Source organism: Ranitomeya variabilis, chromosome 1 (genome assembly GCF_051348905.1).
Source record: "Ranitomeya variabilis isolate aRanVar5 chromosome 1, aRanVar5.hap1, whole genome shotgun sequence".
Taxonomy (NCBI): domain Eukaryota; kingdom Metazoa; phylum Chordata; class Amphibia; order Anura; family Dendrobatidae; genus Ranitomeya; species Ranitomeya variabilis.
In genome coordinates, this window is record NC_135232.1 from 1,052,749,557 (window position 1) to 1,052,821,645 (window position 72,089).

General features: G+C 46.2%; 1 protein-coding gene across 3 annotated transcripts; it reads right to left on the minus strand.

Moving 5' to 3' along the window:
- Positions 1-6,063: 6,063 nt before the first annotated feature.
- On the minus strand, positions 6,064-58,226 carry SLAIN2 (SLAIN motif family member 2). 3 transcript variants are annotated; one of them, XM_077279805.1, is made up of 9 exons: positions 57,674-58,226; positions 40,968-41,116; positions 28,039-28,206; positions 25,501-25,665; positions 24,727-25,086; positions 20,253-20,390; positions 17,313-17,384; positions 14,603-14,867; positions 6,064-7,091 (listed from the first exon to the last, which is right to left on the minus strand). In XM_077279805.1, the coding sequence occupies exons 1-9, from the start codon at positions 58,057-58,059 to the stop codon at positions 7,025-7,027; spliced, it is 1,770 nt and encodes a 589-aa protein (XP_077135920.1). In that variant the 5' UTR covers positions 58,060-58,226; the 3' UTR covers positions 6,064-7,024. The 3 variants fall into 3 exon arrangements, with proteins under 3 accessions (XP_077135920.1, XP_077135918.1, XP_077135919.1); XM_077279803.1 differs by lacking the exon at positions 17,313-17,384; XM_077279804.1 differs by lacking the exons at positions 17,313-17,384; positions 20,253-20,390.
- Between the last annotated feature and the right edge of the window lie 13,863 nt (positions 58,227-72,089).

Here is a 72,089-nt window from a genome sequence, read left to right on the forward strand (position 1 = left end):
TATCCATCTTCCCATGGATGCGGACCAGATGGCCAGGCCCCTTGGCTGAGAAACAGCCCCACAGCATGATGCTGCCACCACCATGCTTGACTGTAGGGATGGTATTCTTGGGGTCGTATGCAGTGCCATCCAGTCTCCAAACGTCACGTGTGTGGTTGGCACCAAAGATCTCGATCTTGGTCTCATCAGACCAGAGAACCTTGAACCAGTCAGTCTCAGAGTCCTCCAAGTGATGAGCAAACTGTAGACGAGCCTTGACATGACGCTTTGAAAGTAAAGGTACCTTACGGGCTCGTTTGGAACGGAGACCATTGCGGTGGAGTACGTTACTTATGGTATTGACTGAGACCAATGTCCCCACTGCCATGAGATCTTCCCGGAGCTCCTTCCTTGTTGTCCTTGGGTTAGCCTTGACTCTTCGGACAAGCCTGGCCTCGGCACGGGAGGAAACTTTCAAAGGCTGTCCAGGCCGTGGAAGGCTAACAGTAGTTCCATAAGCCTTCCACTTCCGGATGATGCTCCCAACAGTGGAGACAGGTAGGCCCAACTCCTTGGAAAGGGTTTTGTACCCCTTGCCAGCCTTGTGACCCTCCACGATCTTGTCTCTGATGGCCTTGGAATGCTCCTTTGTCTTTCCCATGTTGACCATGTATGAGTGCTGTTCACAAGTTTGGGGAGGGTCTTAAATAGTCAGAAAAGGCTGGAAAAAGAGATAATTAATCCAAACATGTGAAGCTCATTGTTCTTTGTGCCTGAACTACTTCTTAATACTTTATGGGAACCAAACAGAATTCTGGTGGGTTGAGGGGTTGAATAATAAATGACCCTCTGAAAAAACTTTTCACAATTTAAAAAAAAAATAAACAAAGAAATAACATTCTTTTTTGCTGCAGTGCATTTCACACTTCTAGGCTGATCTACAGTCCAAATGTCACAATGCCAAGTTAATTCCAAATGTGTAAACCTGCTAAATCTGCAGGGGGTTGAATACTACTTGTAGGCACTGTAGTATAATCTGATACTATGTATGTAAATGTATGTCTTAGATTTACAGTAGAAATGGTTGAAGAAGCACTCCTCCTTATCCCAATATATTGCAGTCAGAATACTACTGTATACATAGCACTGTGTACTTGCAATTGCTCATTTAATTATTCTATTTTCTCTGCTTTATTTAGAAACAGGAAGTCTCGTCCCTGCATTTATCGTCATCCTTCTTCAACTCCTAACCCAGCTGCTCCCTACTCATCCATGCCAAGAACTTTTGCAGTGACTAATGACTCATACAGGGAAAATTGACCTCCTGTTTCTGCATAGAGCTTAGAAGGATTCAACTAGTCAGTTATTAATCACGTGATGTCATACAACAGAAGAATTAGGACATCACTTTATTAATAACGGACTAGCTAAATCCTTCTAAGCTCTATGCGGAAACAGGAGGTCAATTTTTCCTGTATGAGTCATTAGTCACTGCAAAACTCCCTGTCAGGGAGAGTAGGGAGCAGCTGGGTCAGGAGCTGAAGGGGGGGGGACATGATAAATCTAGGGACAAGAGAGACTTCATGTTTCAAATTAAAGCAGAGAAAAGAGAATAACTGGGTAGAAAGGCAAAATGAGCAATTGTAAGCACACAGTGCTATATAATATGAGGATTGCAATATATTAAGGGGATATAAACTTTGATGGGAGGAGGAGTGCTTCCACTGGGAATTCAGGATCAACGCTAATGATACTCCAACACCAAAAAACCTGCGCCTCATCATCCTAAGGCGAGTCATTATCCAGCACCCAAACGCTGCCTGGATGCATTAGCCACTTGTGTGCGTGTTTGGTAATACTTTGGTTATTGGTGGTTTTCTCTACATGGATTATAAAAACGTCCCTTTTCACGGTACATGGCCACTAGTAGGAAGGCATATACGGTAAGTTAAAGGGTTGGCCACTTTATCAGAATTTTCCAAGACGTGCAGGAAACATCATGCCTTGCTCAGACACGGCGTATTTCAGGCAATGGTCTGGGTGTTGGCCAATGTTCAATAATGTGCACATTAGCAACGGACATTAGCACATTAGCAATGGACGAAAATGGCGCATGCAATAGCGGGCACCACCCGCAATGCAGACAAGCACACAGACACTCATCTGTAAAGAAATGGTGGTATAAGATGTATTAATTATACCATATTTCTGCCAGTCAGTGAAGCAGGGGCTCAGACAGCAGTTTGTTCTCACTGTCAGAACCACCAGTGACTGTTCTGAAGAAGGGCATGAAGGAAATGCCTGAAACGTTGTCTGTGTAATGTATCCGAGGTGGAGGGAATGTAGAACATTTCTGAAATTACATGTTGAAGGTGTTGTCTCACTTTCCTTATTCTAGGAGACTAGTGGCGGGAGGTTGCTTGTGAGGCGAGCTCCACGCCAAAGAAGTTGTGCTATTGTCTAATGTAAGAGTACAAAGGAGAGACTGCAATTTACAGATGTGACTGCCCCAATTATGACAACGGACATCTTGGCCTGCCCAAAGTCACCCGCTCATATTGTTATTGGCCGATCGGCAATTACGGTATATTCTTATCTTGCTGATTACTAGAGGCTGCAGTCTGCAGAGCAATCCAGCGGCAAAATAACGGCTGATGTGTGAGCGAGACATTCACAACCCTAAGTAACTGTGCCCGTAAAGCAAGTAACAGTACCTGATACAGTCACTGCATGCCTATTACATAGGGAGTATACATCCACTTCTCCATTACATGATGTAGACGCAAACACTGTACCCAAAACCTACCTGGATATAATCTAAAATCAGCACTTTCAAAGCTTCACATCACATACAAGTCCATCCATGTCTCTTCTGATTGCCACAAGATATAGGACTTATATAGTGCACAGGCAAAGCTTAAAAAGCTGCCCTCCAGTGGAGGATATCGTTTTTTGGACAAATTTACTCCATCAGTATGAGTGGTGTATGGATTATCGGAAAATCTCAGTCTGAGAGAGTTATATCCAGTATACAGTAGTCTGGTATGTGTTCCCCGAGGGGTAAATGCTGTGTCTGGGGGATTGTGCTTTTACTAGATTGAGAATTATGTAGCATTAGAGCCTCAGAAGTACTTGGATATAATTTATTTACACAGATGATGCTAAAATAATGTACAAGAGGGAGCAGAGGATGCCTGGTACACGTAACCCAATACTGGGGCATCTGCAGCAGGAACCCCCTTTAAAATTAGGATTATTAATCTTAAAGTAACCATAAAAGTAAAGATGGCATTAAAGCACCGTCATTTCTTCATCAATTGTTCAAGTTAAAGAAACGCCACAAAACCATCACTTTTCCCCTATAGGTTATAAGTAGTGATGAGAAAATGTGCTCTGATAACTAACATGTTATCGGAGTATCTTGGCCGTGCTCGGATAATATGTTTGATTCACCGCGGCTGTTAGACAGCTGCAACAGATGCAGGGATTGTCTAACAGGTAGTCCCCGCATGCATATGCTGCTGTCTAACAAACAGGCAGTCCCTGCGTGTGCTGCTGTCCAACAAACAGGCAGTCCCTGCGTGTGCTGCTGTCCAACAAACAGGCAGTCCCTGCGTGTGCTGCTGTCCAACAAACAGGCAGTCCCCACATGTGCTGCTGTCCAACAAACAGGCAGTCCCCGCGTGTGCTGCTGTCCAACAAACAGGCAGTTCCCACATGTGCTGCTGTCCAACAAACAGGCAGTCCCCGCGTGTGCTGCTGTCCAACAAACAGGCAGTCCCCGCATGCATATGTTGCTGTCTAACAAACAGGCAGTCCCTGCGTGTGCTGCTGTCCAACAAACAGGCAGTCCCCGCATGCATATGTTGCTGTCTAACAAACAGGCAGTCCCTGCGTGTGCTGCTGTCCAACAAACAGGCAGTCCCCACATGTGCTGCTGTCCAACAAACAGGCAGTCCCCACATGTGCTGCTGTCCAACAAACAGGCAGTCCCCACATGTGCTGCTGTCCAACAAACAGGCAGTCCCCGCGTGTGCTGCTGTCCAACAAACAGGCAGTCCCCGCGTGCGCTGCTGCCCAACAAACAGGCAGTCCCCGCGTGCGCTGCTGTCTAACAGGCAGTTCCCACATGTGCTGCTGTCCAACAAACAGGCAGTCCCCGCGTGCGCTGCTGTCTAACAGGCAGTCCCCGCGTGTGCTGCTGTCCAACAAACAGGCAGTCCCCGCGTGTGCTGCTGTCCAACAAACAGGCAGTCCCCGCGTGTGCTGCTGTCCAACAAACAGGCAGTCCCCGCGTGCGCTGCTGTCCAACAAACAGGCAGTCCCCGCGTGCGCTGCTGTCTAACAGGCAGTCCCCGCGTGTGCTGCTGTCCAACAAACAGGCAGTCCCCGCGTGTGCTGCTGTCCAACAAACAGGCAGTCCCCGCGTGTGCTGCTGTCTAACAGGCAGTTCCCACATGTGCTGCTGTCCAACAAACAGGCAGTCCCCGCGTGCGCTGCTGTCTAACAGGCAGTCCCCGCGTGCGCTGCTGTCCAACAAACAGGCAGTCCCCGCATGCATATGCTGCTGTCTAACAAACAGGCAGTCCCTGCATGCATATGCTGCTGTCTAACAAACAGGCAGTCCCCACATGTGCTGCTGTCCAACAAACAGGCAGTCCCCGCATGTGCTGCTGTCTAACAAACAGGCAGTCCCCACATGTGCTGCTGTCCAACAAACAGGCAGTCCCCGCGTGTGCTGCTGTCCAACAAACAGGCAGTCCCCGCGTGTGCTGCTGTCCAACAAACAGGCAGTCCCCGCGTGTGCTGCTGTCCAACAAACAGGCAGTCCCCGCGTGTGCTGCTGTCCAACAAACAGGCAGTCCCCGCGTGTGCTGCTGTCCAACAAACAGGCAGTCCCCGCGTGTGCTGCTGTCCAACAAACAGGCAGTCCCCGCGTGTGCTGCTGTCCAACAAACAGGCAGTCCCCGCGTGTGCTGCTGTCCAACAAACAGGCAGTCCCCGCGTGTGCTGCTGTCCAACAAACAGGCAGTCCCCGCATATGCTGCTGTCCAACAAACAGGCAGTCCCCGCATGTGCTGCTGTCTAACAAACAGGCAGTCCCCACATGTGCTGCTGTCCAACAAACAGGCAGTCCCCGCGTGTGCTGCTGTCCAACAAACAGGCAGTCCCCGCGTGTGCTGCTGTCCAACAAACAGGCAGTCCCCACATGTGCTGCTGTCTAACAAACAGGCAGTCCCCACATGTGCTGCTGTCCAACAAACAGGCAGTCCCCGCGTGTGCTGCTGTCTAACAAACAGGCAGTCCCTGCATGTGCTGCTGTCTAACAGCCGCAAAACATGCAGGACTCGAACATATTATCGGAGCATGCCGAAGAATCTTGGACAACATGTTATCAGAGCATGTTCGCTCATCACTAGTTATAAGCCTAAGGACACATTGGTTTTTCCCTTTCCGCATGTTTTCGTCTGTTGGAGGATACCCTATGCTGCCATTTTGCGGTCATTGCTGCTGGTTGGAGAAGCCTGTAAGGAGCAGCTCTGCATGTAATGCTGCACATATAACGTCAGAGACAACTAGTGATCACTGGTGGTAGAGGTCAATGGGTGGCAACTGAAGACACGAAACAAGTGGATGAATAGGCTTTGTTTTTGAAGAACTGAACAAGAGAACTAAACTTATGTGGTTACTTATGGTGTCAGAAAGAACAGATGTACCGACACTTAGTAGAAGTGGTAACCTGTACTTACCAGTCTGGGAATGGACAGCGCATAAAATATGGGAGCAATACTGAGCGGAGGCAGGAAAAATGTACAAACTTAAATACGCCCAATTTGACATGCAAGTTATAATGGAGAATACGTGAAGCTTTCCAATATTCAACCCAACAAATACACAAAGGGAATGCAACAGTACAGCGCAAACAGCTATTGGCCCACTTGGCACACAGAGATCCTGACCGTGAAAGGAAAGTTCGGCTTGATATATTTTTTTGGAGCATTACACATCAATGTGTGTAACCTTGTCTTTTAGGAAACATGGACTACCGTTCTAGATCAGTACTTCCCACGTTAGTCCTGAGAAGTGTTTTTTTTTTAGAAGGACTTTGCCAGGATTAGTCCACCATGTAATGCAGGTTTGTCCAAAGTTCAACAAATGTACATAGTCAACTTTAGTCTAAACCACGACGTGGTCATCAGTGGAGACCAAGCAGATAGACATTGCCTTTTTGGCCAAGCTCATGACTCTGGGCAGTAAGACGTTGCCTACTGTATTCTTTCAGTCGGCAAGTTTTCCTGCTCCATAATCAGCCATAAGGAAATTATCTAACAAATAGATTTTTGGACATACTTTTCGTTTTAGACCTCTTAGTGGTCATTAATCGAGATACTGTGAAAACAGTAACTATAGCCAGAGCAAGACAAAATTATTGGGTGTGAAGTAAAATCCTTTCACCGTCAGGGGATCCTGTGATGAGTTAATGATTGTGAAAGACTCTACAGCCATTGTACAGGATACACGGCAAAAGAACAATGTCTACGTATAAAATTGTAAAATCAGTACTCAAAATATTCTGCCAGCCGACATACCTTCATAGGCAATTGCAGTGTTAGTGCTTGATGCTTAATAAACTCTTAATATATTTTATCTATATATAAAAAGAAATCTTTTGAGCAGTTCTTTGGCATTAACCTCAGCTTGTAAACTAAAAAAAAATATGCCATTGCCAGATGTTATTCCTATACCTCTGCTTACTAAAGAAGCCAAATGGGATTGCAGTGCATTTAGGTTCTTAAGGGCTACGTCTGTAGAAAGTTAAAATCAGATGATGGGTGATGTCATGATAGAGATTGTATGACTAAGTATCTGATGGTCAACATCAATAAAGTGCTCTTCTTTGTAACCTCTGCTGCTTGTGCTAGATACGGACAGAGGAGCCTGGGATCAGGTAGGTCAATCCCAAAATGTCCCATGAGGGCGGTTTGCTCCGCAGTCAGTGTGGATGACGTGTCCATCGAGCAGTGAAGCTTAAGGATTTTGTGGATCAGTAGCAGCCTTCTTTCCAACTATCATCTTTCATGGTGCCATACGTTTTAGGAGCTGGCAACGATCTGCATAGAAAACAAAACAAAAAAAGTAGTGATTGTATGTAGCAGGTTGTATAATGTTGAAGGACAGGTAAATGTGTTTCATCACACACCCAGCTAGAAAAACCAAACAATAACTAGCAGATGACCCGCCAGTCTACACGTTTCCACTTCCAGTAGACAAGGTCACGTGCCTGCTGCAGTGGTGAAGTTTCATCTGAGCCAAAAGAGAACTAGGAGACTTTCAGCTCAGACATTGGTTGCAGTCATGTGATGTCCTACCACAAAACAATTGAGACCGGCAGGGGTCACAGGAAGTGGTGTGGAGGAATGGTGGGGTCACGTTGACAAGAAACTTTTTTTGTCCTTTAAAGTCCTAAAGGTAAGCTCAGCTTTTAGTCATTTTCTTCTGCAGTGAGGAAAGTAATAACTACGATTAAAAGCAACGAAGTATATTAGATAGAACAAAATTGGTATTTTCTCGGCTTTACAAGTACAGGTGTCATTCCAAGTGCTGGGAATGATGGAGGCCACATGAGTGCACCTCACATTTGTGTCAGAAGCAGGGACAGCACATCAATGAGATCGGACACCAAAGCTTAAAGGTTAAGCGGTAATCTTACTGTCGAACTGATGGCCATCTTGGAGAAACCCTGTCAGGCTCTTTGTAAGTCAATGTGCATGTTGGATCTGGCACAGGGTAGTGTCCATTATCAATGGGAAGCCACAACATAGATGTAAAGAGTCTAAAGGCTGTATACACAGACTAATTTAGTCCGAACCAGCAGATATCATTGGGATGATCCCATCTCCCACAACAGAGGCTGTCAGGAACTCCCCTTTCACATTAGATTGTGAAATGGTTTGGCAAACTACTCTGATGTGTATGAGGTCCTTAAGAAAAAAAACAAACAAAACATCGCCTCTACAGTCATCGCCAAAAGTTTAAGACTAAATGTAAATTTTGGGTTTCATGAAGTTCGTTGTTTCAGTATTTTCTTTAGATCTCTGTTAGTCAGAGGTTTCTATGGTTGCTAAAGTACAATGATCAGCATTTCATACGCTTCTAAACTTATACTGACAAATGCATCAAGTTTATGCAAAAACTTAATATTTACAGTGTTGACCCTTATTCAGCATGCCAGGTCAAGCCTTGAGAAATATCAGCTTCTGGGCCAAATCCTGTCTGATGACAACCCTGTCTTGTCTAATTCATGTTTGGCGTTTATCATTGTTTTTTTGCGTTTTTTTTGTCCACCCGCTGTTTGAGGATTGACTACAGGTTCTCAATGGGATGGTGTTCTAGGAAGTCTCCTGGCGATTTACCTAAAATGTCAATGTTCTGTCCACCAAGCTACTTTTTTATTGCTTTTGCCTTGTGACGTAATGCTCCACCATGCTGGAGACCGTATTGTTCATCATCAAATTGCTCTGGGGTCATTGAGAGAAGTTGCTCTTGGAGGATGTTTAGATATTCTTTATTCATTGGCAGTGTTCTTAGTCAAAATTGTGAGAGTCCACTACCTTGGGTGGAAAAACCTTCATACGTGACTGGTTTAAGATTGTTTTATTGTTGGCATGACACAAATGGTAGCACTCACCTTTTCTTCTCTGGAAAACTATTCTTGCAGATGTGCCAAACAGTCTGAAGGTGGCTTCATCAGAGATAGGAACTTTACCCCAGCCCAGCCCAATCCCTGTAATTCCTGCAGGTCAGTCTGCCCTTTCTTGGATAGAAGTGGCTTCTTTCCTATCCTTCAAACCAGGACAGCCTCCAAAAGTCTTTGCCTCACTATGTGTACAGATATACGGACAATTGACTGCTGCCATTCCTGAGAAATCTCTGCACTGGTGTTGAAATGATCCCGTGGTTGAATCCTATTTAAAAAAAAAAAAAAAATAGCCCTGGCACATGCTGGACTTTCTATAAAGAAGTCTTCAGGATGCTCAAGAAACGGAACTTCTCTCTATTACGTTCCTGATGATCCGATAAATGGAAGATTCCAGGGCAATCTTACAACTTGCAATGTCCTTGCTGGTAAAGCCCCTTTGATGCAAAGCAATAATGGCTGCTTGTGTTTTCCTTGGAGAGAACCATGGTTAACAGAAGTAGACAACGATTTCAAGCATAAGCCTTGTTTTAATAAAATCTTTCTGCTCTTATAATTACATGAGCATCACACAGTGATATCCATGTCCTTGCTAACACTTTCTCCTGAGCTAACAAGATCACAGAAATGATGTCAGCAGGTAATTTTGAGGGAGAATTGAATTGACTTGTTACTTTTCCCCAAACATCTGCAATTCGTCTCATCACTCATCATAATCTAGAGTAAATGAAAAATTGCCACTATAAAAACTAAAACGAGCAAACTTCATGAAAAATAAAATTTGTGCCAGTCTCAAAACTTTTAGCCACGACTGTAGATTTAACAAAAAGTGTCAGTATTTTATTTAAGCAATAATGTAAGAGTATATTTACAATAGAATAAGAAGCAGCATGATCATAAAATGTCTTTTTCCTTTACATCATCCCAGACAGCACCATGGAGGTCGTCCTTCCTTGACCTATAGCGGGACAGGATCACAGAGCGGGTAAAAGGCCCCTCCACCCTCCAGTGTTTTTCCTGTCCCTACAGGGGACAGTTGTATGAGAGGTTGCTCCTAGAGTGAAGATAGCCTGTGGAGTAGATAATCTGCCTCTGTGATGGGAAGAAACCTACTTTCCGCTAGCTATAAAGTATGGTTCCTCCCACCATGGCAGTCTGGGTGTTTAAATATCACTGAGAAGATTGCCTTTTAAGATACTGTATATATAGATAAATAAGTTGACACACATATAATGTCTGGACTAATGACTTATATAGAGGCAGTTTCAAATAATCTCTTGGGGCAAAGGATTTTTGCCACCACAACCACCATTTACTTTCATTGATTCCAGAGTCCGGACTGCCTGTGTCTAACATCAGTAAAACAGGAGTGATGATCCACATTTCCCTTTCAGCGCTTCTAATGAGAAGCCAGGCGTTGGTAATGGCAGGAGATACTACCTGCCAGATGGTGTATTCCTTAGTTTTAATAATATCCAACCCTTACTGGAGGTTTAGACATCTAAGGATTCGGAATAGACGCCATCTCCTGGATGAGTAATGTGCGTACATCCCAATGCTCTGCCATTATCCACATACTAACTGTTATTGGTTTGATCTTCCCACAGTCCAGGGCCTCTGTCCTGCAGGTCTCCTTGTAGTACAGTAAGCTGGTCTGTAACCAAGGCTTAACCTGAGCCCAGGAGGTCCGATGAAGGAACAGTCCTGGGTTATAAGCACATGCAGAAGATTATTGGTCGGTACAGTCCTCATTGTGTGGTGGCTGGGGCTATCACCATACTTTTGCTGGGCAATAAGTCTTTTTAAACCTATTCTGTGGCTGCGGTGTTTACAAGTATCTATCACAATAACTGTAATTCACTGTGGTTCATTATTGGTATTGGGGTACAACGGGTGTGTTTCACTCTCTGTTTCTGCTCCGTACCTGGTTTACCACATTCACACTGGAATTGGCCATTATAGACATATATCAGACACTCACTACGGTGATTATCTTTTGTGGATCTCTTTAGATATCTATATTTCTTTGATCTTTCAGATCATTTTTATATCTAGCCAGGTTCTTGCCTGGGACTTTGGTCCTTGGGCTTCTGTACCCACCCTGGGACCTTTGCTCTGGTATTCTCCGTGGTGCTGTCCGGAGGGACGTAATGAAAAAAGGGAATTAGACCTACCGGTAATTCTGTTTCCTGGTAGTCCCTCAGGACAGCACCCTTATGTTTGTCTTTAGGCTTACACAAGTTTGAGCTTCTGGCAGATTATTCATCCATCAAGTCACCATGGCCCAAGATTGAGATGGAGCCATTAAGGGTCTTAGGGTACTGTCACACAGTGCAATTTTGATCGCTACGACGGCACGATCCGTGACGTCGCAGCGTCGTATGATTATCGCTCCAGCGTCGTAGACTGCGGTCACACGTTGCAATCACGGCGCTGGAGCGATGCCGAAGTCCCCGGGTAAACATCGGGTTACTAAGCGCAGGGCCGCGCTTAGTAACCCGATGTTTACCCTGGTTACCAGCGTAAACGTAAAAAAAACAAACAGTACATACTTACATTCCGGTGTCTGTCCCCCGGCGTCTCAGCTTCTCTCCACTGTGTAAGCACCATAGCCGGAAAGCAGAGCGGTGATGTCACCGCGTCACCGCTGTGCTCGCTTTCCGGCCGGCAGGCGCTCACAGTGCAGAGAAGCTGAGACGCCGGAGGACGGACACCGGAATGTGAGTATGTACTGTTTGTTTTTTTTACGTTTACGCTGGTAACCAGGGTAAACATCGGGTTACTAAGCGCGGCCCTGCGCTTAGTTACCCGATGTTTACCCTGGTTACAAGCGAACACATCGCTGGATCGCTGTCACACACAACGATCCAGCGATGTCAGCGGGTGATCAAGCGACGAAAGAAAGTTCCAAACGATCTGCTACGACGTACGATTCTCAGCAGGGTCCCTGATCGCTGCTGCGTGTCAGACACTGCGATATCGTAACGATATCGCTAGAACGTCACGAATCGTACCGTCGTAGCGATCAAAATTGCACTGTGTGACAGTACCCTTACATACGCGTTTGTAAGAGCACGTTTAGACCATTTCCATCCATCCTTCTACTTTGAGGGAGGAGGTGGAGGGGCGCCTTTTAGCCTCTGTGATCCTGTCCCGCTATAGGTCAAGGAACGACGACCTCCATGGTGCTGTCCTGAGGGACTACCTGGAAACAGAATTACCGGTAGGTCCAATTCCCTTTTTTAGCACTCTCTTGAGTAACCATCAAGGAAAATCACCTTTGTATTTTTAGATCAATATATCATTGATAAAAAAAATAAACAAATTGATAAATATAATAATAAAAAAACAGTTAAATTCATGTACTATGTGATATGCAAATTATATGCCAATATACCTTTTTATACTGAACCCAGCATTCCTAGCACATGTACATCATTACCTGGCCTGATAGTTGATCTCTCTCCCCTGAGCTCGCTGCTTAGAGGGGCGAGAAAACTGAGTGCAGCGTACTACAATGCCTGCGCAGCTGTGGGGGACATAGTTTTCTTTCTCTAGAAGTCTTTACTCTACCTGTTCGACCCGCTCCTCCAAGTATGAGAACACGATATTTAGAGCGGGGAGACAGTAAGGCAGAGGGAAAGGTCTGCCAGACACACACCGATAATGTAAAGGTAACTCCCCCATCCGTGCTGATATTAGTCATTACACACTATGTCTGCCGGAAACGGTGAGCTCTTCAGCAGAATCATAGCAGGAAGCATGGTGCAGTAAAGGCCCCGTCTCACTAAGCGATTTACCAACGATCACGACCAGCGATATGACCTGGCCGTGATCGTTGGTAAGTCGCTGTGTGGTCGCTGGGGAGCTGTCACACACACCGCTCTCCCCAGCGACCAACGATCAGGGGAACGACTTCGGCATCGTTGAAACTGTCTTCAGCGATGCCGAAGTCCCCCTGCAGCACCCGGGTAACCAGGGTAAACATCGGGTTACTAAGCGCAGGGCCGCGCTTAGTAACCCGATGTTTACCCTGGTTACCAAAAAAAACAAACAGTACATACTCGCCTTTCGGTGTCCAGGTCCCTTGCCGTCTGCTTCCTGCTCTGACTGAGCCGCCGTACACTGAGAGCAGAGCGCAGCGGTGACGTCACTGCTGTGCTCTCACTTCTCACTGTACGGCCGGGAGTCAGTGAGAGCAGGAAGCAGACGGCAAGGGACCTGACGGACACCGAAAGGCGAGTATGTACTGTTTGTTTTTTTTGGTAACCAGGGTAAACATCGGGTTACTAAGCGCGGCCCTGCGCTTAGTAACCCGATGTTTACCCTGGTTACCAGTGAAGACATCGCTGGATCGGTGTCACACACACCGATTCAGCGATGTCAGCGGGGCCTCAACGACCAAAAAAAGGTCCAGGCCATTCTGACACGACCAGCGATCTCGCAGCAGGGGCCTGATCGCTGGTACGTGTCACACATAGCGAGATCGCTATGGAGGTCGCTGTTGCGTCACAAAACTTGTGACTCAGCAGCGATCTCGCTAGCGATCTCGCTATGTGAGACGGGGCCTTAAGGCCTCAGCGCACGTCCTGTGCCTGTGCATGCGCCATAGCGGTGTGTAGTGCAGAGTAATGATCAATTAGAAGCCCTGCCATCCACAACATGGCAGCTACTTTTAGTAAATTTTAGCCATATATAAGGTTTAGATACATACATATAAGGTTTTGTATAGTATTTATTTAGATAAAAAAAACAAAAACAACAACTTATGTGTGTTTATCTTTAGTATGTAATTTTCGGGGATAAGACCTCTATAAGGAGAAGAAAAGAATAATACTAAAGCAGAACACATAGTACCACTAATCATCAAATTGGCAACAACACCTAGACAAACAGTCTTGAGCTGCCCAATATATTAGGGACACTCCATAATGCAATAAGAACCCACAAAAGAGAACTGGAGCAATAGCCCGATAAAAGTATCACAATTTATTACTTCAAAATACATAAAATATTGAAAGAAAATTATGTACAATACAAAATATTGTGGTACCGTATTAGCCAGAAAAATCGATGTAAATACTTATGTCTCAAAAAAATGAGAAAAGTATTCAAGGAGTGAAGCCTTTATTGGCTAACCAGAGAAATTATATTTGCAAGCTTTCAGGGCTCAGAAGGCCCCTTCATCAGGCGGATATTACACAAGTGAATTACTGAGAAGAGAGGGCAACGTTTAAATCGGAATTACACAAGGAAATGAGGTGATGCTTGCTAGAGACAGGTCAAGGAAATCAAATTAAATTGTTATATATGCAGATGAGGTGGAAGTGTTCTATTAGAGATCTGGAGACCTTCTTGTGGAGGTGTGAACGGTGTCCATGTAATGAGTCATGAATCCAGGTGTCAAATGGAGTCCTATTGTTAGAGATTGAGACATATTTATAAATTTGAGCTCCCAGATTTTTCTGTCACTATTAAAATGACCTTTCAATATTAGGACTTTTAGATCTGCCACACAGTGTCCAGGTGTAGAGAAGCGAATTCCTACAGGCGTGTCCAGCTCATTATTTTATCGTATGTCTATGCAGATTCATCCTTGTTTGTAGTTTTTGTTTTGTTTCCCCGATGTATGTCCCTGTATCACATCATGGACTCCTTTTCATGGATATCCTCCAATGTGGTATACGTGATACAATGTACAATGTGCAATGCAGGGACATACATCGGGGAAACAAAACAAACTACAAACAAGGATGAATCTGCATAGACACACAATAAAATAATGAGCTGGACACGCCTGTAGGAATACACCAAATTGTGATACTTTTATCGGACTATTGCTCCAGTTTTCTTTTGCTGGTTCTTATGTCTCTATGAGGAGAAGGTGTATTAGTAGAGCAGAAGTTCTTTATATACGTGACCTACCTTCGGACAGGTTGTGCAAGTTTGCTGCGAGGCACTGGTATACTACCACCTGTTGGTGTGCTCGGTCTGGGCAAACCACTCTTCATTGGCGTGCTAGCTCGAGCCACCGGACTTGCAGAGCCAGACTGTGGGCTGGACGGTGGGCCCGATGCAGGCGGATTCTGGGCAGCAGCTTCTTGTGTGAGGCCAGGGTTAGATAAAGCCTTTATTGGCTGCCGTAGAGCTAAAGGAGATGGCGCTGCAGGTGAACGGAACTTGCACGGGACTTGAGGGAGAAATTAAATAGAAAAAAAAGTTGTGACAGTTAATAAAATGCTCAAGAATGTTATGATCATGTTAAGAAAACCTAGTCATTCCCATCCAGGGCAGCGGGTGGGTCAGCACGTCAATCCATGGCAGCAAGTGGGGAGAAGCCACCAGGGACGGCCTGTCTTAACTAGTCTCCAGCCAAGCTCACGAGGGCGTTGGAAAATATGCCGGGCAGCAACTATGCAGCTTCTGATTCATGCTTTCTGTGGTTTGAAGACAAATTAAAGGGAGTCTGTCAGCAGGTTTTGGCTATTAAATCTGAGAGCAGCATAATATTGTACAGGAGACCCCAATTCCAGGGATGTGCCACTTATTAGGCTGTGTGTTGTCGTATCAATACAAAACAGTGTTTTCTCAGCAGGGGATGAACACTGCTGGACTACAGCTCACACGACCAGCAGTCAAGCTAATCTGTACAACCCCGCCCACAGCACTGATTGGCAGCTTGCTCACATAGCAGTGTACACAGGAAGCTGCCAATCAGGGGTGTGGGCGGGGTTATACAAGGAGCAGAAGTCTTAGCTCTGCTTCATCTACAGCCGACAGAACCGGGATTCTCTGAAAACTATACCAAGCAGCCAAGTGAGTGATTTATCAGTGGAATCAGGCTCTCTTGCCCTATGTTATGCTGCTCTCATAATTTATAGCAAAAACCTGCAGACAGGTTCCCCTTAAGGTACCTTCACACTAAGCGACGCTGCAGCGATACAGACAACAATGCCGATCGCTGCAGCGTCGCTGTTTAGTCGTTGTGTGGTCGCTGGAGAGCTGTCACACAGACGGCTCTCCAGCGACCAACGATGCCGAAGTCCCCGGGTAACCAGGGTAAACATCGGGTTACAAAGCGCAGGGCCGCGCTTAGTAACCCGATGTTTACCCTGGTTACCAGCGTAAATGTAAAAAAAAAACAACACATACTCACATTCCGGTGCCCGGCGTCCGCTTCCCTGCACTCCTCCTGCATCCTGTGTCAGCGCCGAACATCTCCGGCATCTCCCACAGAGCAGAGCGGTGACGTCACCGCTCTGCTTTACGGCCGGCACTTACACAGGATGCAGGAGGAGTGCAGGGAAGCGGACGCCGGGCACCGGAATGTGAGTACCGTATGTGGTTTTTTTTTTTTTTACGTTTACGCTGGTAACCAGGGTAAACATCGGGTTACTAAGCGCGGCCCTACGCTTAGTAACCCGATGTTTACCCTGGTTACCAGTGAAGACATCGCTGGATCGGTGTCACACACACCGATTCAGCGATGTCAGCGGGAGATCCAGCGACGAAATAAAGTTCTGGACTTTCTTCTCCGACCAACGATGTCACAGCAGGATCCTGATCGCTGCTGCGTGTCAAACACAACGATATCGCTATCCAGGACGCTGCAACGTCACGGATCGCTAGCGATATCGTTTAGTGTGAAGGTACCTTTAGTGAAGGGCAGAAGAAGTGGCTCATAAAGACGCACATTTCTCTGAGAAGATCTATTACCAAAGTTCCACAGATCCATTTCCTGGATTTATGCAAAGTTTGCTGAAATGACAGTGCCATTTAAAGTGATCCTGACATTAGGATCGACACAAAGAACGATTTATTGGGAATTAACTGCTTAGGGTCTGCTCATAAGAAAAGCCACAATGAAAAAAAAATACATGATGGACTCTGACTTCTGCATAAACAGAGCCTCAGCCTTGCAATTGCTTACCTTGTACTCCACATAATATTTCCATTTAATTTAATTAAGTCACTTATATAGTAAAACTACAAACTCCATGCACATGTTGTCCATGGTGGGAATGAACCCAGGACCCCCAGTGCTAACCACTGAGCCACCGTGCTGTCCTTGTAACTATCTCACATCTAACTTGGCCACTAGATAAATTGCATAACTAGTAATTCAGAACAAACCAGGAGAATTTAGTTATTTCAGCTCAAATGATCATAGAAAGCGCAAAATCCCTAGTGGCTGACCAGCAATGTTACCGTATATCTCCAGTGATCTTCGGTACTGACAAGTTTATGTCCAATAACAGAAGAACTGCATTGAAAAAACTTGAATACGCACATGGGGACAATCAAAAGTCTCAAAAATCAATAAATTCAAAAGCATGATCCTGTGACTACACTAATAAATGGACACCCACCATGGTGAGCCCCGGCCCTCACGCTCCTCCATCAGGCCAGGCTACAATACAGAGGTGTAAAAGTAGAAGTAGAAAAAGGGACCGCGGTGGATAAACTACAAATAGCCATTGAAGTGCCGGGCTTGGGGCCTACAGATCGTTTTCGGTGTGTATACGATAGGTCATTTTTGCTACTTTGTGCCATAACCTTGCAGGCGGTACAAGCCCTAGATAATAGTTTTAGGCCATCTACATTGCGGTACTAAGTGGCGGTGGCTGAACATTACCTCCTTTAGGGGCTACAATGCCCCGTTTGGCTTTCTGGGATGTACGTGGCATACTTAACTGCCTTTTTGGTGCTGTTGAAACACAATGAAATATTCAATTAATCTAGAAAACAATCTGAAAGACTTTGTGAAAATGTTCTAAAACGTGGGTGACTAAATGCAACAAAGGTGCAAATATAGAACAAAAAGGGTTATAGTTCAGAAGGTGGGTGAAAAAGCGGGGAGAAAGGCTGTGCACAGAAGCGTGGTCGAGACGGGGAGCCAAGATTAAATACAGTTGTATGTTATACTTCTCTTTAGAAAATATACCAAAGGCTAACATTACCATGGAGTATAAAGAGGACCAGGTCAGAAGTTCTGCATGGATTTTATTAACGCAGGCTCACTGGAGTGTTGCACGTTTTTCTTTTTAAATCCGCCACATAGCTCCAGAAATATGGGCTTTTCTATTTGGCGCCATTTTTCTGATGAGGCCTCATCTGCCTACTCAAAAGGTCGGCTGGATGAGAGATGGGCCAGAATATGGCACAGAATGTGGTTAGTCACCCTCAGCACATTTTACATAGTATAATATACTAAGTATGTACACCTGGTCCACAACCAGAGACCTTCTCCATTATATGATCACAATGGTGTTTCTCCCAGTTCAGGCAGCATCCGGACCCAGACCCTAATAGATCGGGCAGGACACCACTGGACTGGCAGGTAGGACCATAAGAACTGTGGCCCTACGTCGACCACTACGGTCCTATATATAGGATATAGCGTTGGGAGTCATTGTCCCAGGGGGTCGGCAGGGGAGGGGGAGCGGCAGCTGTCACATCATACTCACCTGCTCCCAACGCGTCTCTGCATGTCCCTGCTTCTCTGGCGCCCACAGCTCTTCCTGTGTTCAGCAGTCACTGGTACCGCTCATTAAAGTAACGGATATGGACGCGACTCCACTACCATTACTTTAATAAGCGGTACAATGTGACCATTGAACATAGGAAGAAGCTGCTGGCACCATCGCATCGGAGAAGCAGGGACTGCGCCGGGAGGGTGAGTCATGCGATATTCACCTGTCCCCGTTCCACCACCGCGCTGTGTCTTCTGCATCCTCTGGCTGTGATGTTCAGGTCAGAAGCCGCAATGACGTGTTTAGTGCGCACCCTCTGCCTGAACAGTCACTGCAGAGGACCCGGAAGACAGAGCGGCGCACGGTGGTGGAACGGGGACAGATGAATATCGCAAGTGCCGGTGTCCCCGACGGCTCAGGACAAGAGGTGAGTATGTAATTTTTTTTTTTTTAACCGCAGCAGCAGCATATGGGGCAAATGTTTCTATGGAGCATCTTATGGGGCCATAATCAACCTTTGTGAAGCATTATATGGGGCATATTTTTGTATGGAGCATCTTATGGGGCCCATGAACTTTATGGAGCATTATGGACCTACTGAGGTCTCAATAATTTTACTTTATTACTGTATCTTTTTATTTTTGAAATTTACCAGTAGCTGCTGCATTTCCCACCCTAGGCTTATACTCGAGTCATTAAGTTTTCCCAGTTTTTTGTGGCAAAATTAGGGGTCTCGGCTTATACTCAGATCGGCTTATACTGGAGTATATACGGTAATTTGATGCTGTCCTGTATTGCCCAACTCACCTGGGCACTGTTCTTCTACCACTAGCTACGTCGTCTTAGAAGGATCACTGGTCTCTCTTTATTCTGAACCCAGATTACAACCCCAAACTAAAGAAGCAGAAACAAGGCAATCTATGTCCTTGCACATAAACCAGCGACAGATGTAGCTGTTATATGTCTGTAAGGCAGCTGTCTCTCAGAAGATAAAGGGGGCTCTGCCCTCATGAATACAGTGGACGGCCTTGCATGAATGTGCTCTATGGCAGGCGCTCATTATGGACAGAAGTATAGTGCAGTCTGTATGAGGTCAGGACCCGGGCACTAATATGGCAAATCACATCTGTAAATCAGAACAAACAGGACAAAAGACAAGAAAAGGCGACAAAAGTGTGTGACACAAGGCTCCTGCAGCGGTAACAGCAGCCAGCTCCAGCATATTGTGAGATCAGTACATGCAGGGACCGTGCACGGGACTCATCCACCCACTACTGCCGCAGCTTCATGCACCATATACCCGCCATGTAATGCACACACGACATGCATGGGGGGTTTCACCACTGCTGACAATTACCACCTACCCACTAAATAGGTCATAAATGTTTGACTGCTATACATTGCCTTTATCACCTATTTTGTGCAAAGGTGTTGTAGAGAAATCCTCTTTAAGGGCAATTTATTAGTAGTCATTGGCTTTACATTAATGCTTGCATGCTGCTTATAGTCATAAATTAATGGTAATCCAATATTAGAAAAAAGGGCTTGTTTTTTTGTCTCCAATAACAGCGCCACACTTCTTTATAGGTAGCGTCTGGTATTGCAGCTCAGACATTCACTTAAAAGGGGTTGTCTGGAACTTTTGAATTTATGGCCTCTCTTTAGGATAGGTCATCAATACTAGATCGGTAGGGGTGACAACAGACACCCCCACCCTGATCAGATGTTCCCGGTAGCAGCTAGACATGCTCAGTTGCAGCGCAGAACAGCAGAGCTCTGTCAATTGTATCGTGTACGCAGCGGGGTAATGCAGATCCACCACCATTCATTTGAATAGGGACAGATGTGCAGTACCTGGCAGCGGCCACTACACCATGATGGAGCTGTGCTCTGTAGTTCCGCAATTGAGTTCATCCGGCACCAGGAACAGAGGGGGTGCACGTGTCGCCCCTCCACCCACCTGGTATTGATGACCTATCCTAGGGATAGGTGGCCAATATGAAAGCACCAGACAAGCCCTTTAAATGAGGATTTTTCTCTAATATCTGACAACCCCTGTAGCAGGACAGACATCTCATGCAGGCGAGAGGTTCGGAACTTACTGGAAGTACTCTGTACTCGAGGCGCTCCACCATTTGGCACTTGTAAGTTTGACTCATAGCTTCTGCTATTTTTTACAGCCTCCGCTGTCTGATTGCCCGTTACCCTGGAGAGATTTGGAAGACTCCGTCTCAGTTTCTCTACATGGAGACATGCAGATGAGAAGACAGTTAGTAGTCGAGCACCACGGACACAGGTCCAGAATAAGGGAAGCGTCGCTGGAGAACGGTCACAATGCCAGAGAAACAATGGTCAGGTCTCAATTCGCTCTGTTCTTCTGGCTGCCAATCTTTTTTTTCCCCAAAAGATCCTTGACTGATACAAGAAAATATATGAAATGCTTCATAACCTCACTATGAGGAGTCCCCCGCACTGACGTACAGAGCGTCTAGTAGCCTTCAGATTTTACAATAAGCGCTACATGGAGAAAAGTATTGGGACACGCGTCTTAATCACTGCATTCAGCTGTTTCATTCAGTCCCGTTGCCCCCGGTGTATAACATCCGGCCCCTCGCCGTGTAGCCTGCGGCTACTGACCTCTGTGATAGAACGGCTCGCCGATACGGCGCGGTCCTGTAATGAGACGTCACCGAGATCTCTTCCCTCCTAAATATTGATGAACTGCAGCAACTCCGTTACAAAGCAGCGACCACATAAAATTACAAAGCAGGGGTCTCCGAGTGCTGAGGCGCATAGTGTATAAAAGTCACCAATGCCCAACTCAATTGCCCCAATTCATCAATGTTTCTCCTCTTTTCGGATAATTTGCTGATTTTTATAGGTCTTAGTATTTGAGCCTTATTCTCCATACGTTTTGCACCACTTCCCAATTTGTCAGTCTAATTTTCATCGACTGCTTTGCTTATCCAGATATTTTAGACAGGAGTAATGTTTCTGGAGTTTTCAATTTGATGCATAATTCTGGTCACTTTAAGTTTGTGACTTTGGTATTAAAAAGTTGGAAAAACCGGTGAAGTTGGAAGAAAAAAAAAATCTAAAGTGCAAAATTTATCGCCAAATTCGTGAGATTTTGAAGAACTTGGCAAAAATGCAACCAAATATCACAATAAAAAAAAAAAGAAGAGTGACTTCTGTAAATGGCAATTGATGAATCGAGACCAATAAATGCCCCAACCTTCTCTGGCATTAACATCAGTATAAAACTGTACACCACGAGCTTCGTGGCATGTGTTTCCAGCTGCATGCAAGCCTTACATCACCAAGCACAATGCCGAGCATCAGGCAGAGTGGTGTAAAGTTGCCACCACTGGACCCTGGAGCAGTGGAAACGTGTTCACACTTATCTATCCGGCATTTAATGGACAAGTCTGATGGACAACCTGCTTGATTAAATTGTGCCAACTGTAAAGTTGGGTGGTGGAGGGATAACGACATCTGACGCCACCAATGCTCTTCTGGACGAATGGGCAAAAATACCCAAGAGAGTGGGAGCTGTTATATCTGCAAACTGGGGACCGACTCTATAGTAATGTCTATGGACTTAGAAAGGGATGACAAAGGCTCCTGAAGGTGTAATGTGCATATGCCCCAATACTTTAGCTCATATAGTCTATATCTGACATGAGAAGACAAATACAAGTGAGAACAAAGGCTAAATCACATTTACTAGGAGTCTACATTTCGTTATTTCACGTTGTATGACCGGGAATACTGATGAGAACCTCCATCAATCAACACGCTAATCTGCTCATGGCTTGTCTATGACAAGAAGAGAACAGAACTCAGGAAGTTACTGAGCCATAGGAAAGGTGGGAGAGGGGAGGCCTTTCCAGGGGAGACGCTGCCGGCGCAGAGATCCTGCGGCTCCAGATCACCACATCTGTCATCCGGTAATGAAGAATGACATCGGCCATTGAAGCATCACTCCTCCATACAAGCGTTTTATACATTATCTACACAGCTCTAGGACCCAACTATTACTTTATTAATCTGTGATCAAGGCAGTAAAAGAGGGAGCCAACTAAGAGTAGAAGGTATACACTGCACTCTGTGGATCGGGAGAGGAGATGCCATAGGTCATGTTCACACATCACATTTTTTCCGTGAAAAATGCAGCATTTTACTGTGAATCAGATTTGGTATCTCATGCACATGTTACTTATTTTTTCCTTGCAGGTTTTTCAAGCAGTTTCATATCTGCAGCGTGTCACTTCTTTTAGTGTTTTTGCTGCATTTTCATCCACTCTAATGAATGGCAAAAACACCTAAAAAAATGTGTAACTGTGCAGCTTTTTTCCTGCCAAGAGATATGTCTGCAACGAATACTTAACGGGTGCACGTAACCTTAACGTTCAGTAGCAAAATCCAACATCCATCCAGTTTACCTAAAGCATCAACAGTCAAAGGAGAAGGCTCCTAGGCTGATAGTTTGAGTCAGGAGACCGGTCCACAAACCGCAGTATGTACACGGACCAAGAAATGTGGACATCCAGATTATAATAAATATATATATATATATATATATATATATATATATATATATATATATATATATATTTATATTTTATTTATACACACAATGGTTCTGTCTAAATTTCTCCAAGACAACTTCAAAAGGGGGTCATCTAGCCACTGAACTGCCAATCACATGTCGATAAGCTGTTCAAAGGGGCCATGACACTAACACTGCAGCCTTTCAATATACTGTACTGTGCAAAAGTTAGAAGAAAAAAAAAAAAAACACGCTTCCAAAAATAGAAGGGTTAATTTGCCTTTTGTTAACTGATGTACACAACCTAGGAGAAAGAACAAGAGAGAAATCTAAATCAAATCAATATTTGGTGTGACCAGCCTTTGCCTGCAAACAGCCTCAGTTCTCCTAGGTACACTTGTACTTGCACATAGTGTTCTAAGGGACTCGGCAGGTTGTTCCAAACATCTTGGAGAACCAACCACAGATCTTCTATGGATGTGGAAATGGTCTTGTTCTTTATGACATTGGCTCTATGCTTTGGGTTGTTATCCTACTGCTAAATAAATTCAGAGCCAATCCTATACCTTCCTGATGGTACTGCATGATAGATAAGTATCTGCCTGCAGATCAGCATTGAGGACACTCAAGATATGGCAATGTTGAGGACAGAAGATGTAACTGTCAGCCAAGGAAAGTTAGTGCAGCAGATGAAAGACACATTATCCTAATTTCCTTTCAAAAGCAGAAATCCAGCAGTGCCATCAGCTAAGAACTGGCCTCAACCAGAGAGACCCAGCTATACCCACCTACTGTTAGGAGAAGTCTGGCCAGAAGTGGTCTTTCTGGAGAAATTGCAAACAAAAGTCATACATGGAAACAAGGCTACGGTAAGTCACTCAACTATGCATGAAAATATAGGAACCGGGAAAATGTCACCTGCTGCTCTTAACGAATGAGCCAAAATATTAAATACTTGGCTGTAACATTAGGAAGTTTGTTCGACGAATGGCTGGAGAGCATTACAATAATGACCATCTGTAGGTCACAGTGAGGCATAGTGGAGGGTCCTTGCAAGTTTGGGGCTACATGTCGGCAAGGGGGGTGGGGATTTGGTAAGGTCTAATGGTGTCCTCAAAGCTAAGAAATACATGGAGATACCTACTCATCATGCAATACCATCTGGGAGGTTTTTGATTGGCTCCAAATCTGTTCTGCAAAAGAAAATGACCCCAACTATACAGCCAATGTGATTATTCTTTCAAAGTGTCTATATATTGGAGCACTCCTCAATTACAATCCCCAAGACATTCTTTAAGAGAACACATGGTACGATGGTGGCCTTCGTATGGGGCTCATCGAGGCCCAAAATTAGCATTGGAACCCTGCAGAGGTCTATATGCCACACCGCCAATGTCATTAAGAACCATCTTCAGTGTAGAGAAGAACAAGGAGTTCTGGAAGTGACGATATGGGCCCCCACAGAGCCCTGATCTCAACATCCAGTCTGTATGGGGTTACATGAAAAAAACGACATGTACAAGTGTACATCTACAGGGTTCTCCAAGATGTTTGGAACAACTTCCCTGCCGAGCTCCTTCAAAAACTGCGTACAAGTGTACCTAGAGGAACTGATGCTTTGGCAGCCACACCAAATATTGCTGGGCTGCACATTTCACTGATTCACTGATAAAAATAAATTTATTAACACTTATTTTTTAAAGAATTCTTACTTTGTAGCATTTTTTTAAAACCTGCCTAAAACTTTTGCACAGTACTGTATGTACTGGGTTGCAGGCTGGTTCATACTTACCTGCGCTATACTTTTCTTAGCGGTTAATGGGACAATGGAGCGGTTCCTTGCACCACCCTGATAATATGATGCTAGCAAGTTGCCTAGAGTCAAACCTGCACCGATCCAAAGATAGGGACCATTTTTAGAAGGCTGGATACTTCCTTTCATGTAACGTAAAATAACTTCCAAAACCTCAGTGTTGAAAAACTCATATGGCGCATACACAGAAACAATCCCACTAGTCGCTCACCTTCATTTTTTACCACGTTTGTTTGCATGTCAGTGGCAGGTCCCTGAAGCGAGAGGCGAGGCTGCTGGAGACGGCTGAGCATAGGCTGGGGCGACGAGCCTCTGTACTCCATGCTGCGGGCTGGAGACCGGGAGCGGGGAGAATTTCTGGGCGAATGTCTAGGAGAAGGCCGAGGAGAGTGACGTGGAGAAGGAGAGAACCTGCTCACAGACAGATGTGCAGAGTGGCTGACTGCATCCTCCTCGTCTTCTAAACTGTGAGCGTCCAGCTCCTGGTCACTATATGTCCCCCTCCTCATGGAGTGACACGACGAGCCGGAGCTGCGCCGGGAAGCCGAAGCTGCATATTCCTGCCGCAGACCTAAGAGAACAATGGACAATCAGAGATTTCTGATAAAAAACAGACAATGATCAGGAATAGAGAGAAAGGAGGTGGACATTATGGAAAGCAACAGGCAGGAATGACCACGGCTCCTGGCACACTGCGCTGAGGCGACACCGTCCACATTGGCTTCATCGGGATCACACACTCATCTAATGCAGATCGCAGTGCTGAAAGGTACACTAAAGGGGCACACAAAGCCCCCACTGCACCTCAGTCAGCATTCACTGTCCACCTGCCTCATCATAGAGGACTCTCCTCCCTTTAGTGAAAATGTGATAAAACGTGAAATCAGTATTTTACATATGAAGAGAAAATCCATCTCTTCTCAGGACCTGTATGGTGTAAAATGTGGCTGCGATATTTCGTGCCGATCGCCTTTCTTATACTCACTTTCCTCTTGCATCCGGGCGAGTATCTGGACATCGGTGACGTCATTCAGCTTGTACCCTGACCCCACAGAGTCCTCGTCCATCTCAGATGTACTGAGCTCGCTGTCTACAGAGGACTGGGGGCTGACCGGGGGAGGGACTCGCTCTGAGGAGTTTTTATAGTACCCTAAAAAAGAACAGACAATTACTGATGAGATATGTCCGAAACACACATCACAGCTCTGCTCACATCAGGTTTTCAGCCTCCATTTACTGTGTATTCGGGGAAAAGCTTCTGACATACTCTGTACCACCGACAACAGGCGGCACTATACATACGGACAGGCCGGCCTGTACAGCGGGGGCTTTCCCCTGCATCCACGTCAAGTATAGGTGGGAAGCACCGGCTTGGTAAGTAAAATATACAGGTGTCTGGTAATGCTGCATTCATGGGAGTGCGATATCAGAAAATCTTGTATTAAGTCAGGTTTTAATTATAATTTTTAAGACTCCCACTTTAGTTAGGTGCTTGAACAATAGCAGCAATACACTCACTTACACCCTTTGATAATTATACAAAAAAAAAAAAATCTTTGCATGCTCTAATTTGGGGAAAAGTCACTGTGAAGAGAGGGAGGAGGCGAGCTGTGACCTATGGTTAATGTGGTTGATGATGGATTTTGTCTTATCTGCTGTATACACAGGTGCAAACTTTCATTGTTATTCTGACTGTGATAATGACACTGCTGAAAAGCCCTCAGTGCAGGACAGAAATGCTAGAATAAGGTGATTGTATATATGTGTGTGTGTGTGTATATATATATATATATATATATATATATATATATATATATATATATATATATATATATATATATATATATATATATATATATATATATATATATATATATATAGCAATGCAGACAAGGATGGGAATAAGGAGCCACCCGGCTTCTACTTGAGTCAATAAGTTTTCCCATTTTGTTGTAGCAAGATTAAGTCTCTCGGCTTCTACTTGGGTCAACTTATACATTACATAATCTTATTTAATATAATAAAATCTGATTTCAGCACTGTGTGATTTTCTGATGACATGCCCTTAAGAGCACAAGTGGTTATTATTGTCTTGTGGAGCCAGTTGTCCCCAATTCTAGAGATCCTACCAGCAGAAAGGTTCAGCACCAGTCCTGTACATTAGGTGGGTACTTGAGGGCTCGTGCCCCACCAGACTGACCCCCAGCAGAGCAGTGTGTGAATGAGATCCAAGATAGTCTTGCGTTCTGGGAACTTACGACTATTATAGAAATGATTATGTGATTATTAGCATATGAGTCAGACAGAGAGTTCTGATAAATCTTTCGACAATGTGAAGTTACACCTTGTTCTTTAATTTTCTTGTGTCATTAGGCATGTAAGACACACAACCCAGCAGCCTCCCTGCGCCAAGAACACCGGTTATATATATATCATTTGTGGCACTTGACTTTGAATATAGGAAAAGTAGCCGGTAATACATTATATCTGGGTGCGTGCCAGGCCCGGCCCTGCTTTGTAGAACAAGTAACATGATAGTCACAAGCTTGTGCCCGGCCAAAAATATTCTCCTGTTTGGAAAATAATGTGTCTCTCAGGAAACAAAAGAGGCAGCGAGTCATAACACGGTACAAGGGTGTAATTACTGCAGACGGGGAGAGAAAACACGGCCAACATATACGGTCCGCAGAAGTACACCAATTAACAAGCCGGACTTGTATTGTGCAGGAAACCTCTGCAGGAAGTCGTCTGGACCCATTACTCCACCCTGACAGGACCACAACCTGCTCAAACCAGTGTGCCAAGCCGTCCATACACACTGGTGACCATCAAAGGTCTAAGATCCATGTAATAATGTATGGAATCTGGATTGTGAAATGTGGGAGAGCGGGAAAGTGCAGGAGCATGCAATGAACTAGAGAAATGGGTGTACTACCCCAGGTCAAAGGGGCCAGTGCCTGCCAAGCTCCCAAGTATACGGTTTCTTTTTTTTTAAAAAAAAAATAAAAATCCGCCATATGGTTCAAAAGATATGGGCCTTCTTACTGAGTGTGAATATTTGTGGCCTTTACCAAAGGGGCGTGGCTTGCATGGTAATAATGCAGAGCAGCCTAAAGACAACCCCCAAGGAACCCCAAGGCCATGCCCCCTTGTAAAGGCCATAAAACGCTGCCTCCCCTGATGCATGCTCATGTACATTACCCCTTCAGTACACCGGGCGGTGCAGAGAACAGAAGAAAGTTCCATGTAAGTAAATAGGATCAGTCGGTGCTGTACAGTGAAGGAAACCAGTGCGCGCCCCCTTCATTTGCAAGAATGATGGTGGCCACAGAGGTTGATTGAATACACCATAACTTTACAAGATATGTACACCCCTTTACTTGGTCCTTTACGTGGTACATTGGAGCCTGTGCACAAGTGATTAATACAGATGGGTTAGTCGAAGCCACATTCTGTACAGAGTCCCCGACAGCCCCGTCCTATCCGACCTCCTGTGCACTGCAGACCGCTGTACATTTCTCACCTGTGCTACTCGGCAGAACCAGCTGCCTCACGACCGGCGGTCTCCCGAGGGTGGAGGAGGGCGAGCTGAGCCCGCTGCTATATGGGCTCCCACTAGGATTCATGTTGTAAGGGTTGGCGTAGCCGGGGGAGCTGTAGGGAATGCTGTACATACTCTGCCTCTTGCTGGCTGCAATAGAAAATCATCAACAGAGAATCAGACACACGGAACGTATATACCTCCGATTCCTACAAGGCCAGTGTTAGGCTGTAATAGTATCATTCTCCACCTTACTCACCTGGACGCCTATCGCTCATACTGACCACCCTGGGGCGCAGCAGACACGCATCGTATGAGAGGGAAGCAGCCATTAGATCCATGCTGCCCGAACCACAGGCAGCAGATGATAGCAGGCAGGAACTTCAGAGCAGCGGAATTTAAAACAAAACAAACATACTCTGAAAAGGTGACTACTTGTATGGGCCGAGTAGTCAGAGTCAGGTCCCTGCCGGCTTGTCCCTGCCCTGCTCCAGTTGACAGTGAAAAGGATCAGAGCAGTGAGACCCCACGGAGGACCCACCCAGGACTGCTCAGCCCAGACAAATCATCACTGGTGGCTTTTCAGAGTGTGTTCACACTGATGCACCGCAGCGTTTCAGAGTGGGTCACATCTGGCTGCTATTGTGTTGAATTATTGATATGATATTGGTTTCCCTTAATCTGGCTTCACGAGACATAATAAATGTAACCTGCCAGATTCCCCAGGACCCCCAAACTATTTGCTGATGCCTTTATATACTTCCTAACAAGCCCCTTTTTGTTCATTATACAGTTTTGAATTTGCCTAAAATCTATTCTAAGAGTGGTCACGCCATGCTGTTTAGTGGGTGACTGTGGGGAGGTGGTTTTCCCTGTAGGTGTGACGGACACAATCTGTAAAGGTGGTGTTACTGCCAGTGCAATGCAAATATCTGCCAATGTGCAGGTACACAGTCTCACCGGCACACTGCACATTCCCTGGGTGGCAGGGAAGACAAAGGACTCGGCCCGCCATTAGCACCGGCTCATTGTAAATATCATGGCCGCCTGCGTCCTACGTCACCGCTGCCTCCCTGAGCATACACTGATCGCTGATGAAGCCATGGTGCGGACACTGTCACTGCACATGGCCAGGGAGAGACAGATCTGCAAAGAGCCAGTGGTGATGCCACTCTTGCCAATCACATCACTTACACCCACAGGGGTAAGTCTGGGGTAAAAAATGCCCCCACAACTAGATACCCACTAACTAGCATATCACCACTGCAGCTATAAAAATAGATTTCATGCTGATTAAATAAATCTGTGAGCTACAAAAAAAGGGCTTGTTAGGAAAATATAAAGGGCAATAAACACATGGTGGTGGTTTTGAGGGGAGGGGGTAACTGGGGAAGCGAACAATGTCCCTTTAAATGTTAGGAATATTCATGAAGCCAAATTAAAGGGAACCAGTCATCAAACTCATGCTGCCCGAACAGAAAGAAACCCAAGAAAAATATAAATGACATATCGGTTACAGAGTTTACATTGAAATTAGGCTACCAAGTATAATGCAAGTCAACCAGGTTATACAAGCCCAAATATCACATCCGCTTGTCCCATGTGAAGTGGATTTTAGAACAGATTTCCCCTTTTGCAAAACAATCAATAAAAAAAAACAACCCCCAAAAAACCCTTAAAAACCTGTCTAGATTGCAGATATTTGTTCTTACGATGGTACCACTGATTTTTTTTCATGGTGACTGACATTTATAAAGACAAGATGGTAGCCCGATTCTAACGCATCGGGTATTCTAGAATATGTATATAGTTTATTTATGAAGATTTTAGAATACATTGAATACACAGGATTCGGCCGGCCGCGACCAATTAGCGAAGCGTGGTTCAAATCCTGCGCCAATTGCCTGTCGCTGATTGTTTGTGGCCGGCCACGTAGCGTATAACACAGCCCACGCACGTATCGTATAACACAGCCCACGCACGTAGCGTATAACACAGCCCACGCACGTAGCGTATAACACAGCCCACGCACGTAGCGTATAACACAGCCCACGTAGTGTATAACACAGCCCACGTAGTGTATAACACAGCCCACGTAGTACAGTCGTATGAAAAAGTTTGGGCACCCCTATTAATCTTAAGCTTAATGTTTTATAAAAATTGTTTTTTTTGCAACAGCTATTTCAGTTTCATATATCTAATAACTGTTGGACACAGTAATGTTTCTGCCTTGAAATGAGGTTTATTGTACTAACAGAAAATGTGCAATCTGAATTTGACAGGTGCATAAGTATGGGCACCCTTATTTTCTTGTTTAAAATACTCCTACCTACTTTTTACTAAAGCACTTTTTTTGGTTTTGTAACCTCATTGAGCTTTGAACTTCATAGCCAGGTGTATGCAATCATGAGAAAAGCTACTTAAAGTGGCCACTTGCAAGTTGTTCTCCTGTTTGAATCTCCTCTGAAGAGTGGCATCATGGGCTCCTCAAAACAACTGTCAAATGATCTGAAAACAAAGATTATTCAACATAGTTGTTCAGGGGAAGGATACAAAAAGCTGTCTCAGAGATTTAACCTGTCAATTTCCACTGTGAGGAACATAGTAAGGAAATGGAAGAACACAGGTACAGTTCTTGTTAAGGCCAGAAGTGGCAGGCCAAGAAAAACATCAGAAAGGCAGAAGAAGAATGGTGAGATCAGTCAAGGACAATCCTCAGACCACCTCCAGAGAGCTGCAGCATCAACTTGCTGCAGATGGTGTCACTGTGCATCGGTCAACTATACAACGCACTTTGCACAAGGAGAAGCTGTATGGGAGAGTGATGTGAAAGAAGCCGTTGTTGCAAGCACGCCACAAACAGTCGGCTGAGGTATGCAAAAGCACATTTGGAGAAGCCAATTTCTTTTTGGAGGAAGGTCCTGTGGACTGATGAAACCAAGATTGAGTTGTTTGGTCATACAAAAAGGCGTTATGCATGGCGGCAAAAAAACACAGCATTCCAAGAAAAACACTTGCTACCCACAGTAAAATTTGGTGGAGGTTCCATCATGCTTTGGGGCTGTGTGACCAATGCCGGCACCGGGAATCTTGTTAAAGTTGAGGGACGCATGAATTCCTCTCAGTATCAGCAGATTCTTGACAATAATGTTCATGAATCAGTGACAAAATTGAAGTTACGCAGGAGATGGATCTTTCAGCAAGACAATGATCCAAAACACAGCTCCAAATCTACTCAGGCATTCATGCAGAGGAACAATTACACTGTTCTGGAATGGCCATCCCAGTCCCCAGACCTGAATATCATTGAACATCTGTGGGATCATTTGAAGAGGGCTGTCCATGCTCGGCGACCATCAAACTTAACTGAACTGGAATTGTTTTGTAAAGAGGAATGGTCAAAAATACCTTCATCCAGGAACTCATTAAAAGCTACAGGACGCAACTAGAGGCTGTTATTTTTGCAAAAGGAGGATCTACTAAATATTAATGTCACTTTTCTGGTGAGGTGCCCATACTTATGCACCTGTCAAATTTTGATTGAATGCAGATTGCACATTTTCTGTTAGTACAATAAACCTCATTTCAAGGCAGAAACATTACTGTGTCCAACAGTTATTAGAAATATGAAAATGAAATAGTTGTTGCAAAAAACAAAAACAAACAATTTTTATAAAACATTAAGCTTAAGATTAATAGGGGTGCCCAAACTTTTTTCATATAACTGTATATTGCCCAGCCCACGTAGTATATTGCACAGCCCACGTAGTATATTGCACAGCCCACGTAGTATATAGCAATGTGGGCATCATATTCCTGTTATGAAAAAGAATTAAAATAAAAAATAGTTATATACTCACCTTCCGTTGGCCCCGGATCCAGGCGAAGCGGTTACCGACGCTCCTCGCGCACTCCGGTCTTAAGAGTGCATTGCGGTCTCGCGAGATGACGTAGCGGTCTCGCGAGATGACGTAGCGGTCTCGCGAGACTGCTACGTCATCATCTCGCGAGATCGCAATGCATGGACCGGTTACCGGAGGGTCGCGAGGAGCGGGAAAGGCCTGTTTTGGATGTGGGGGCCGATGGACGGTGAGTACATAACGATTTTTTTTTAACATTAGATCTTTTTACTATTGATGCTGCATAGGCAGCATCAATAGTAAAAAGTTGGTCACACAAGGTTAATAGCAGCGAAGTGACCCTTAGACAATTATATAGTAGATGACCACATTTCCTTCAACTATGACAAAACAAGTGGTAACCGAGCGAATGCCAGCCAGAGACCCTAATCCAATCTAATCCTACAGGATTGCCAAAATGCGACCAGCCCAAACCCAAAATCTGCTGTACACACAGAAAACAGAAAATGTTAACTTAATTCTGCAATATAAATCCAGGGAGGAAGAGTTGACAGACACATTCATGGGCAGTAATTCATAAGGACTGACATTATAAACCACTAGATGGTGGCCCGATTCTAATGCATCGGGTATTCTAGAATGCACAGCCACGTAGTATATAGCATAGCCACGCAGTATATAACACAGCCCACGCAGTATATAACACAGCCCACGCAGTATATAACACAGCCCACGCAGTATGTAGCAATGTGGGCACCATATCCCTGTTAAAAAAACAATTAAAATAAAAAATAGTTAGTTAGTTATATATTCACCTTCCATTGGCCCCTGGATCCAGCCGAGGCCTTTACCGATGCTCCTCGCGACGCTCCGTTCCCAGTAATGCCTAGCGGCAATAAACCGTGATCATGTAGCAGTCTCGCGAGACCACCACGTGATCTCGGGGCATTGCAGCCGTGCATTCTTGGGACCGGAGCGCGAGGAGCGGGAAAGGCTGTGGCGGACTTTGGAAGGTGAGAATATAATCTTTTTTTTTTAAATTATTTTTAACATTCTATGTTTTTACTATTGATGCTGCATAGGCAGCATCAATAGTAAGAAGTGAAGCGGTGTTTAATCCCGCCCCATTATCGCTGATTGTTCGCGGCCGGCCAGCCGCGACCAATCAGCGACCCAGGATTTCCGTTACAGACAGACGGAAGTTAGAAACAGACGGAAGTACCCCTTAGGTAATTATATATAGAGATTTTTTATCCACCTAAACAAACCAGCTCTGTGCGAGTTAAAGGATTTGTCAAAAAGTTCAGCACCATCTTTCTGTGTCTGCCTGTTTCCTCTCCCTGCTCCTCACCTTTCCATAGATTATAATAGGAGTTAGAACCCGATACCTCACAGTGCTGGCAATATCTCGTCTTGAGACAGAGTTGAGCTGTTTTTTTTTGCCAAAGTGAATGGCGAATTCAGGAAGCAAGGGGGCGGTAGAAGTGGCTTACAAGGCCACGTTCACATGCAGTATTTTACATCCGTATTTGTAAGCCCAAAGCAGCAGTGGGTGATAAATACAGAAGTGGTGACTTGTTTCCATTATACTTTTCCTCTTTTTGTTCTACTCCTGATTATGGCGTACAGATACTGATGTAAAATACTGACAGTGAGAACGTGGCCTTAGCGGAGAAACAAGCAGAATTCGCTGATAATGTATATCAAAGTTTCATATATTCAACATGATTTTTGCAGAGTTTGATGAAAGCAGAGTTCACTTATAAAGAATCAGGCACGTATTTTGGCTGCCTATGTGACAGCATCCTAAAAAATGTTCCTCAGTCATGGACTGGAGCATATTTCAGCTATTAATTATGGTTAAATATATTTTTATTAAAGAGAAGAGAATTTTACAAGAAAAACAGTAGTTGAAAACTACGTCAATGATCAAAGTACTTTTTCTTATAATATACAATTCGAGAAGAGTAACACAAAAAAACACTCATTCACAAACCTTGCATAAATCTTACAAAAAAGAGAGAAAAAAAAAAAAATTAGAGGGAGTAAACCCTCAAGAATGACTACAGTATCTTTAACATATAAGCAATGACTCCTTGCCCCCGCAACAGGCGAGGACTTTCATTACCGTAAATAAAGTAAAGCATACCTAAAATCAGTTCGCCCATGTCCCCTAAAGCGAGACATGCACGCAGATGGTATCATTATAAAAGTAACTGGTAAATCATGGTACAGACCTATCACACCGAGCTGGTGGAAGGTGAACAGCTCACCCAGGGGGGAGATAGAAAGAAGAAAAAATAGAGGGGGGAGCCCAATTAGGTGGGGCTCAAGAAAAGATTTAAAATGAGAACATGAAAAGAAAGGAAGAGTAGCTTAGTAATCGACTGTAGAATAGACAGGTGTATTCAGGTAAACAGGTCAGGGAAACGAGCAGAATCTTTAAATAGAATCCATTCAGTCCAGGTACCTAAGAAGGAGACCCTTGTCTGTGAAAGGTCTGCTTCAATTTCCTCCATCCTAAAGATGGTTTCAAATTCTGAAAACCACTCCACAACATCGGGGGGAACCGGGTCTCGCCATCGGCGGGGGATGACCGTTCTAGCAGCCGCTAGGCAAAATTTAAGGATGTCCTTTTTTTGGGATCTCACCGAACCGGGAATCATGGAGAGCAATGCCATCTCCGGAGTACCGGTGATGTGCTTGCCTGTGATCAAACCATAATTTCGGAACACTTGGTCCCAGAATGTTCTAATCAAGGGGCAGTCCCACCAGACATGCAAAAGGGAGCCAATGCCATTTCCACACCTCCAGCAGCAGTTTGAAATTGAGGGAGAAAATTTGTGTAACCTGTCAGGTGTGAGGTACCACCTATATTGCAGTTTATACCCCTTCTCCGAGGCCTCACTGGAACTCGGGAGTTTATGGTTCATCAGGAAGCAACGCTCCCAATCCTCATCCGACAGAGTCCGCCCTAAATCCTTCTCCCAAGCAGACTGGAAATAGAGCCTTGCGTCAGAGTCAGGTGTTGAAAAAATTGAGTAGAGGGAAGAGATTCCCCTGCTCGGGGCGTCACCACCGGCAAACAACAGTTCCAAGGGAGAGAGTCTACAGTTCGAACCCCTAGGCAAATTCAAAGAGGCCAGGAAAGACCGGACCTGCAAGTACTCCCACCATAGAAGTTTAGTGGAGAGAGATTGGGTTTGGAGGGAACAGAGGGTGGGAATCTCGCCACGCTGTAAGATATCACCAACCCGTATGTCATCCTCGTATTTCCATCCCATGAAGGCTTTCCTGTGAATGCCCGGAGGAAATGCCGGGTTGCAAAAAATAGGTGTAAGAAGGCTGGCCCCAGAAGGAGCGGACCCCTTCACCCCACTGCAGTGCCATGCCCTCATAGCCTCTGAGGTTAAGAAGGAAAATCTCCCCCGTTGAAGAGCATATTGCTTTGGGATCCACTGAAGATACTGAAGAGGCAAATCGGACCATTCTTGTTCCAACTCTACCCATTTTTTAAATTTAATTTTATATTTCCAGTCCAAAAGGCGAACTAATATGGCCGCCCTGCAATAGTTTCGGAGGTTGGGTAGACCAACCCCACCAAACTGGCGTGGCCTAGATAAAACCTTGTAACTCACCCTCGGTGTTTTCCCCTTCCAGATAAAACGGGAAATCAAGGACTGTATTTTAATAAAAAACGATTTATGTGGCCAAATGGGAATTGCCTGAAAGATATAAAGAAATCTCGGCAGGATATCCATCTTTACCACCTGAATCCTACCGAGCCACGACAGCCTCAATGGGCCGTAAGACTCCAGAAGGGATCCCACCTTGTTCAAAATGACCTGATGGTTCAAAGAAAATAATTGAAGAGGATCCGAGGTGAGGTTCACCCCGAGATATGAAATCTGATCCCGTTGCCATCTGAAGGGGAAGGCCTGCTTCAAGGAAGCCACCACGGAAGAAGATAGAGAAATGTTTAGGACCTCAGTTTTGGAGTAATTAATCTTGAAGTTACTTAAATCCCCGAAGGATTCGAACTCCTTCATAAGCACTGGAAAAGAGACGACTGGGTTAGAGACAAAGAGGAGGATGTCGTCGGCAAATAGGGCCGTTTTATGGTTAGAGTTTCCAACCTGAATCCCTGAGATGCTGTCATTAACTCGGATAGCCTTAGCCAAATGCTCAATAACTAAAACATATAATAGGGGCGACAACGGGCAGCCTTGTCTAGTACCGTTCTGGATATAAAAACGATCGGACAAAGATCCATTGACTCTAACACGAGCTGAGGGTTTTGAATATAATGACATAATTTTCCCCAGGAAATTGGATTGTAAGCCAATATGGGTCAGGGTCTCCCGTAGAAAATCCCAATGGACTCAATCAAAGGCCTTTTCCGCGTCAATCGACAGAAGACAAAGAGGGGACTTTTGCATCTTGGTCCTCTCAATAAGGAGAAGAGACCGGATAATGTTGTCCCGCGCCTCCCGGCCCTTGACAAAGCCCACCTGATCAATGTCGATAATAGATGGGAGAAGTCCCGACAATCTGTCAGCCAATATCTTAGCAAATAATTTTACATCGACGTTGATCAGGGAGATTGGCCTATAACTCCCGGCCAGTAGGGGATCTTTATTAGGCTTTAGCAGAACAGAAATATGAGCCTCTAGAGACTGGGGGGTAAAACTATTCTCCTCAGAAATCGCATTAAGGCCGGCGTCACACTCGGCGTAAGACAATACGGTCCGTTTTTTACGTCCGTACTACGGCCGTAATACGGAGAAATGTTCCCAAAATAGTGATCCGTAGTCAGGGTGTGTCAGCGTATTTTGCGCATGGCATCCTCGGTATGTAATCCGTATGGCATCCGTACTGCGAGATTTTCGCGCAGGCTTGCAAAACCGACATCTAATGGATTTATGTGCTCAAATGTTCGGGAAAACATATATACAGTGTATATATATATATATATATATATATATATATATATATATATATATATATATATATATATATATATATATATATATATATGTCATTGAGACACATATATATATATATTCTGTATTTAGATTTCATTCAGCGCGATATCTGTGAACAGCCGGTAATTCAATTACCGGCTTTTCATTTCTCCTGCACAAACCCGACAGGATATGAGACATGGTTTTCATACAGTAAACCATCTTATATCCCCTTTTTTTTTGCATATTCCACACTACTAATGTTAGTAGTGTGTATGTGCAAAATTTCAGCGCTGTAGCTGCTGAAATAAAGGGTTAAATGGCGGAAAAAATTGGCGTGGGCTCCCGTGCAATTTTCTCCGCCAGAATGGTAAAGCCAGTGACTGAGGGCAGATATTAATAGCCAGGAGAGGGTCCACGGTTATTGGCCCCCCCGTGGCTAAAAACATCTGCCCCCAGCCACCCCAGAAAAGGCACATCTGGAAGATGCGCCTATTCTGGCACTTGGCCACTCTCTTCCCACTCCCTGTAGCGGTGGGATATGGGGTAATGAAGGGTTAATGCCACCTTGCTATTGGAAGGTGACGTTAAGCCAGATTAATAATGGAGAGGCGTCAATTATGTCACCTATCCATTATTAATCCAATTGCTGGAAAGGGTTAAAAAAACACACACACACACACACGATTTAAAAGTATTTTAATAAAATAAACACAGCGGTTGTTGTAATAATTTATTGTTCTCTCAATCCATCAGGAACACCCTCGCTTGGAAAAATAATAAACGCACAAGATACATACCTTCTGGTGAACCGTCTCGTCCCACGAAGTAATCCATCTGAAGGGGTTAACTAATATTACAGGCAGGAGCCCTGCTAATGCAGCTGTGCTCCGTGCCTGTAATCCCCGGGTGCTGAAAGGAAAGCAGTGATCTGTACTTACATTGAGTCGCGGTGATGCGCCCCTGCTGGATGTTCTCATGAACTGCAGCCTGGGAACTTTTTCCCACGCTCCAGGTCATATGAGGACATCCACCAGGGGGCGCATCACCGCGACTGAAGGAAATGTAGGTCAATGACCTACATTTCATTCATTCGCCGGGGATTACAGGCACGGAGCACCGCTGCATTTAGCAGGGCTCCTGCCTGTAATATTAGTTAACCCCTTCAGATGGATTACATCGTGGGACGAGACGGTTCACCAGAAGGTATGTATCTTGTGCGTTTATTATTTTTCCAAGCGAGGGTGTTCCTGATGGATTGAGAGAACAATAAATTATTACAACAACCGCTGTGTTTATTTCATTAAAATACTTTTAAATCATGTGTGTGTGTGTTTTTTAACCCTTTCCAACAATTGGATTAATGATGGATAGGTGTCATAATTGACGCCTCTCCATTATTAATCTGGCTTAATGTCACCTTCCAATAGCAAGGTGGCATTAACCCTTCATTACCCCATATCCCACCGCTACAGGGAGTGGGAAGAGAGTGGCCAAGTGCCAGAATAGGCGCATCTTCCAGATGTGCCTTTTCTGGGGTGGCTGGGGGCAGATGTTTTTAGCCACGGGGGGGCCAATAACCGTGGACCCTCTCCTGGCTATTAATATCTGCCCTCAGTCACTGGCTTTACCATTCTGGCGGAGAAAATTGCGCGGGAGCCCACGCCAATTTTTTCCGCCATTTAACCCTTTATTTCAGCAGCTACAGCGCTGAAATTTTGCACATACACACTACTAACATTAGTAGTGTGGAATATGCAAAAAAAAAGGGGATATGAGATGGTTTACTGTATGTAAACCATGTCTCATATCCTGTCGGGTTTGTGCAGGAGAAATGAAAAGCCGGCAATTGAATTACCGACTTTTCACTAACACCGCTGCGTATTTCTCGCAAGTCACACTGCAGGTCCGTGTGGAATCCGTATTTTTCTCGCCCCCATAGACTTTCATTAGCGATTTTTTTTGCGCAATACGCTGACAAACGCAGCATGCTGCGATTTTGTACGGCCGTAGAAAGCCGTATAATACTGAACCGTAATATACGGCTAATAGGAGCAGCCCCATTGAGAATAATTGTGCCGTATGTAATGCGAGTTTTACGGACGTAGTTTCTGCGCTCTTACGTCCGTAAAACTCGCCAGTGTGACGCCGGCCTAAAGGTGAGGACCATTTGGGGAAGCAAGTCAGATAGAAGGGATTTATAGAATAAGGGAGTGAACCCATCCGGCCCAGGACATTTAGAGGTGGACGTGGATTTAACAGCTTCTGACAGCTCCTCAGGGGTTACGTCCTTTTCCAGGACAGCCAAATCCGCCTCAAGTAGGGACGGGACCTTGATCCTATTCATATAAGATTTAATTTTATTTTTCAACGTGGTGGGATCCAAATCAGCGAACCTGCCCCTAATGTTGTATAGAGATTTATAGAACTTTTGAAAGACCTCTAGGATCTCCTCATTACTATGGACCAGTTGGCCCTTATCATTTTTGAGTGATGAGATAAGGGTGGGACCCGATCTGGGATGAAGCAGTCGTGCTAGAGGGCGCCCGCAAACATTAGCTCTTTTGTAGAAAAACCCTTTAGTTCTTTCCTTGTCACCCATAAACCGTCTATCCAGCAGGCCTTTAAGTTCAAGCCTTTTTGTAGTGAGCTCGACCAAAGTCTCAGAGGACCTCGAATTCTTATGCCTGCTTTCCAGGGTCTGAATTTCAGCTATTAATTATAATAAATCTGTGGGGGCCACATCCTTTCTTGTAGGCTTAGGCTATGTTCACATTTGCGTTGTGCGCCGCAGCGTCGGCGCCGCAACGCACAACGCAAACAAAAACGCAGCAAAACGCATGCACAACGCTGCGTTTTGTGCCGCATGCGTCCTTTTTTTCATTGATTTTGGACGCAGCAAAAACGCAACTTGCTGCGTCCTCTGCTCCCGGACGCGGGCGCCGCAGTGACGCATGCGACGCAAAACGCAAGTGCGACGCATGTCCATGCGCCCCCATGTTAAATATAGGGGCGTATGACACATGCGGCGACGCTGCGGCGCCCGACGCTGCGGTGCTGACCGCAAATGTGAACGTAGCCTTAGACTTCTTTTCAAAGAGTTGCCGGGGCGAAAACAAAAGTTGACAGATTATTTGCACAACTGTGTTTTGTGCAAATATTTTTTATTTTTTATCTGATGAATTGGCCCCTTAAAGTTTACTCACAAATGTAACCATTTTTCTTTTTTAGAATAATTTTCTATCCTTTTTTAATGTCATTATATAGGAAGCTTCACTATAAAATACTAAGTAATGACTATTGTGGGATTTGGCTGAAGAGCCGCACGCACAAAATGTTCAGTGTGCCCCAGATTTTCTGGAAGACAATTTGTAAAACAGATGACATATTCTCAGAAACACACATAACTATTGAAATGAAGAAATGCAGACAATAAAAACCTGTTTTTACAGCTCAGTCTATGATGAACCTATTTATACACGAGAGTGGAACGTAGCAAGACGAGAGTGCATGTGTCTAGAAGCACCATTCAACCCTTCAGCTTTTCACTCGTCTCCTCAAAAAGATGGCTCAGACTATCTTAGGTTGCTGCAAATTTTCACTGAGAGCTGGAAAAAAAAAAAAAAAAGCTGACAACTGCCAAAGAAACAGGACACTCGGACACAGACAGCAAAATGCTGTACATGTATTACAGGTAGACGGACTACAGCATGAGTCTACACATGAAGGACGTCCATTTTTGAGAATTATTGGGTACAAGTTTGCATGATGACTAAGGCTTCAATCACCTGTCCGAGTTTCTCAGCCTGTGTATACAAACCACAAATTCTGACCCGGACCTGAAATAAATTGTACTATAAATATGGGGTGACCAGTCTGGAAATAGCAGTGCATAAGGATGGTCAAACTCCGACATAAAAATGCCACCCAAGAGAAAAATACTTTCTGTGGCCGCCAGTTCTCCAGTTGGCTTTACTCTAGTCTAAGTAGTCAGTATGAAAATTTTGGCCCCAGAAAGTTACTTGTAACTGCACATTAAAATAAATACCGCATAGTGGGACTATTCTCCTGTGGACACTGAACTCACCTGACATGGTTTGGTCGAGCCTATGGATGAGGGACTTTTTTGCACTTTCCACATCAGGTGTTGGACTATCAAAAACTTGTCGACACCAGACTAGCGGACTCACCGCTTTCTGTGAGGAGGATAGTCTTTTCTTTGGCGAGGTATACAACCTGTACAAGAAACCAAGAATATGATCAATATTAAAAGACATGTTCGGTACTTCAGAGTATTGGGCAGAATTTAGCCGTCCATCTTTCACCATTTGTGTACGGACTGCGATGTCTGACTGCGGGGTTCCTGACCTGAAACGGACAGCTGCATATATGCCTCTGAGGCGGTCAAGGTCAGGTCAGGAGACCCGTGGCCAGTCGGTGCATCAGTCCGAACATTGACGATAGTCACATATACATGGACCTAATGTATAGAAAAGAGTTCAAAAGATTGTCAGAGGTAAACCATTAGACAAACCTTTATATTTCCGGTCTAGCCAACAAGGACTATTACAGTGCTGATGTGACTCCTAGACCCCCAATTTGTCTTGTCCCTTATCCTATAAGGGAATTCTAACAGAAAGGGGTATTGCCATCTTGTAAAGTGATGGACCATGGATATGTTATGCCACCACTTTCCCCAGACCCTGACAACGAAGGGGACGTGGTTGGGGTTTAGTGCAGCATTCTCTACTGAAATGTCTCACACAGAGGCGACAAGTTATGTGGGGACCTGGACCCCATTCCTGTGAGGGTGGTGGACTGCAGCTCTCAGCAGAGCCAGGAGAACTGATGGGCAAGCTTAGAGGGGAGTGTGGTGCTTAACCAGAGGTGTACTCCATTCTTAGGAGAAGGGAGGCTCATCCATTTACATGAACGGGATACCCCTCTAATAGTGAGGTTCCTTGTTCAGGACCCTCATATTAACCAGAGAGAAGAATAGATACAAAAATAAAACAATCGGACAGGTCCAGCCTATTCACAGGCAGTATGCCTTTGTTTCTCCTGCGGGTGCAACGCCAGGTTCCTACACAGGTTACATCTAATCCCTGAGGATCCTGGTGACTAAATTATCAATGAGGACCACTGAAGACAAAAATGGTCTCCTGACCTAGAACAATAAAGAAATAGAGATTCACATGACATTCAACGTTAAAGTTCCCATCTTGATTAGATCTTTTCAGAATGTCCGGATGTCTGTATGGAGAGATCTTTAATGTCTGTGTGTCATTGATCCAATCCTGCACTGAGCAGCAGACTGTACACATAATATCCAAGTCATTACTACCAGGGTGCGCCTGCAACCAGAGGGGAATTGTGTGGTCACCACCCAAACACAAGCTGCATTACTTTGTTCTAGTTTCGCCTTCTACCTTGTGATCAGGATTTATGAGATCCACACATATATATTCCAATGGCCGCTGAGTGGCATTAGCGAGGTTTTATAGGACATAGGTGTTGGGAGAAGACATTCGCTCAGTATAGAGTAGCACCTGTACTATGAGTAGAGGGGGCAGCAGTCCACGGCCTGACAACCTGCGACAGGACAGCTGTAGAGTTTCCCGTACAGAAGCAATGAGCGGTCAGATGGCCAATGCAATGATTAAGCTTCTAATGCGACTTCTGTAGGGAAAGGCAGCACTGTCCGATCTCATCTTGCTCAGAATCTGGAGTCATGTGAAATCACAGCCTGAAGGCTTCTGCTAACAAACTCCACAGAACGCATTACTAACAGCCCCCGCTGCCCCGTCTCCTCTTCAGAGCGGGTTCCTCAGGATTACACTCCTACAGCGACCATTCACATTACAGAATAATTCCAAATAAGCCGAGCATTGAGCACAGCAGCTTTATTATCTGCGATATAGGAACACCGCATCTGTGCAGAAGCTACAAGTATCAGAGGGGCCTATGTTCTATGACTGACATACCAATCATAGAATGATAGAATTGGAAGAGACCTCCTGGGTCATCGTGTCCAACACCCTGCTCAATGACGGATTCACTAAATCATCCCAGACAGATGTCTGTCCAGCCTCTGTTTGAAGACTTCCATTGAAGGAGAACTCACCACCTCTCGTGGTGAGCCACAACGTTTCACCACCTGTTTTAGAGTATTGTTCCCATCTTCATACATTAATATTTTCAGATAAACATTGTAAATACAAGCACTTTAGCAAATTACTGCTTATTAAAATTTGCAGCCGTTGTTAAGATATTAGCACATTTACAGTCAGTTGCCCAGGAGACCGACCAACACTGCTGTTGTCTAGATGGAAGCATTGCACTAAAGCTGGCTGGGATTAAGAGATAACAGCACGATCCAGCGACCCTCAACATTTCATTTAGTGCTTTGAAGCTCAATAGAAAAGTTTGTGAACACTGACCATTATTCTGCTGTCTAAAAGGGTGGTCGGTCTCCAAGGCAACAAGCTGAAAAAGTAAGTGTTAAAAGAGCTGTCCACTGCTCAGACAACCCCTTCTAAATCAATAGGTTCCCCCCCCCCCAATAAAAAAAAAACAACAAAACAAAACAAAACTCCCCTAGAGTGCAGGTGCGGTTCCAGCAGGGGCTCTCCCAGGGCTGGCATCACATTGTCCCTCCTTTGGACAGTATGGAAAACTGCTTCTATTTACAAGCACTATCCAGGAATAGCCATTTCTGAAGATGGGAATAAGCCTTAAAGCTAAAGTGCAGATGAAGTGTGTCAATTTGTAGGTTTGTCAGGTCCATAGACTATAACCTAGCACAGTCCATAGACTATAACCTAGCACGTGAGAAGTCTTGGAGACGGGAGCGGGAGGTCTATGGTCCCCATGACGGTGTGGCCTCCGCTTGCATTCTCAGACCATGTCTGGCAGTCACTAACCATTTCAGCCCACAGGAGCTGCTGATCTGGCCCAGTGACCTAGCCAGCACAATATGGCCCTTGTCAGTGTCGCTCACCTGGCATCTGTGTATGTATTGCCTATATTGAGGCGAAGTCGGGGTGCGAGAATCCCAAGAGACAAATATATTAGAAATCTTCATCACATTAAGTAAAAACTAAGCTTGCCTCCACTGTCCGTTGTCACCTGAAATCCATCTCAACAACTGATAGCAATCGGTAGAAGTGACAGACAAGAACAAGAAGTCAGCGTCAAGTTAGGCTGCTTTCACACTAGCGTCGGTATGGGCCTGTCGCAGTGCGTCGGATCGACGTACCGACGCATGCTGTGAAAGAAAAGCACAACGGGGGCAGCGGAAGCAGTCTTACGACGCTTCCGCTGCCCCATTGGAAGGTCCAGGGAGGAGGGGGCGGAGTTTCAGCCGCGCATGTGCGGTCTAAAATACATTTGTGTGATTACATAACTAAAAAATGGCATGGACATATACCGTATGTATTCACTCCTTTAGATATGAAGCCTCAATTGTCTGTTGCAAGCAACTGCCTTCAAAAGTCACATTGTTGGTGAAGTCAAGTTCACCTGTGTGTAATCTAAGGGTCCCATGGTCTGTCAGTATATACACTTTACCTTTTCTGAAAGGCCACAGAGGCTGCAACCCCACTAAGCAAGAGGCACCACTGACCAAACCACACCATGAAGACCGAGGAGATCTCCAAACAAGTCAGGGACAAAGTTGTGAGACGTTCAAGTCAGGTTTGTGTTATTTAAAAAAAAATAAATAAATAAAGAGTTATATCCCAATGTCTGATCATCCCCGGAGCATCATCAAGTCCATTATCATCAAGTTGAAAGAACATGATATCACAAACCTGCCAAGAGAGGGCACCCACCAAAACTCAATACTTTCGCAAAACACTAACTAGGGTGAGACCGCACAGTGCAGCTGGAGCTTCGCCCGCCTATGGGGGCCAATGGCTGCAATATTTTGTGTCATGCCCATGAGGCCACTGGCCGGCGTGGCTGGGCAGAGGTTTGGCGATGCAGCCAGCCTCACCATGTGGTCTTCCCTGTTGGGCACCTGTTATTTACCCCAATGAAAATCAGTCTTATTTAAAAAAAAAATTACAAATAAAATGACTGCAAATAAGTTGAGGACAGGCTACAGTGCAGTCTTTTTTAAATTAAAAACAGATGATATTTTTAATTACAGGTGAGATAAATCTCAGTCATTGAGATTAGATAATGTGGAGCAGCAGGGTAGGGTTTCATCTGCCTACATGGAGATGTCAATTCTCTGTTCCTGCTCCCTCTTAGACGGCATAGGCTACTTTCACACTTGCGTTTTCAGCGATCCGTCACAATCCCTTGTATTAGCGACGGATGGCCACAGGTTGCGTCCGTCGTGCAATGGATCCGTCGTGTTTTGGCAGACCGTCGGCACAAAAAAACGTTTGTGAACTTTTTTGTCCGTCGCGTCCGCCATTTTCTATCGCGCATGCGCGGCCGATACTCCGCCCCCTCCTCCCCAGACTTCAGAATGGGCAGCGGATGCGTTGAAAAACTGCATCCGTTGCCCACGTCGTGCACAAATTTGACAACGTGCGTTGGTTCCGGGCATGCTCAGAAAGAAAAAACGGGAAGTGTCGCTGGATTCCAGTGTTTGACAGTCAGTGATGGATCCTGCGACCATAGGCTTCCATTATAGCCAACGACAGACAGCGCAGGAACAGTCGCTGACTGATTTTCCGACGCGCAGAAAAAAACGTTCCTCTGAATGTTTTCTCCGCACGACGGACCGCTATTTTCCAACGGATCCAGTGCACGATGGATGAAACGGATGGCTATCCGTCACAATCCGTCGTTAATACAGGTCTATGGGAAAAACAGGATCCTGCAGAAAAATTTGCAGGATCCTGTTTTTTTCAAAACTCGACGGATTTCGACGGGAGGAAAAAGACGGAAGTGTGAAAAAGGCCTAACAATCAGGCTTCCGGCCCCTCATCACTCCCCTGAAACGGCCCTAACTATAGTCACCAAGACCTATTAACCACCACTACTCTGTCCTCCTCCTCCTCCTGGACCTGTCCTCTGCTTTTGACACAGTGGACCATTTCCTATTACTGGCCCTCTCATATCTTGGCATCACAGACTTCGGCCTATCTTGGATCTCGTCATACCTAACAGACCGGACATTCCGGGTCTCCCACTCGCACACCACCTCCTATCTGTCCGAGTCCCACAAGGTTCAGTCCTAGGGCTCCTGCTCTTCTCCATGTATACCTTTGGCCTGAGACAGCTCATAGAATCTCACGGTTTTCAGTATTACCTCTCTGGACCAGATATCACCTCCCTACTAACCAAATCCCACAATGTCTGTCCGCTATTTCATCCTTTTACGCTAGATTTCTAAAACTTAATATGGATAAAATAGAATTCATCTTTCCCCCATCTCACTTGACCCCCCCCCCATACAGACCTATCCATTAAAGTAAATGGCTGCTCACTCTCCCCAGTCCCACAAGCTCGCTGCCTCGGGGTGATCCTTGACCCTGATCTCTCCTTCGAGCCACATATCCAAGCCCTTTCCACTTCCTGCCGACTAACTTAAAAATATTTCCTGGATCCGCACATTCCTCAACCAGCAAACTGCAAAAAAGCTAGTCCATGCCCTCATCATCTCCCGCCTTGACTACTGCAATCCCCTGCTCTGTAGCCTCCCCTCAAACACTCTCGCACCCCTCCAATCTATACTAAACTCTGCTGCCCGACTAATCCACCTGTCCCCCCGCTATTCCCCAGCCTCTCCCCTCTGTCAATCCCTGAACTGGCACCTCATAACCGAGACTCCAGTGCAAAACCCTAACCATGACATACGAAGCCATACACAACCTGTCTCCTCCATACATCTGTGACCTCGTCTCCCGCTACTTTCCTGTACGCAACCTCCGATCCTCACAAGATCTCCTTCTCGACTCCCCTCTTATCTCTTCTTCCTGCAATCGCATACAAGATTTCTCCCACATATCACCCCTACTCTGGAACTCTCTACCCCAACACATCAGACTCTTACCTACCATCGAAACCTTCAAAAAGAACCTGAAGACCTACCTCTTCCAACAAGCCTGCAACCTGCAGTAACCAGATAGACCGATCCACTGCACGACCAGCTCTATCCTCACCTACTGTACCCTCACCCATCCCTTGTAGATTGTGAGCCCTCGCGGGCAGGGTCCTCACTCCTCCTATACCAGTTGTTATCTGTATTGTTTAAGATTATTGTACTTGTTTTTATTATGTATACCCCTCCTCACATGTAAAGTGCTATGGAATAAATGGCGCTATAATAATAATGGAGTCATTATAGCTTACCAACAGCAGAATACAACACTACACGGCCTGGGAAGATAGTGTGTGCACACAAGCTCAGGAGCGTAGATCCCAATTACATGGGAATAAACTAGCACTGGAAGTGAGCAGACACCATGCAGCTCACATCATTACTTACTGATGTAAATGACAACAGCTCTATTCTTGTGAAAGGGAACAGTTGGCAATCCTTGGGACCAAAGTGGATTTGTCACTCAAAAAGCAACCCACGACACCCCTGTGTACACCGAGTGAGGGGATTTATCGCCATGTAAACGAGCACCAACACTTTTCAAATATTTCATTTTACCCAACACTAACCAAACTGATGATTACAGGTCTATAGAATAAAATAAAAATACAAAAATAATTAAAGGAAGTTTCCTTCAGATATTTTTAATCATCTGAAAAGCCTTAAAGTGGATCTCTCAGTAGGATCACCCCTCCTAAGCCGTCATTATGGGCATGTAGGTCATAGGAAGCCAAGTAATAAAATACGGTGATATCTGCGATCCGATGTTCTATTCCAGACAGATACAAGTCTTTCTTAATACATAAATGAGCTGTTAAGATCTATGGGCGGGACACAGATCTCCCTGAGAATCTGCCTCCACAGATTATTTTACTTTAAAGGGGGAGTCACCAGTGTGAGACATGTAGGTCAGCAGAGCAGACTGTCAGTCATTACATGTCTCATACTGGTAGCGCTGCTTTTCATTTACAATAATCTCTGGAGGCAGATTCTCGGGGAGATCTATGTCCGGCCCATAGATCTTAATAGCTTGTTTACATTTAAGAAAAACAAGGATTTCTGTGCAATAAGACATTGGATCACAGATACCCAGGTATCATTCTATTCAGCTTCCTATAATCTACATGCCCATATACACGGTTTAGGAGGGTTGATCCCACTGACAGGTTCCCTGTAACATAGGACCTGGGAACTACCCCCAGTAAGTTTACATATTCTAGCTTCGGCTGTCACATCCTTTACATCACACATTTTGCTCTTTGATCGTTCCCGTCCATGAATGCTGACCGTGCTTAGTGTTCTTAGCTGTTCAGAGGAGTACATGACTACCGGAGCATGTATGGGGGGCCTAAGAAACCAGTGAACACCCAGTAGGACAGGCAGCATAGCATGGGTGCTGCAAATATGCCGTGCTGGGATCATGCACACACTGAGGATGTTGGAGAACATGTGCTCCTCAGACATGTCAAGGCGCAGATGCCCTCTCCAACTGAAGACATGGACTGGAAGAGGACGTACAGCAATGTCAGCATAGTAACAGCTTCAGTCTTTGGAGGCATCATGTACTGCACAGATGGAGGCACTTTTGCTAAATACATTGTAACAGAAAGTGGCTTGAAATGTGGATATCATTTACAACTCCACTTGATTTAAGGTACCGTCACATTAAGCGACGCTGCAGCGATAGCGACAACGATGCCGATCGCTGCAGCGTCGCTGTTTGGTCGCTGGAGAGCTGTCACACAGACCGCTCTCCAGCGACCAACGATGCCGAGGTCCCCGGGTAAACATCGGGTTGCTAAGCGCAGGGCCGCGCTTAGTAACCCAATGTTTACCCTGGTTACCATCGTAAAAGTAAAAAACCAAACAGTACATGCTCACCTGCACGTCCCCCGGCGTCCGCTTCCCTGCACTGTGTGAGCGCCGGCCCTAACAGCAGAGCGGTGACGTCACCGCTGTGCTTTTACTTTCACTTTAGGGCGCTCAGTCAGAGCAGGAAGCGGACGGCGGGGGACGCACAGGTGAGTATGTACTGTTTGTTTTTTTTACTTTTACGATGGTAACCAGGGTAAACATCGGGTTACTAAGCGCGGCCCTGCGCTTAGTAACCCGATATTTACCCTGGTTACCAGCGTAAAACATCGCTGGTATCGTTGCTTTTGGTGTCAAACACGACGATACACGCCGGTCTGACGACCAAATAAAGTTCTGAACTTTATTCAACGACCAGCGATATCACAGCAGGATCCTGATCGCTGCTGTGTGTCAAACTAAACGATATCGCTATCCAGGACGCTGCAACGTCACGGATCGCTAGCGATATCGTTTAGTGTGAAGGTACCTTAACTCTGGAAAACCCCTTCAGGGCATCTCACAACACCGCCACAAACATCACAACAATACTAACATTTGAACAATAGGATGTTATCATAATCCTTTTATAAAGGGCGAACATAGTCTGCGCGCTTTACGATATGTAGAAGAAAAGTCCACATTAGACCATTTAGGGGGAAGAACCTCACAACTGAGCTTTATGGCACAGCGGCACTGAACATGAAAAATACTGTAAAAACCGCCACCCCCGGAATAACTGCATACGGCAGGAATGCACGGACTGGGGTGAGCAGGACGCTTCATGCCTGGGCTGCTCACATTCAGAAGACATCTATAAATGGAAAAGCCTGCTCATGTGCGCTGACGACAGAGGATTGCAATATCTTCATCCTGTTGGCCGGCTGTGAGCAGACCGAGGCTGTAGTCACATATTGTGTCCCTGGTACAGACACTGATCTCTTTGTAGGGGGGGGGGGGGGGGGTCGCACACAGAGGCGGCAGTGACACAAGTCAGTTATAGCATCGCGCTAAGTGAACTGGCCAACATCACTGAAAGCCGCTGCGGAGCCATCACTAACCATTGCCAGAAGAGCAGGTATAATTCTGATCAGTGTGCTAACATTTTTTGCCATATTATTAGGTTTTCTTTAATAGCATGTACAAGCCCGGCCTTACTCATTTCTTTTCATAAATCTAAACAATAAATGTAACATTTAATGTAAATTTGATATGAGTGTCCTTTTACTTCCATGTCTGGCCATAGGTGAGGTGACAACACATGACGCCACTATACTGGGAAATAGACCATATTGTGGAGGACCACCAATAACCCAGGCCCGGAGACCCCTCACAGTGATAAGATTAGGGCGGATGGCGGATGTACAGCTACAATGAAAAGTCTTTACATTAACTCATAAATAACAGATTAAAAAATGCTGCGTTTCTGCTGATGGACGTGACTCAGGCTGATGTAATCTAATCCGGTAAGTATTATATTAATGGACCGAGAGTATCATTTACAGCATCTCAACCCCACCAACGAGTCACGGCTACATCGCCATGATATTACACAGCACAATACAACAGAGGCCAGGTGAATCCTCATACAGGACCCATGAGGGAACCCAGACGCTGGACAGAAGGGGTGCAGGAGGGTCGCGCTATACATGGTGGGTGGGAAGGCAGGCCATAATGGCTGCAGGCTGGTTATCAAGAGGTAATAACAGTGGTGGACACAGATGCAGAGATGCAAAAGGGAAAGTTATCACTTCCTCAACTTTTTCACAGTATGGGCAAATCTAAAAGACTGGGAACGACCAGAAAAAAAAACATGCGTTAACAGCAGCTCAGATTAGAGACCAGCTCAATGCCACACAGAGGTCTAGCAGCAGACACATCTCTACAACAACTGTTAAGAGGAGACTTTGTGCAGCAGGTCTTCATGGTAAAATAGCAGTGGTTTCCTAGCAGCTAAGGACAGGCAACAAGCAGAAGAGACTTCTTTGGGCTAAAGAACACAAGGAATGGACATTAGATCAGTGGAAATCTGTGCTTTGATCTGACGAGTCCAAATTTGAGATCTTTGGTTCCAACCATTGTGTCAAAGGTGAACGGATGGACTCTACATGCCTGGTTCCTACCGTGAAGCATGGAGGAGGTGGTGTGATAGTGTGGGGGTGCTTTGCTGGTGACACTGTTAGCAATTTAATTCAAAATTGAAGGCATACTGAACCAGCATGGCTACCACAGCATCTTGCAGCGGCATGCTATTCCATCCGGTTTGCATTTAGTTGGACCATCATTTATTTTTCAACAGGACAATGACCCCAAACACCCCTCCAGGCTGTAAGGGCTATTTGACCAAGAAGGAGAGTGATGGGGTGCTACGCCAGATGACCTGGCCTCCACACTTACCAGACCTGAACCCAAGCAAGATGGTTTGGGGTGAGCTGGACCGCAGAGTGAAGGCAAAAGGGCCAACAAGTGCTAAGCATCTCTGGGAACTCCTTCAACATTGTTGGAAGACCATTCCCGGTGACTACCGCTTGAAGCTCATCAAGAGAATGCCAAGAGTGTGCAAAGCAGTCATCAAAGCAAAAGGTGGCTACTTTGTAGAACCTAAAATATAAGATATTTTCAGTTGTTTCACTTTTTTGTCAAGTATGTAATTCCACATGTGTTAATTCATAGTTTTCTTGCCTTCAGTGTGAATGTACAATTTTCATAGTCATGAAAATACAGAAAAATCTTTAAATGAGAAGGTGTGTCCAAACTTTTGGTCTGTACCGTAGATACTAGAATCATAGAATGTTATAGCTGGAAGGGACCTCCAGGGTCATCGTGTCCCACCACCTGCTCAATGCCGGATTCATTAAACCATCTCAGACATGTCTTTCCAGCCTCTGTTTGAGGACTTCCATTGAAGGAGAACTCACCACTTGTCGTGGCAGCCTGTTGCATTCATTTATCACTCTCAAAAAGTTTTTTTCTAATATCTAATCTGAATCTTCTCCCTTTCAGTTTCAGTCCATTACTTCTCATGTTTCCATGTACAATGAGAATAAAGCTGAACCCTCTACACTGTGACAGCCCTTCAGATATTTGTAGACAGCTATTAAGTCTCCTCTTAGCCTTCTTCTTTGCAAACTAAACATTCCCAGATCCATGGTTGCAACCTCTAACAACTATGACTATATGAATGGTCATAACCATGGATACCTAAGCTACTGAAATGCCCTGAACATGGGGTAAGCAAAATAGTTAATTAGAGGAACTATACATTTTTAATTGGAGACATTTGCTATTAATTATTATTACAGCTACTACATATTGGAGTAGGACCTTGGAGATGGGAATGCTCCTGTAACGAATTGTCCTGGGGCAAAAAGAATAATATATCCCATAGGGTCAGTCCCCATCACACTGCAAGGATGTACGACTAACAGCCTTCCTATGTCAATGACCTGCCTTAGGAAATAGTCCAGAAAAATAAAAAGGAGGAGACTTGAATAATGCATAGAGCATTTGAGCCATGGAGATTCCCCCCAGATCAGTCAGATCCAAATATGAGCGTCGCCCTCAGCTTCCACCCACATAAGAATGAGAATGAACCGGACAATACGTTCTCTGCACTGCTGTGCCCTCAATCTGGGTGATGGGGCCAAAACACTACTAATTCTGTTCGCTTCCCTTTACACTTGTGGATTTACCAGCGTTCCAATAGTGATAAGAGTAGAGTAGGCATAAGATTACACCACAAATTACACAACACAAGTGGAATTTACACCAAGTATAGCCGAGCAGAAAAACGGAAAAAGGAAACCCGAGGCATGAAAGGTACATCTGGTCAGAACATGTGGGTAATACTGGTCTGCTGACCTTACAAGTGCAATCCACTTAGCTGTAATCATGTGTGTCCGTAATAAGGATGTGAATACTGTCCCTTATATATCAGCTGCATAGAAATCGCCACCCACAATGGACGGGAACATCGGTAACAGACCGGGCACAACCCCTAGCACCGATGCCTCCTCCATGACGAACCCACAAATACTTTTTAAACATTTTTATTAAACTCCAGTACCTACAAAATAAATACATAATTACCGTATATATAAAATCAATATCTGCACAACTGCCTTCACCCAGTTACGTGCCCTCAGCACCAAGATCAGCGCCCCCTGCTTTAGTACATACTACCGTATATTTCCAAGACGCACCTTTCTACTGTACAAGACCCCGTTTTCGAGAGAGATGTGCTAGGACCCGCACCTATCATCCATTTATGGCTGGATCAGTGAAATTCACACCAACTGTGGTCAAATCAAGGTTGAAATGCAAATTTCTCCATTCCGCAGAAGTAAAAAAAAAAAAGTTGCAAGTGACCTTGCAACAACTGCAAAATTTCCAATTGCATCAGCAGCAGAGACTTGGCACTGTAGGGACAGAATGTCGGCATCACCCGACACGGTCTGCAATCTATAGTGATCGCAGCCCAACAGACAACGTTTAGAACGGCCCAAAGAAACCACACTGTCCTCTGGGCGCCATAACATAGCACGGTATTAATACAGCCACGCTGTATCCAGTATGAAAGACATGGCAATATACCCTTCATGGCAGCTATAAAGCCCCAGCACAACAGGAATCCAAACTATAAGGGAACAAGCAATAGGTTTTATTTATTGGGGTTTCAGATTTGATACATAGAAAGCCAATTACCCGAGGTGGAATCGGTTTCCGCACTAGGACAAGCTGCCTGTCCCCCGCACTCCCTGATAATGTCCTATTAGGCGCAAGGTAAGAGGCTTTATATAATGAGCTCAGGCCGTGAACTTTGCAGATTACATTTTCCCTTTTGGTAGAATGACTCTACAAAAGCCTAATGGACAGCAGCACTTATAGAGTATCCACCCAAGTGTGAGAAACCTCAGGAGCCTACGTGACAACGCCGGACGGAGCTTAGTCTGAACTCTACAAGAGGGAAAACCTGCTGTGATGGCAGATACTCACATAATGTATTATACCATAATGACAGGGAGGTTACTAATAAAAGAAACTGCAGGAGAAAAAAAATCCAGGAGAGGTATGAACCACATTCTGGAAGTCTTATATACATGGCTCACGTTGCTTTGGAGATCCTTGGTGTCCAAAAGCTATCTGGTGCTGAAAGCCCTATCTACATGGTCCTCAGTGCTGTGGTGATCCCTGGTGTCCTGTATCTTGCTAGTCCTGAAAGGGATTAGCTGACAGTAGATGGACCAGTAGTTGTTAAGATTTCTTTTGCATTAGTTGCATTTTGTCGGTGACTTTAGTCCAGGCTAATGATTGTGTGACACGGTCATTAACAGAAGTAAATTATGTCTTCCCAGTCAGTCCCAGTGTGACGACAGCGAAGTGCAACCCCATTAAAGCAGATCATCCATCACAAAATACCAGATCACAACCACCATAACGGGAGACGACCGGCCAGATTATAGGACAGGAAAGGACGCGACTTCCCCATTATTAGTGAGGGGTCTGAGATCACAGTCATGGCCGACTCTGCATTTCAACTTGAAGTGTCCAAATAAGCGGTGACATAACTGGAGGCTTTACAAGCCGGTCACACCACTCCAAGCGGCAATTATACTTTGATTTAGTGGCCGGGTAATAAAACTTTCAGAACAGTAAACCACCCGAGACGTTTTATGACTGTGGCTGATCTCTAGAGGCAGCAGGTAGTGACTCCATGAAATCCTCTGCCACGCTAGTCCCATCACAGGTGGTCTAGGACTTGGTGCCCCCTGTACATACGTATATTGCACAGCGGGAAAATCTGGAGATCAGATCACTGACAGGTTAGGTACATCAGAGACCATGACCACAATGATGGATGGCGAGGAGGTCTGATAACTGTTCTCCTGGACTGTCCCACAATTACTGGCCACCTGTCCCCCGCATACAGGCGCTCTGCTGTCTTGTATAGGGCTGATGGAGGTGCGCTGGTTCCTGCCCCCCAATGGTGAGAGCAGGGGCTCCGCATACAGGCGCTCTGCTGTCTTGTATAGGGCTGGTGGAAGTGGGCTGGTTCCTGCCCCCAATGGTGAGAGCAGGGGCTCCGCATACAGGCGCTCTGCAGCCTTGTATAGGGCTGATGGAGGTGCGCTGGTTCCTGCCCACCCCTTGCTGAGACGTCGACAGGCTGCACGAAATTGGCCATTAGCGGAGCAAAGACAGATAAAGGTGCAGAGCATGGCCCTTGTGAGCGCACAATAATCACTTTTGGTCTGTGCACGCGCTGTGGTGAGCTCAGGGAAGACTGACACACTTAAGACTATGTTCACACAGATGTTTGAGTTAAAGAAATTATGAGTTTTTCAAGCAGAAACCACTTCTAGTAACAGTTTTTGGAGCAGGCGGCTTTCACAGTCATTTGATTGGACAGATTCCACCAGGATCAGCGCCAGGGAACAGACATGCACTTTTCCCCAAAATCTTTTTTTCATAACCTCTTACAGGGAAAAAAAATAACACTAAAAAAACTCCATGTCAACAAACAAAGTGGACTTCCCACAGATAGAACTGGAAGAGCCTATGAGGACCCAGTGTGTGCAGAGATGGTCCAGATACACCCAGCGGCCTCTAAAAGGGATGCTCCATACTTTATAAGTTATCTATCCAGGGGACAGCCAGTACCTTGTGATCAGTGGGGCCCCAACTGCTGGAGAGAGCGGTGCTCTGCAGCACCCACTGGCCGGACATTGGTCGCCCCAATAAGTCCCCTCTGGGTTGTCACCCAGAAGGCGGAGGTGCTGACAGGCCCATGTGCCCAGTGGTCAGATGCTGGTCGCCCTAACATGTCCCCTGGTTGTCACCCAGAAGGGGGAGGTGCTGACAGGCCCATGTGCCCAGTGGTCAGATGCTGGTCGCCCTAACATGTCCCTTGGTTGTCACCCAGAAGGCGGAGGTGCTGACAGGCTCATGTGCCCAGTGGTCAGATGCTGGTCGCCCTAACATGTCCCCTGGTTGTCACCTAGAAGGAGGAGGTGCTGACAGGCCCATGTGCCCAGATACTGGTCACCCCCATAAGTCCCCTGGTTGTCACCCAGAAGGGGGAGGTGCTAACAGGTCCATGTGCCCAGTGGTCAGATACTGGTCGCCCCAATAAGTCCCCTGGGTGTCACCCAGAAGGGGGAGGTGCTGACAGGCTCATGTGCCCAGTGGTCAGATGCTGGTCGCCCTAACATGTCCCCTGGTTGTCACCTAGAAGGAGGAGGTGCTGACAGGCCCATGTGCCCAGATACTGGTCACCCCCATAAGTCCCCTGGTTGTCACCCAGAAGGGGGAGGTGCTAACAGGTCCATGTGCCCAGTGGTCAGATACTGGTCGCCCCAATAAGTCCCCTGGGTGTCACCCAGAAGGGGGAGGTGCTGACAGGCCCATGTGCCCAGTGGTCAGATGCTGGTCGCCCCAATGTCCCCTGGTTGTCACCCAGAAGGGGGAGGTGCTGACAGGCCCATGTGCCCAGATACTGGTCGCCCCAATAAGTCCCCTGGGTGTCACCCAGAAGGGGGAGGCGCTGACAGGCCCATGTGCCCAGATACTGGTCGCCCCAATAAGTCCCCTGGGTGTCACCCAGAAGGGGGAGGCGCTGACAGGCCCAATGGTCAGATGCTGGTCGCCCCAATAAGTCCCCTGGGTGTCACCCAGAAGGCGGAGGTGCTGACAGGCCCAGTGGTCAGATACTGGTTGCCCCAATAAGTCCCCTGGTTGTCACCTAGAAGGAGGAGGTGCTGACAGGCCCATGTGCTCAGATACTGGTCGCCCCAATAAGTCCCCTGGGTGTCACCCAGAAGGGGGAGGCGCTGACAGGCCCATGTGCCCAGATACTGGTCGCCCCAATAAGTCCCCTGGGTGTCACCCAGAAGGGGGAGGCGCTGACAGGCCCAGTGGTCAGATGCTGGTCGCCCCAATAAGTCCCCTGGGTGTCACCCAGAAGGCGGAGGTGCTGACAGGCCCAGTGGTCAGATACTGGTTGCCCCAATAAGTCCCCTGGTTGTCACCTAGAAGGAGGAGGTGCTGACAGGCCCATGTGCTCAGATACTGGTCACCCCAATAAGTCCCCTGGGTGTCACCCAGAAGGGGGAGGTGCTGACAGGCCCATGTGCTCAGTGGTCAGATACTGGTCGCCCCAATAAGTCCCCTGGGTGTCACCCAGAAGGGGGAGGCGCTGACAGGCCCAGTGGTCAGATGCTGGTCGCCCCAATGTCCCCTGGTTGTCACCCAGAAGGGGGAGGCGCTGACAGGCCCAGTGCCCAGATACTGGTCGCCCCAATAAGTCCCCTGGGTGTCACCCAGAAGGTGGAGGTGCTGACAGGCCCAGTGGTCAGATGCTGGTCGCCCCAATAAGTCCCCTGGGTGTCACCCAGAAGGTGGAGGTGCTGACAGGCCCAGTGGTCAGATGCTGGTCGCCCCAATAAGTCCCCTGGGTGTCACCCAGAAGGGGGAGGCGCTGACAGGCCCAGTGCCCAGATACTGGTCGCCCCAATAAGTCCCCTGGGTGTCACCCAGAAGGTGGAGGTGCTGACAGGCCCAGTGGTCAGATGCTGGTCGCCCCAATAAGTCCCCTGGTTGTCACCTAGAAGGAGGAGGTGCTGACAGGCCCATGTGCCCAGTGGTCAGATACTGGTCGCCCCAATAAGTCCCCTGGGTGTCACCCAGAAGGCGGAGGTGCTGACAGGCCCATGTGCTCAGTGGTCAGATACTGGTCGCCCCAATAAGTCCCCTGGGTGTCACCCAGAAGGCGGAGGTGCTGACAGGCCCATGTGCTCAGTGGTCAGATACTGGTCGCCCCAATAAGTCCCCTGGGTGTCACCCAGAAGGCGGAGGTGCTGACAGGCCCAGTGCCCGGTACTCACCAGCTCTCCTCCTCCTCGAAGTCCACCATCCCGTCCAGCTCCTCCGGCCGCAGCGGCACCACCTGGTCCAGCAGGAGTCCGCTCTCCAGCTCCCTCCTCCTCTCCTCGGCCAGCGCTTCCATGAACTCCTCCCAGGCGGCCCCGTCTGCTCGGCCTCCCACAGGCCCGGGACTCGCGCTGCGGCCGCCGGTGCCCAGCAGCATGGAGGCAGGGGTGAGGTGCTGGGAGGCCCGGGCAGCGGGGGGCAGTGCGGGGGTCCGGGGAGAGTTCGGGGCATTGGTGGAGCGGGAGCGCAGCTGCTCGTTCTGCTTCTCCAGCTTCTTCACCAACTCCTGCAGCTTCCGCACCTCCAGGTCCGCGTTCATGTTGGAGTTGACGTCCTCCATGGTTGCCGGCGTGGCCTCTCCGACACTCCGTACAGCCTCAGCCCCGGCTGGAGTTCATTGCCCGCTTACTTCCACCAACTGCCACCCTCTACCAGATAACCACGCCCCGACGCGGCCGAGCCAGTGACAACTCCGCAACAAACCACGCCTGCCTGACGTCTGTTCCACCAATCAGCTCATTGCCAACAGACCTGTTATACTTGATGACGTCACCGCGTGCCCATGGAACGTGGCAATGCGTGCTGTCCAAGCCCTCCGCTTTCTATTGGTTTACAGACCGGAAGGTGCCAAGTGGCCATATTTAAGACTGGCAAAGGAATGCGCTCATGTGATTGGACGGAATTCTACTACTTCTTCTGACGTCACGAGAACTAGACTAAAGTTAGAAAACTTCCTGAGGACCAGACACTTGAGGAGCGTCACACGTGACGCCGGGTCACATGGCCGAGCGCAGACGTCTGCACATGGCCGGACCCTTTCTATAGCATGAAAATGTCAGTACCGTAATACAGAGTTCTGTAGGCAGAGAAGGAACAGGACCGCTAACTCCTTCCTGACTGGTAGATTTTCCATTTTTGCGTTTTTATAGAACTCTCCTGCCCACCGCGCCTCTTAGTTACAAGTGTAGTCTGATTTTTGGTGCGGGTTTCAGAACCTCAACATGTTAATTTCTCTTGCGTTTACGCTGCAGATTTTTCCCATTAACTCCCATTAGATGCGGAAAATCTGCAGGTAAAAAACACACATGTGCGTTTAGTGTGTTTCCATGGTGGAAATGCATGAAAAACTCACGTCATCAGCACCTATGTATAGCAATAAGGTTCAGTGAAATCACAATACCAGGAAGTTTCACAGAGAAAAAAACCACAGTGATAAAATGGTGAAAAAAAACCCCCCACACAAACGCAATGAAAAAATCACAAGTAACCCAACTTAAATAATAGGTGCAGAAATTCTGTAAGATCAAGAGCTGATGGTGGGAGCCTGGCCCTATGGAGCGGACTATAGAGACACCACATTACCAAATATGTTTATTTACAGTTCTTTATTTTTTATTATTATTTTTCATAACATTTTAATTTTTGTATATTTTTTTTTGTCTAGAACCTACAGTATTGCAGGATATAGTAAAATCACTGCTTTGTTTTTTCAGCAGGTCCTCTAGATAATGGGGCGGAGGCTGAGCAGGCGCTCCTCTACTGCACTGCAGCTGGGGCTCTGCACAGCCCCCGATCCCAGGCCGGAGCCTCGTTCTCAGTGTCGCTGTGGGCACCAGCAGTGAGGCCTCCAGTTATCTGGATCTTGCTACCTTGGGAATAAGGCTGCCGTCACACTATCAGTATTTGGTCAGTATTTTACCTCAGCATTTGTAAGCCAAAACCAGGAGTGGAACAATCAGAGGAAAAGTATAACAGAAACATATGCACCACTTCTGTATTTATCACCCACTCCTGGTTTTGGCTTACAAATACTGATGTAAAATACTGACCAAATACTGCTAGTGTGACGGCAGCTTAACCCTGTAAAAATCTGACCATGAGCTCATTCTGACAGAAAGTTTGTACCTCTTTTCTCTGTCTTTTGCTGAGCTCCTCTCAGATGATCACATGAACGTTCTCTCCTTTGATGTTGGTTGTGATCATACATTAACTGACAGGAGCACAGTTATATCTATTTCGCAGACCCTTCTCGCAGACCGAGCTCAGTCGCTGGTTCTCCACCACTTTCGTGTGCTCTGAAAACAGCTGCTAAGAAAAGACATGAAAAAGTTACGAACTCCCTGCCATTGACTGAACGTTTCTCAGTTAACTCATTCTGCAGCCAGCAATTCAGTGCAAGAACGGGGGCTACAAAAGGCAAAATGCCCCATATTCTGACTCCATAACTGGACTGCAAGTGCGGGGCTCAGCGTTCCTATGGCTGTCTGTAAGAACAGGTACTCACACCAAGCACTTCATCAGATAGCTTGACTAAGCTGCAGAGGAACGTATGAAGATTCCAGAAGAAGTTTATTTTCAGGCTGAATTCTTGTATTATGCACAATAATAGAAGCAGCTGCAACAGGTGTAAAACGATTCTGAACCAGGGATTTACAGAGATGAACCTTGAATGATGGCTGACAAACACAAATTGGGGAAGAAGGATGGGGTTAATGAAATCAGAGCTGTGCTACAGATAGAGAGACAGGACAAACTTCTAAAGGCAAACTTCATTGCATAGCAGTGTAACAACAATAAAATGATAATAAAAACAGATTCCTCAGAAGGTGTTTATATTTATTAATCAGTGTATAAAGGTTGTTACACTAGCAACGCTTGTTTTACTCTGCCACTCCTTTGACAAAAAAAATCATATAGAAGTTGTAAAAATAAAGTAATTGCAGGGAAAACCTAACTCGTATTTTATTTGATCCTTCACAGAAATTTATGGTGAGCACTTCACAGACGTTCTGACGCTCAGTAAAGTCTCTTTGGCTTCTCAAGCTGATTGGGAAAGACTGAGAAACCAATGAAACTTGATATTTTTAGAATCCATTTCATTCTTATAGGGGTATCCTTTTGGACAATGTCATCCTGTACTAAAATGGGTCACAATTAGGGATGAGGGAACCGGAGCTGGAAAGTTCGGGGTAAGTACCAGACACGTAGCGTCCGGAACCGAACCCTGAACACAGACTTTTTTCTGTGCGTCCGGTCTCCTGTTTGGTTCGGCAGTCTAATAAAGCTTATTAAAAGGCTGCAGTGTAGTGTATGGATAGGACCCAGCTGGAGTAAGGGACAGATTCTGACTGCGCACTCTGCAAAAAAGCTGCTGTGTGTACTCAGCAACCCAGATCTGTGATAGTACTGTGCATCTAAGCCGCTGTGTGTACTCTGCGCAAACGATATCTGTTATGAGTACTGTGCCAAAAGCCGCTGTGTGTACTCTGCAACCCCGCCTGTGGGAGTACTGTTCCTTTAATCCCCTGTGTGTACTCTGCACAAAACCCCCATCTGTGGGAGTACTCTTCCTTTACGCTACTGTGTGTACTCTGCATGTGTGTACTCTACTGCGTGTACTCTGCCTTTAGGCCACTGTGTGTACTCTGCCCTCCAGCCTGTGTGAGTACTCAGCCTTTAACCGCTGTGTGTACTCTTCCAACCCTCCGCCTGTGGGAGTACTGTTCCTTTAAGTCTCTGTATGTTTCCTAGCAGAGGTGTATCTAGCGTTTCTGGCACCCGGGGCAAGAATTCATTTTGGCTGCGCCCCCCCCCCCCCAAGGACATATGCCCCCCGTCAGCCCCATCATTGTCCTCTCCTCCTCCACCATCCCCATCATTGCTCTCTCCCCGTCAGCCCCATCATTGCCCTCTCCTCCCCCACACACACCATTCACTTCTCTGCACATTCCCCTGCAGCGCGATACACACACACCCAATACTGAGCCACACACACACATTCACACACAGTCACATACACACACACATATTCACACACACACACACACATTCACACACACACACATTCACACACACACTCACATACACACACATTCACACACACTCACATACACACACATTCACACACACCTCTCACCTCTCCTCGCGCTCTGCCGCAGCAGCTCCATCGCCTTCCTCTGACACAGCCGGCCGCTGAATGACGTCATCCAGCGGCGCGTCTGTGTGAGAGGAAGCAGGAAGACAGATCGCTGGGCAGCGGAGCTGCAGGGATTTCTCCCTGCCCGCCGCAGCCACTCTGCAGGGGATCCCCTCCCCATCTGCACACATTGGGAGCCGGCACTCTGCAGCTTCTCTGTGCTGGCTGTCAGTTTGACAGTCAGCACAGAGAACAGCTGACTCCCAGACCGGGGGCGGCAGAATGCAGCCGCCGGGGGAGACACTGCGGACCGCCGAATTAGGCGGCCCGACTGCGCCCCCCTGCCTGCTGGAAATAAATAATTGGTATTAGCCATTTTGTTGCCATTTCTATACCAAATAAATATTTTTTCTGGACCGATGTGTGTTTTTTTAGTAGTCTGGGAAATAATTAGCATCAGCAGTCTCGTTGCCATTTCTATACAAAAAAAGGTTGCACTCTATCATGCTAAATTATGTCAATGTGGAATATGTGAAATGTGAATAGCAATACGGCTATTAGCTTACTGACCGAGCACTCCGCCCCCCACCAGGTCGTGATTTTAATTACAGCAGGTCCCTACTTACCCATAAATGCAGGCATTGCTGACGGAGGTGTCCACATTCAGCCAGGAATTCAGACATCAGCCTTAGAGAGGTCAGGGACCCATCAGACTGAGACCACCTTGACGACGGTTGATGGGCAGATAATATTTGTCCAAATTTTATGCTAAGCGTCTCATATTTTTTCCTAATACTCCAAAGCCGTATTGCTATTCAAATTTCACATATTTCACATTGACATGCTTTAGCATGATAAAGTGCAACCTTTTTTGTATATTAAAACCTACAAGAGAAAAAAGTAAGCAAAAACCCTGATGTAACTAAGTAAAAAAGCAAAAGTGCATTTAAATAACAGAGTTTTTAGTAATACTGCTTTTTGATCTAGAGACTATATATAAGGCTTCCTGTTGTGAACTCCGTTTTCAGGCTCCCTCTTGTGGTCACAGATGGTATTGTGTGACTTTGGTTTTTTGGCTCCCCCTGGTGGTTTGGTTTATTATCCTGCGGGTCTGCTGGATCAGCTGCCTCGTTATTCACCAGGGAGGCTCCTATTTAGCTCTGCTTCACTTCCACTTGTTGCCGGCTGTCAATGTATTCAGTGCTATTCTGATTACTCCTGATTATCTCATTTTCTGCCTCTTCAGGATAAGCTAAGTTCTGTTTGAATATTTTTTGCTCATCTGCCTGCAATATGATTTCTGTGTATGATGAGTCTAGTCCAGCTTGCTACTATGTGATTTCTTTTTGCTGGTAAGCTCTGGGGTACAGAGTTGCTTCCCCGCACCGTTAGTTGGTGCGGGGGCTCGAGCAATCTCTGTGTGGATATTTTGAATAGGATTTTTAGGTAACGTTCCACGGCTGCCTATAGTTGTTTGCGGATAGGATCAGGTTGCGGTCAATCTAGTTACCACTTCCCCAGAGCTAGTAGTCTGTTCAGTTACTTAGCTAGTCCGACCTGCGATCCTTGCCACTAGGATCATAACAGTACAGCCGGCCTATAAAGTGTTAATTGCATGGCAGAAGCAGGAGAAAAGAAGCTTGGAGATTTTTTTTTTTTTTTTGCTGCCGTGTGTCTAGCTAATGTGTGTCTGGCTTCTCTCCTCCTCTTAATCTTGGTGTGGCTCTGAGTTCAGCTGCTGATATGGATATCCAGAGTTTAGCCTCCAGTGTGGATCATCTTGCTGCAAGGGTACAAAGTATTCAGGATTTTGTTGTGCACAGTCCTATGTCAGAGCCTAGAATACCTATTCCGGAGTTGTTTTCTGGAGATAGATCTAGGTTCCTGAATTTTAAGAACAATTGCAAGTTTTTTCTTTCTTTGAAACCTCGTTCCTCTGGGGATTCTGTTCAGCAAGTTAAGATTATTATTTCTTTCTTGCGTGGCGATCCTCAAGATTGGGCTTTCGCATTGGCTCCAGGGGATCCTGCATGCATTGCTCAGTGTGGATGCGTTTTTTCTGGCCCTTGGATTGCACTATGAGGAACCTAATCTGGAGAACCAGGCTGAAAAAGCGTTGTTGGCCCTCTCTCAGAGGCAAGATGATGCAGAGGTGTACTGCCAGAAATTTCGGAAATGGTCGGTGCTTACTCAATGGAATGAGTGTGCCCTGGCTGCAAATTTCAGAAAAGGTCTTCCTGAAGCCATTAAGAATGTCATGGTGGGGTTCCCTACGCCTGCAGGTCTGAATGAGTCAATGACTCTGGCCATTCAGATTGATCGGCGTTTGCGGGAGCGCAAACCTGCGCACCATTTGGCGGTGTCTTCTGAACAGACACCTGTGTAACAACTCTGCTGGCATCACGGCATGGCCTCGCATTTCTCACACTATCTTACCCACTGCTCCAGGCCATGATGTGGTTTCTGTTTCTTGCCAGCTCCATGTTCTGTGTCTCTGCTCTCTGCATGCTTCATAGTTCTGTGTATAGAGGGGCGGCGCCTGAACTCTCTGGTTCTTATAGGAATCAGGTGCATCTGTCCAATCTGTTCCTGACCAATTGCCAGGAGATCTCCAGTATTTAGTTCAGCTCCACCCAGTGGTCTGGGCCTGTGCAATGTGTTAGCTCAGTTAGTGTCTTGCTTCTGAGTTTGCCTGGCCTTGCTCTATATTACTCCCTCTCTGGAGGATTCTCTGCGTTATTTCCTTGGTCTTGTTGTCCGCCCACCAGGAGGCAGAATATCCTGGTCCCAGTGTCTTTGTCCTTGTGTCTTGTTCCATTGCCTTGTCTGCACTTAGTCTTACCTCGGTCTCCTAGTCTTTGGCTTCCTTCCCTGTTGTCTTTCCTTGTATTCTCAGTCTGCTTTCACTCCGCACTCTTGCAGCTCTGTCTGCTCTGAACCTTTGTTACTTTACCACTGCTCCTCACTTCTGCGTTTCTGCTCCTTTGTACTCTGCTTTTCTTCTGCTGTTGCAGTTATCCCTAGCTGCAGCTTCTCTCCACATTCTTTGTGGCTCAGCTCAGCTTTGCTGCAGAGACCCCTCCCGCAGCACCTCTCCGCTCCTTGCGGTTCTACCTAGCTCCGCTCCTTGCGGTTCTACCTAGCTCCGCTCCTTGTGGTTCTACCTGGCTCCGCTCCTTGCGGTTCTACCTGGCTCCGCTCCTTGCGGTTCTACCTGGCTCCGCTCCTTGCGGTTCTACCTGGCTCCGCTCCTTGCGGTTCTACCTGGCTCCGCTCCTTGCGGTTCTACCTGGCTCCGCTCCTTGCGGTTCTACTTGGCTCCGCCTCCAGCGCCTCCGCTCTTGGCTCCGCCTCCAGCGCCTCCGCTCTTGGCTCCGCCTCCAGCGCCTCCGCTCTTGGCTCCGCCTCCAGCGCCTCCGCTCTTGGCTCCGCTCTTGGCTCCGCCTCCAGCGCCTCAGCTCTTGGCTCCACCTCCTGCCTGTCTGCACTTGGCTCCGCCGCCAGCTCTTGGCTCCGCCTCCTGCCTGTCTGCACTTGGCTCCGCCGCCAGCTCTTGGCTCCGCCTCCTGCCTGTCTGCACTTGGCTCCGCCTCCAGCTCTTGGCTCCGCCTCCTGCCTGTCTGCACTTGGCTCCGCCTCCAGCTCTTGGCTCCGCCTCCTGCCTGTCTGCACTTGGCTCCGCCTCCTGCATTTCTGTTCTTGGCTCTAGCTCCTGTGCTTTCGCTCTGCATCCGCTCTTGCGGTCTTTATCTACTTATTCCTAGGTCCTCGTGTCTGAACAGGTTCTTACCCGTTCTACTTACCTGCCTGCAGACCGGTCCCTACCGGTTCTTCCAGTGTACCAGTCCTGTCCACCAGTCCTGCCAGAGAGCCAGCCGTGCCTGCCTGCCTACCAGAGAGCCAGCCGTGCCCGCCTGCCTGTGTTCCTGTTGTACCCGTCTGCCTGCCTATGTGCCATCCGTGCCCGCCTGCCTACCTGAGAGCCAGCCGTGCCCGCCTGCCTGTGTTCCTGTTGTACCCGTCTGCCTGCCTATGTGCCATCCGTGCCCGCTTGCTTGTCTATGTTCCGTTCCCCGGTGGGATCAGCAGCCACAACCAGACTCCACCCTGGAGTGGTACCTGGTAGCTTCCTATTGCACAAGTCTGACCTCACCATCAGAGGCTCCAGCGAACACCTAGGAAGCTACTTAGTTACGCCCCTTCCAGGGAGGTTTGGTCTGTGGCACAGTGGGGCCACACATACCCCCGCGTGCTCACGCCTTCCAGTCAGGGCGCGAGCGTGACAACCTGAGTCTATGCAATGTGATAGAATTCTGACCAGAAGTGAACGGCAAAATTATAGACGGCAAAATGGGTTGTGCTTTTACTGTGGTGACTCAGCTCATGTTATCTCAGCATGCTCTAAGCGCACAAAAAAGATTGATAAATCTGTCACCATCGGTACTTTACAGCCTAAGTTTATTTTGTCTGTTACCCTGATTTGTTCCTTGTCATCTTACCCGGTTATGGCTTTTGTGGATTCAGGTGCTGCCCTGAGTCTGATGGATTTGTCATTTGCCAGGCGCTGTGGTTTTGTTTTGGAGCCTTTAAAATTCCCTATTCCACTAAGGGGAATTGATGCTACACCATTGGCTATGAATAAACCTCAGTACTGGACACAAGTGACCATGTGCATGACTCCTGTTCATCAGGAGGTGATTCGCTTTCTTGTATTGCATAATTTGCATGATGTTGTCGTGTTGGGCCTGCCATGGTTGCAGACTCATAATCCAGTCCTGGATTGGAAAGCAATGTCTGTGTCAAGTTGGGGTTGTCAGGGAATTCATGGCGACGCTCCTGTGATGTCAATTGCTTCATCCACTCCTTCTGAGGTCCCTGCGTTTTTGTCAGACTACCAGGATGTATTTGATTAGCCCAAACTCAGTTCTCTACCTCCTCATAGGGATTGTGATTGTGCTATAAATTTGATTCCTGGTAGTAAGTTTCCTAAGGGACGACTTTTCAATTTGTCAGTGCCGGAGCATGCTGCTATGCGGAGTTATATAAAGGAGTCTTTGGAGAAAGGACTTATTCGCCCCTCCTCCTCCCCTCTGGGTGCGGGATTCTTTTTTGTGGCTAAGAAGGATGGTTCCCTGAGACCTTGTATTGATTATCGCCTTCTAAATAAAATCACGGTCAAATTTCAGTATCCTTTGCCATTGTTATCTGATCTGTTTGCTCGCATTAGGGGGTCTAGTTGGTTCACCAAGATAGATCTTCGTGGTGCGTATAACCTTGTGCGTATTAAGCAGGGTGATGAATGGAAAACTGCATTTAATACGCCCGAAGGCCATTTTGAGTACCTGGTGATGCCTTTTGGACTTTCTAACGCTCCTTCTGTCTTTCAGTCCTTTATGCACGACATCTTCCGCGAATATCTGGATAAATTTATGATTGTGTATCTGGATGATATTCTGTTTTTTTCGGATGATTGGGAGTCCCATGTTAAGCAGGTCAGGATGGTGTTTCAGGTCCTGCGTGCCAATGCTTTATTTGTGAAGGGCTCAAAATGTCTTTTTGGAGTCCAGAAGGTCTCTTTTTTGGGTTTCATTTTTTCTCCTTCTGCTATTGAGATGGACCCAGTCAAGGTTCAGGCTATTCATGACTGGACTCAGCCTACATCTGTTAAGAGTCTTCAGAAGTTCTTGGGTTTTGCTAATTTTTACCGTCGCTTCATCGCTAATTTTTCTGGTGTTGTTAAGCCATTGACGGATTTGACCAAGAAGGGTTCTGATGTTACTAATTGGTCTCCTGCGGCTGTGCAGGCCTTTCGGGAGCTGAAGCACCGGTTTTCTTCGGCTCCGGTTTTATGTCAGCCAGACGTCTCCCTTCCTTTCCAGGTCGAGGTTGATGCTTCTGAGATTGGAGCGGGGGCTGTTTTGTCGCAGAGAAGCTCTGATGGCTCTGTGATGAAGCCATGTGCTTTCTTTTCAAGAAAGTTTTCGCCTGCCGAGCGGAATTATGATGTTGGTAATCGGGAGTTGTTGGCTATGAAGTGGGCATTTGAGGAGTGGCGACATTGGCTCGAGGGAGCTAAGCATCGTGTGGTGGTCTTGACTGATCACAAGAATTTGATTTATCTCGAGTCGGCCAAGCGGCTGAATCCTAGACAGGCTCGTTGGTCGTTGTTTTTCTCTCGTTTTGATTTCGTGGTCTCATACCTGCCTGGTTCGAAGAATGTGAAGGTTGATGCTCTTTCTAGGAGTTTTGTGCCTGACTCTCCTGGTGATTCAGAGCCAGCTGGTATCCTCAGAGAAGGGGTGATTTTGTCTGCCATCTCCCCAGATTTGCGAAGAGTGCTGCAGGAGTTTCAGGCGGATAGACCTGACCGTTGTCCACCGGAGAGACTGTTTGTCCCGGATAGATGGACCAGCAGAGTTATTTCCGAGGTTCATTCTTCAGTGTTGGCAGGCCATCCTGGGATTTTTGGTACCAGAGATTTGGTGGCTAGGTCCTTCTGGTGGCCTTCCTTGTCGCGGGATGTGCGTTCCTTTGTGCAGTCTTGTGGAATTTGTGCTCGGGCTAAGCCTTGCTGTTCTCGTGCCAGTGGCTTGTTGTTGCCTTTGCCTGTCCCGAAGAGGCCTTGGACGCACATTTCCATGGATTTTATTTCAGATCTCCCGGTCTCTCAGAGAATGTCGGTCATTTGAGTGGTGTGTGATCGTTTTTCTAAAATGGTCCATTTGGTGCCCTTGCCTAAGTTGCCTTCCTCCTCCGAGTTGGTTCCTCTGTTTTTTCAAAATGTGGTTCGTTTGCACGGGATCCCTGAAAATATTGTTTCCGACAGAGGATCCCAGTTTGTGTCTAGATTTTGGCGGACCTTTTGTGCTAAGATGGGCATTAATTTGTCTTTTTCGTCGGCCTTCTATCCTCAGACGAATGGCCAAACCGAGCGCACTAATCAGACTTTGGAAACCTATTTAAGATGTTTTGTTTCTGCTGATCAGGACGACTGGGTGACTTTTTTGCCATTGGCCGAGTTTGCCCTTAATAATCGGGCTAGTTCTGCTACTTTGGTTTCGCCTTTTTTTTGTAATTCAGGGTTTCATCCTCGTTTTTCCTCGGGTCAGGTGGAGTCTTCTGACTTTCCTGGAGTGGATGTTGTGGTGGATAGGTTGCATCAGATTTGGAATCATGTGGTGGACAATTTGAAGCTGTCACAAGAGAAGGCTCAGCGCTTTGCCAACCGCTGTCGCTGTGTGGGTCCCCGACTTCGCGTTGGGGATTTGGTGTGGTTGTCTTCTCGCTTTGTTCCTATGAAGGTCTCCTCTCCTAAGTTTAAGCCTCGGTTTATCGGTCCTTATAAGATTTTGGAAGTCCTTAACCCTGTGTCATTTCGTTTGGACCTCCCGGCATCGTTTGCTATTCATAATGTGTTCCATCGGTCGTTGTTGCGGAGGTATGTGGTGGCTGTGGTTCCTTCGGTTGAGCCTCCTGCCCCTGTGCTGGTTGAGGGAGAATTGGAATACGTGGTGGAGAAGATCTTGGATTCTCGTATTTCTAGACGGAGGCTTCAGTATTTGGTTAAGTGGAAAGGCTATGGTCAGGAGGATAATTCCTGGGTTGTCGCCTCTGATGTTCATGCGGCCGATTTGGTTCGTGCCTTCCATGTGGCTCCCCCTGATCGCCCTGGGGGTTTTGATGAGGGTTCAGTGACCCCTCCTTAAGGGGGGGGGGTACTGTTGTGAACTCCGTTTTCAGGCTCCCTCTTGTGGTCACAGATGGTATTGTGTGACTTTGGTTTTTTGGCTCCCCCTGGTGGTTTGGTTTATTATCCTGCGGGTCTGCTGGATCAGCTGCCTCGTTATTCACCAGGGAGGCTCCTATTTAGCTCTGCTTCACTTCCACTTGTTGCCGGCTGTCAATGTATTCAGTGCTATTCTGATTACTCCTGATTATCTCGTTTTCTGCCTCTTCAGGATAAGCTAAGTTCTGTTTGAATATTTTTTGCTCATCTGCCTGCAATATGATTTCTGTACAAACACAGTCCCATACTATTCTTGATGGGGCAAAGAAGAGATCCCACAAGTACCATATAAATTCATGTTTATTAGTAAATAATAAAATGAAACAATAGATAAATCCAACCAATACATAAGATACCATATAAGGAACGCCACGAAACAACAGGAATATGGGTATACCTAAATGTGTACAGCAACCTTCTGCATGCAACATAAGCTAGAAGATGACAACGTATATCCTAGTCAACAACATGCTGACACTATACCCACTATATAGTGCAGAGAAACTGGGCGGCATAGATGTCAATACTCAAAATCCTAAACCATAGAAATTGTAATATATACTAGGGCTTCCTCTGACAATAAATGCGTGCCACAATGGGCATAGTATACAGAGCCCAATAGTCAAAATAGGAGTAGGTGAGTAAGCAATCAAAGATGTATAATATTACCTGCCGCACAGTTTCTCCCGGGCGTCCCTTCACCCCGACGCGCGTTTCGCCGCCAGCTTCTTCCGGGGGCGTGTCGGGGTGAAGGAGAGCCGAGTTTTTAAACAAGAGGTATCCAATCAGCGGCCCGCAGTGTAGGTCCCTATCGCAGATGACACCGGCGCATCGCGCGTCCGCCCTCCTCCGATGACATCACTTCCTGCCGACGCTCAATGGCACGCAAGCCAAAAGGCTGCGTGTCAGTGTATGAGCGTCACAGGAAGCGACGGAGGATCGGGACAGCGCTCATGCGCACAATCAGCTGCGACTAGACTGCAATAAAGGCCGGACCACGTATGTGGAAAAGTAACATGAAGCGCAATATAGCAAATAGAGGCATTAACTGGCAGTTATATATAGAATAAATACACATATACAATAAATACATGAATAAAGTGCATAATAAAGTGCATAATGCATAAATAACAACAAATACCTATATAGAAAATACATATATATAATACATAGATATAAATACATAAATAAAGTGCCTAAAATATTAATTACATCATTTTAACCATCCCATAATGGATGTAATAATTTATTAAAGTGCTTGGTGATGATTGTACAGTGAAATATATATTAAAGTGCTTGGTGATGATTGTACAGTGAAATATATATATATCATAAATACAAAACAAATATCAATCTATATATAATACTATAAAGTGCTAACATTGAACCACTACCATAACCTACAGTATAATGTATATACTGCCATATATTATAACATAACCCCAACTATAAAGCTAAAATGGCCTATGATTATATATATAGTAAGATGACATGAAAGGATGAGGACTTCTTCTTCATAAACTATGGTTGTAGTCCACCAACTTCCATACATATCCACATACGACAGTGCTAATAGAAAACTCCCAAGATCTAAACTGAAAGAATAAAAACAGTTAAAATACAAATACAAAACAATGTAAACCCAGCAACCCTCACCCCTAAAAAAGAAAACCTCTTATAAAAATGCTGAAAAGCCCATGTTTTCATTTAGACCTCTGGGACTCATTGTCCCTAGGCGATGAATCCACCGACATTCCAGTTGGGCTAAGACCCTGCCCAAATCACCCCCTCTGATACCCATGTGTAATTGGTCAATAGCCCTGAACATCAAGCCTTTGGGGTTACATCCATGGTACTTTTTGAAATGTCTAGGTAGCGTTTTTAAACTAGACTCATCTTTTACCAGGGCCGCTTTTTCAATATCTAGTATGTGTTCCCTAACTCTGATCTTAAATTCTCTAGTGGTAAGGCCCACATAAACCTTCCCACAGGGACACTCGGCGTGATAAATCACTCCTTTAGAAGAGCACGTAAGATGTTTCCTTATTTGAAAAGTGCGAGACCCATCCGCATTTTTGAAATTTTTGGTCCTTGTCAGATTTAAACACGCCTTACAAAGGCCACATGGGAAGAATCCCCACACCTCAGAATTCATGTTATGCCTCCTAGAGACTTCATAGTGACTGTGCACCAAGAGGTCTCTAAGGTTGGCTGACCGACGGGCTACATATTGGGGGGATGAAGGCAAGATTTGTTTCAATGCGGGATCGGTGAGTAAAACTCCCCAATGCTTTCCAATAATAGTTCTAAGGTTATTCCATTCTCCGTTGTATGAGGAGATGAATCGTACCTGTGATTTATCCTCGTTGGTACTGATCTTTTTCCCACTGTATAACAGTTGATTTCTTGTTGTAGATGACGCTCTTCTATAACCTCTTCGGATCATCCTGCGGCTATAGCCACGGTCTTCAAACCTCCTTGTAAGGTTTGAAGAATCTGTTCGGATTCAACAGCATTTGAGAGACAATGCCAAGATCTTACAAGGAGGTTTGAAGACCGTGGCTATAGCCGCAGGATGATCCGAAGAGGTTATAGAAGAGCGTCATCTACAACAAGAAATCAACTGTTATACAGTGGGAAAAAGATCAGTACCAACGAGGATAAATCA

Excerpts from the sequence above, each read along its gene's own strand:
- SLAIN2 (XM_077279805.1), bottom strand. The coding sequence starts at position 58,059 with ATGGAGGACGTCAACTCCAACATGAACGCGGACCTGGAGGTGCGGAAG. Across the intron at positions 28,207-40,967 it reads GCTCGACCAAACCATGTCAG|CCAGCAAGAGGCAGAGTATG; the intron begins GTGAGTTCAGTG and ends TTTCTATTGCAG. Across the intron at positions 14,868-17,312 it reads CATTGTAGCCCCTAAAGGAG|TCCCGTGCAAGTTCCGTTCA; the intron begins GTAATGTTCAGC and ends TTCTCCCTCAAG.